At 33.0% G+C, this 72,089-nt stretch overlaps 4 protein-coding genes across 4 annotated transcripts; 1 reads left to right on the forward strand and 3 right to left on the reverse strand.

Moving 5' to 3' along the window:
• Nucleotides 1–16,022: 16,022 nt before the first annotated feature.
• Nucleotides 16,023–17,159, reverse strand: BDCG_07749 (uncharacterized protein). Its single transcript, XM_045423536.1, has 3 exons — nucleotides 16,964–17,159; nucleotides 16,372–16,907; nucleotides 16,023–16,307 (listed from the first exon to the last, which is right to left on the reverse strand). Exons 1-3 carry the CDS (start codon nucleotides 17,052–17,054, stop codon nucleotides 16,206–16,208), a joined length of 729 nt encoding a protein of 242 aa, XP_045278915.1. The 5' UTR covers nucleotides 17,055–17,159; the 3' UTR covers nucleotides 16,023–16,205.
• Nucleotides 17,160–17,180: 21 nt separating this feature from the next.
• Nucleotides 17,181–19,784, reverse strand: BDCG_07750 (mitochondrial chaperone bcs1). The gene is made up of 3 exons (XM_045423537.1): nucleotides 19,354–19,784; nucleotides 19,103–19,293; nucleotides 17,181–19,047 (listed from the first exon to the last, which is right to left on the reverse strand). Exon 3 carries the CDS (start codon nucleotides 18,848–18,850, stop codon nucleotides 17,504–17,506), a length of 1,347 nt encoding a protein of 448 aa, XP_045278916.1. The 5' UTR covers nucleotides 18,851–19,047; nucleotides 19,103–19,293; nucleotides 19,354–19,784; the 3' UTR covers nucleotides 17,181–17,503.
• An 88-nt stretch (nucleotides 19,785–19,872) lies between these two features.
• Nucleotides 19,873–24,451, forward strand: BDCG_07751 (uncharacterized protein). The gene is made up of 6 exons (XM_045423538.1): nucleotides 19,873–19,933; nucleotides 19,981–20,756; nucleotides 20,806–21,437; nucleotides 21,519–21,683; nucleotides 21,732–23,622; nucleotides 23,768–24,451. Exons 1-5 carry the CDS (start codon nucleotides 19,904–19,906, stop codon nucleotides 22,007–22,009), a joined length of 1,881 nt encoding a protein of 626 aa, XP_045278917.1. The 5' UTR covers nucleotides 19,873–19,903; the 3' UTR covers nucleotides 22,010–23,622; nucleotides 23,768–24,451.
• BDCG_07752 (uncharacterized protein) lies at nucleotides 20,788–24,454 on the reverse strand. Its single transcript, XM_045423539.1, has 5 exons — nucleotides 23,057–24,454; nucleotides 22,826–22,981; nucleotides 22,572–22,767; nucleotides 22,329–22,517; nucleotides 20,788–22,274 (listed from the first exon to the last, which is right to left on the reverse strand). The coding sequence occupies exons 4-5, from the start codon at nucleotides 22,506–22,508 to the stop codon at nucleotides 22,014–22,016; spliced, it is 441 nt and encodes a 146-aa protein (XP_045278918.1). The 5' UTR covers nucleotides 22,509–22,517; nucleotides 22,572–22,767; nucleotides 22,826–22,981; nucleotides 23,057–24,454; the 3' UTR covers nucleotides 20,788–22,013.
• Nucleotides 24,455–72,089: the final 47,635 nt, after the last annotated feature.

Genomic DNA, 72,089 nt, shown 5'->3' on the forward strand with positions numbered 1-72,089 from the left:
CCTTGACAACTGTACTTGATACATAATCAGCAGATATAACAACTATAAAATCAGTATACTTCAAGGTTTGACTGAGCCTTTGATCTCTACACAGTGAGATATATTAAATCTAGTTTTAATATCTTAATATTCAATAGATTCTGCAAGAAATTGAGAACAGCAATACTAGATTTCTATTAAATTTGAGAATTAACTCTATATTGATATAATCATTGATGAAGTCTTCTATTTTGAGATATAAATAACCAGTTCCTCTACATCTCACTGACAATATTTATATTATTATATAGAAATAGACTTATATTCTCTATAATATTAAGATTCTAAAGAGAAAAAGTCTTGATAGAGAATATACAGTAGTGTATATCTTAGCAGTTTCTCTCTGATTCTTCTGCAGTAGTTAATGCAAAAAAAAAAATCTTTTAAATAGTTTTTTACTTCTCTTGAAAAAGTAAAATGTTTTTCTCTGAATTTTATACAATATTCTTATAAAGAATTAAAAACAGAGTTGTTTTATGTCATAATATTATATATTCTTTTAAGTAAGAATTACTTTTTCAGTGATTGAAGAGCTTTTATTAATACTTAATTCTTTTTTATACTGTTTATTAACTGATTTGAGTTGCACACTTGTTGTGTGAGAAGAATTGAATGATTTAGAATAAAATTGAATAGTTTTAATCAATTTCTCTGCAAAAAATTGATTTATTTTTTGTCAGTTTTTCTCTTAAAAACTGTCATATTATCTGATTTATTATCAATTGATGTAAGAGGCCTACGCCGAATAGATCAGTATTATATTGATAGGTCTTATTTAACAAAGATAAAAACATTAGAGAAGGAAAGAAAAAGAAAGTGCGAGAATCAGTAATTGAGATGAATATTTATACATGTATATAGTGGCGTACGCGGTGGAGCTTCAGAGTGAAAGAATATACACATGTTTATAGCAGCTAAGAATCAGTGATTGAGAATGACTGAGAATTGAAGTGTACGCGTTCATGATGGCTGAGGATCAGTGATTGAGAATGACTGAGAATTAAAGTGTACATGTTTGAGAATGAAGTGATTGAAATCTGTGAAGTGTAATGAAATAGTCTATATAATTAATCAGATGCAGCTCATCACATTAGTTCTCTCTTTTCAGAAGCAGTTTCTATCAGTCAAGAACTGCTGTTTCAGATAATACAGAACTCAGAGTTCAGATCAGTTGATTATAGTTAACTCATTTTATAAGATATTATCAGTTACAGCTACAGAATCTCTTATTAAGAATATTCTCAATCTCTCAGTCAAGCTTATTATCTTCTTCTATGATGTCTGATAACTAGACTGATCGTGTGACCGTGTCTGGGACCAGGACTAGATTTTTTGATAGTTTCATTATCAATTCAACTGATCTCATTACACGGTTTTAACATTAGATAGTAGTCTTATACTGTCTCAGTGAGACTTACTGTCTACTCTTGTCACATTTTTCAAATGAGATCATGATTTTCACTTCTCAATTTAAATTATTTTTATTGCTTTAAATGACTTTAAATCTCATTTGAGTGTTATCAAAAAGTGTTACTTTTTAAAAAATTAAAAATAGTCTAAAAAAAACCTTAAAATGTCTAAAAATAGTAACTTTATGCTAAGAATGAAACTAAATGAGATCAAATGAGACCACTTTCTCATTTTTTTCAAGTCATGATCTCATTTTAAAATCTGATATATAGTCACTTTGCATGTTTTTTTGATAGCCAGTCCCAGTGGGATTCACGCCAAGAAATGTATGAGACCAGATCAAATGAGATCAAACGTGAAATTCATGGTCCCAGCGGCCAGTCTACTGATAACTGTTAGTCAGAAGTCAGCTGAGAAGAGAACAGATCAGTGATAATGCAGTAAAGTAAGCTTATGTGAAATATATTATGAATTTCTGATGATGTGTTAAGATAGTAGTTATGACTATCTAGAACTTCTATCACTTTATATCTGATACGATGATAATCTAGTATATGAGATAAATATGTGATTCATATATTCTTAAGATTTAACTATACAAGGTCTTCTATCTTATACTGCTCTATAGAATCTTATTAGATATTAATTTAATCTTCTTAGTCTTGTTTCACAGTTGTTATGAAGACCTCTGCTCAGTTGTAGATGTCTTGAAGCTTTATTACTATATTATCAGTGATTTAAATTGAACTGCAGAGATTCAGTGTGAACTGTATAATCTCTAGAAGATTCAACACTTTCATATAATATCTGTATGAAAGAAAGAACAGGCTTATATCTGTTAAAATGACATCTTAACTGTTAATAGCAATCTCTGTATGTAGCAGAAGATCATATCAATCATCTTATAAGTGATTACAGAACTTATGAAGATAATTATTTACAGTCTGAATTATTCATTCTAATGTATTGTCAGTCTTGATATGATAGATAGTTGACAGACAGTGTGTAATCTTGAGAACTTGACAGATTCTTGTTCAGAGAGTACTCATGAATTAACAGTCTTAATCTGATACTATGAATCTCAGTAATTCATACATCTGATAGAACAGACTCTGTAGAAAAGCTTTGATAACTTGTTCAGTATTTATCTTATTACAAGATTTCAATATTATATCTTTGCTTAATTAATTCATAATGATCAGAATGTTTCTATAACTCTTACTCTCAGATAGATTGATAGTGAAGTTAATTACTACATCTTATCAGATTCTATCAGAGATATTGAGTGATTTTAATAGAACTTTTCTACAGTTCTTTTATAAGATAACAGAAGAACAGTGATTACAGTTTCAGATAAAATGTCTGATACTATTTAATATCTCAGATCAGTAGAACTCTTGAGAGATCATTCTATATAGTTATTCATGATCTGAATAACTGATTATATACAAATCATACATCTCTTGTATTATCTGAGTGTGTAAAAGTTCAGAGTGAGAGACTTAGTATTGTTTATGAAATTGTAAAGTATTATTGTCATCAATTGAACATTCTGAGATATCAGTTCTTATACATAGTTCTGAGAGAAATCAGAGTGCTTCTTAATATACTGCTTTGATAAGTGCTTGAAGAAGTTCATCAGTTTGAACTGTTGCATGCTATAATTTATTCAGTGTAGGTTCAGAAGAAGTTGAGATATCAGTATCAGTGACAGTTTGAAGAGAGAATGTTCTAATTGAAGAAGCATATATAGTGTCATGAGTTGTTCTATCTTGATTAACTAGTATCTTCAGATTCAAGAGCCAGTGCTCTCAGTTCATTCAGTGAGTATCTGTTATATCAGATGACATATCTTACTCTTATTATAAGAGAGTATATGTCATTGAGTTTTGACTGCTAGAACAGTAGTGTATTGTAAAATGAAAGCAGCTTAAGAACTCAGATTATTATATCTGTTGTTCAGTGAGTTTACAGGTAGTTGTGAAGTATTTGAGATTCTTATAATCTGTGATTATCTCAAATTCAGAGACACTTGAGAGTTCAGAGTTTCATTCTTCTAAACAGTGTATAATTATGAGAAGTTTCTTATCATAGATCTTATAATTCTATTCAGCAGAACTCAGTTTCTTAAACATGAAGACACATAATTGTAGAATATCTTCATCATCATATTATAATATTACTTCTTCTGTCACATAGTCAGAGAAATTAGTCTCAATAACTGTCTTATAATCAGAATTGAATATTATCAGTAGAGAGATATTAATGAACATCTTTTTTATCTATATAAATGCAGCTTCAGTGTCTGCTAATCATTGAAATACTGAGGTCTTTCTTAGTAAGATCTGTAAGTGATCTCATAATATCTGAGAAGTTTCATATGAATCACTGATAAAAGTTAGCAAATCTGATGAAGCTTTATACATCTTTCACAGTATACAGAGCTTCTCATTCAAGAATGACAGAGACTTTCTCAGAATTCATTCAAATTTCCTTACCAGCTTCTATAATAAAACTCAGATACTTGGTACTCTTGACTTCAAAATCATACTTATTAATATCTATCAGTAGTTCTGCTTCTTATAACTATTATAATACCTTTCACACATGTTCTTGATATTCTTTCCTGAATTCATCAGTGAAGATGAGAATGTCATCAAGATATACAGATACGAATTCATCAAGGAAATCTCAGAGTGCTCAGTTGATATACTTCTGAAATATACTGAGAGTGTTAGTCAGTTCAAAGAGTGTGACTACTCATTCAAAGAGACTATATTGTGTTTGAAATGCTGTAAGTCACTTATCTTCTTCAGCAATGCAGATCTTATAAAATGTGATGGTAATATCTAACTTTGTAAATCATTGAGCTTGTTCAATACAAGTTAGAGTTTCATTGATAAGAGATAAAGAATAATGATTCTTCTTCATTAATCTGTTCAATTCTCAATAATTCATGCAGAACTGAAGATCTTCACCTGGTTTCTTTGCAAAGAGAATAGAGGCTGTGTTGAAAGAGTTGCTAATGTGTATGAATTCTTTATTCAACAGATTATTAAGTGTCTTTTAAAGGAGAAGAAGTTCATCTTGAGACATGTTACAAAGAGAGTCTCATAGTGATTCAGAGTTCTTGTCATTCTTCTTTTTTAACTTGATACCGTGATTCACTTCTGAACCTCATAAGAGAGGTAGATTTGTAGCATTAGTATCTTGTCAGAAGACATCTAGATATTCATGATATTATTAAGAGAGTTTCATACAAGAATCTGTTATTATAATGCAGAATAACTTTTCTAGAGTCTTTTTAATATCAGTCAGACTAGTGAAATAGATTGATACATGATTCTGCTGTCAGTAATTGTTTCAGTGACTTCTTTTTCTGAGTATTTTATAGGCATTGACAGAGATCTGTGTCAGATTCACAGTCTTATGAATATCATTCTTATAAATTCTATCTTTGTTAGAGAATATTAAACTCCTGTTTTAAGCATTCAATATTATTATTATTATTATTATTCTTCAATTATAGATGTATGCAGTCAGAGACTATGACATCTACCTGAGAAATTTTAGTTCTCAGAGTTTTTCCTATATCTGTAAAGTTAACTATTATACATTCATCAATTTCAGATATGCAAAATCAGAAAATTTCAGCTCAGAATATAAAAACTGTTTATAAATTGCAGTGTTTTAACATCTTCTGATACTTTGAAACCATTTGACAATATCATGACAAAGGAAAAGAGAAATAGAACACAGTCTTAAAGATAGACACATTAAATAGATAGATAGAAAGAAATTGAAAGAAAAAGATAAAGTAAAGAGAGACTGTAATAAAACAAATTATTAAAAGATAGTATATAGCTGTTTTAACAGACTATATCTGATTGATTTCCTTCTCTTCATATTCAGATAATTCTGAATTTAGTGATTTTCTTATAGCTGCTTGAGTTTCTGATAGAAAGTCTATTAAGTATTTAATTCCTGTCTCAGTTCAGAATAGGAATCTCATATTTAATTGATTTAGATCATACTTCTCTTTCAATCTGGCTCTGAGACTATTGTATAACACACAGTGTATTACAATATACTCAGAATTCTCATTTGCATTGCAGAATGAGCATTCTATTAAGTCAAATCTATCATTAAATCTTTGTATATAAGATTTGAAATAGCCATGTTCTAGTTTCAGCTGTATTATAGATGAGAATATTTTCTTTTTACATTTAATTAAACAAGATTTCTACTTGAGTTTTATTTCAAATCTTGAATAATGTATACTCTTCTTTTGTTTCTGCCAGCTTTCATTTCACTTGTCTAAACAAGATTCTTTTATTTTTCTCTTTATAGAAGACCAGGACATAACTTTTTGAATAGATCTGCTTAATTCTGAACTCTTTTTTGCAGCTGAATCAGCCAATTCATTGCCATGAATATTCATATGAGCAGGAACCCAATGCAGATGAATTATCAGTTTTGATATTCTTCTCTTTTGAATTTTCAAAACAGAGTTTAAAATCAGTTCAAGATTCATTTGACCATTATGAATCTGACTATTTCTAAGTCTTTTTAAAGCAGCTTGACTATCAGAGAATATTCATGTCTCTTTCAAACTATTTCCTCTTTTATGAGATTTTATTTCTATGAGTTTGAAAGCTTTCACTATTGCAAATAGTTCAGCATCAAAGACTTCAGATTCACAGTCTAGGTTTCAGAAATCTGAGATAAAATTGATATTATCTTCAGTATAAGCAATGCCTGTATCTAATCTATTCAGGTTCTCATTTTTTGAGCCATCTGAATAAATCAGAATAGAGTCTTTTATATTGATTGTAGAAATTCTCTTCAAATACTGTTCATATTCTTTCTCTTTTGATAGTTCACTTATTTATAAGTCTATAAGAGATTCAAGCTTTTCTCTCCAGAGAGATAACTTCTCATGATTCACTTTTTCAACATTTAAAGAAGAAAATTGATTTTTAATCAGAGAGCATAGTCTGTACAGTTGAGAAGACATTTTCTTTGAAGAATCATTTTCATTTCAATCAAGAAATCTATTTCAATCCAGTTCATTTCCAGAGTTAATTAATGAAAATGAAGAAGAGACTCTTTCTCTGATTATATGATTTGAGCTCATCTTTATAACTCTCAGAGCATAGTTCATACAGATCTTTTCAAATCTAATAGCAGAAAGAGGAATTGAAGCTTCAATTTCCATTGCTTTAATAGAAGATGATTTGAATGCTCTCAGAATTCTTCTCAAGACTCTGTTTTACAGACTTTGAAAGAGTTCAGTGAAATTCTCTTGATTATTTCATCAAACTTGAACTTCATAATCAGCTACTGATGTAATACAGACTATATATAACTGTCTCATAGTCTGGAAGGATAGATCTCTCTCTGTATTTGATAGTCTGATTATGTTGTTCAATAGTCTTTCTGCCTTGACAGTTCTTTGTTGAATGTGGTATTTAAAATTCAACTTGGAGTTTAATCATACTTCTAATCATTTGACATTTACACTGAGTTTAATCTCTCTATTTAAAAGAGTTAGAGATAGTTCTTTCTCATTGAATCTAGAAAAGAAATGAATTATCTCAGTTTTATTCCTATTAAATTGAATTTAATTGATATCTGCTCTAACAAAGATTTTCTTTGCAGCTTCTTCAATCACTTTCAAATTCTCTTTGATAGTTTTTGAGCTGTAGACTAGATCAATATCATTCACATAACTCAGAGATCTCACTATTCTCATATTTCTATTCTTGAATAGATATGCAGTGTATATTGCAAATAAAATGAGTGAGATTGAAGATTCTTGTGATACTTCTATTTTTATCTCAGTCTTGTCTTGTTTCATTCCATCAAAGAAAAGTTGTATAATTCTTTTAGATATAAAACAGTTAACTCATTTTATTAGAGAAAGTGACAGTTTTAACATCTTCAATGTCTGAATTAACTTGGACTTTGAAACATGATCAAATGCTTCTTTTATATTAATAAAAACTGCAGTTGAGACCAGACCTGCATACTTTGCTATTTGAATATCATGAACAACTGAGAGAACAGTGTCAATTGCAGAACACTGTTTTCTATCTCTCATTTATTCACTGAATAAAAGAGAATTACTGACAGAGCTTATAAAAGATAGTCAAGTAGCTATTATCTTTTCTAAAACCTTTCCTAGGCAGTTCAATAGAGATATTACTCTATATGACTTAAGAATTGAAGTTTTTCTATTAGGTTTTGCAAGAATCACTCCAGTGGCTTCTCTCCAGCATTCAGAATGATATTTATATTTCAAGAGATTGAAAAAGAGCTTAAAATATTCATTCTTTAAGTAGAAGTATGTATTTTGAATAATCAAGTGATTAATTGAATCAGGCCCTGCAGCAGTCTTTACTGAACTTGAGAAAATAGCTAACTCTAATTCATCTTGAGTAAGATCAGGTCATTCCCAGTCATTTTCATCAATATAGTTAAGAAGTGATATATTCTCTTTCTCTAAATCTGAATCTGATGAGTTTTGAAAGAGAGTTCTCATAAAAGCTTGACATTTTTCCTCAAAAGAGTTTGCTGTATATGATTCATTCTGAAACTCATATTCTAAGATTGAAAGTTTTGCTACACTTCTTGTTTTAGTATAGTTAAAAGCTTTAAAAACTTCTTTTCCTTGTGCTTCTTCAAGAAATTTATTTCAGTAGTCTGTTTTAGCTTTTTTAATATCTGAAAACTATTCATTTCTGACAGCTTTGAACTCTTTATTAGAAATTATATCATTCTTTCAATCTCTTCTAGCAGTAGTCAATTGTTTTCTTTTAGATGTAATATTCTCATTTCATCAAGGTTTTGAATACTCAGAAGACTTTCTCTTTGAAATATTATCTTTAACACTTACTAGAATAATAGATGTAATGAGCTTCACTCTATTCTCAAGTATTTCATTTGAGATATCTTGATCAGGATTTCAATGCAGCTCACTCTGTCTTTCAGATTTTAACAGTTTTATGCTTTCTTCAACTGCCTTTCAGTCAGCTTTTTCAAAGTTAAACTGATTAGAGAGAAGAGGATTTTCACTCATTTATTCCTCACTCAGTTCAATATTAAATTGAATAATCTCATGATCTGATTCTGATGTCTCATTTGAATCAATAAACCAGTTTACAAGTCTTTTTTCTATTAGATTTTGTGACATGAAGATTACATCTATAATAGATTTCTATTTCATGTCTTTTCTAAAGAATGTTTGTTGATCAGACTTGTTAACTAAATCTATTGAATGCTTAAAGATTCATTCAATCAGATTATCAGCTCTTACTGCTCTTTTACATTCTGAATTTCATCAGAGATGATGTGCATTGAAATCTCCTACAATTATAGAGTTTCTTGATGAAGTTATGTTCAGAAATTCTCTATTAATTGTTCAGATGTTATTATTTTTCTTCAATGACTTTTCATTATAGATATTTATAAGCTGTATAGTATCAAACTTATTCTCTTTATCTATAATATCACTCATCAGAATATCAGAGTCAGACATGATATTAAATCTTAGATGAAATTGATATCTTGATCTCTTTCTTTCATAGATCACTACTCTTGACTTTATCTCAGACTTTTGAGGTAAAAAGCAGTAGTAGCTTGAATGAGAAATGACATATTTTTGCTCAGCATCAAAATTCAGCTTCTGCAGCAGTATAAAATCAACTTTTTATTCAAATGCAATTTGAAGACAAGAATAAATGCAATTTGAGTTTCTATTCACATTATTTTGAATAAATGTTATTTTTGAAGAGTTTTTAAACTTTTTTTGTTGTTTTTGATGTATATTCATACTAAAAGAGAGTAGAGTAGAATCTAATCACTATTATCAGATAGTAGATTATAACTATTCTGAAAAGTAGAAATCTCAACTGCTTGTATTATATCTAGTTTATCATCAGAGTCATTTCTCAATTCTCTAATCTTAACAGGAGTTTGAGGATTCAAATTCTGTTTACATTTAGCTGAAGAATTGAAGTTACAGATTTAGATAGTTGAGAGTTTCTTCTTTTTAAGCTTGCAGTTGTGAGTTTACTGGCTTGACTATTCTCTTCAGTTTTAGATTTGCTTTGAGCTTCATCTTTTCTCCAGTTCTTTTGAGTTCTTGAAGCAAACATACATTCTTTTGAGCTAGATACATGTTTTTCTTTGCAGTTAGAGCATTTAAGCAGAGTGTATTGAGATATTTCACCTCTTTTTGAGCATGTTTCACATTTATGCTCACTAGTTTTGTAATCTCTGACACAGAATGCACATTTTGAGTCTCTGAAATAGAAGATTACAAAGTGTTCATATCTTTGACAGTTTGAACACTGTGTTTGAGCTTTGAGATTCATTCTTGAGTCTTTGTATTCATGAACTCTCATTTTCAAACCTGTCACTCTTACTTCAGAGATCTTTGACTGTTCAAGTGTCTTTGTATATACTAGAACAGAGACATTTCTTCTACTTTGTCTGAACTCAATTGAATTTAGTCATACAGGCTCTTTTCTCAGTTGAATAGAGTTGTACTCTTCTAATTCATTTTTGAGAAGTAGCATTCCTTCTTCACAGTCAAAAATTTCAACTGAAATATTATAAAGAATGAATTTGTCTCACTTTTCATCTCTCTCAGATAGAATTTTTATGTTTAACAAAGATTCTACTGCTGATTTTCAGAGATTCTCATTCTGAATAAGGAATTCTGTACTGAATTCAGACATTGTAGTCAGAATGATAGAGTTTTCAAAGAAGAATGACTCAATTGAAGCTATAACTGATTTTTGAACTTCAATATCAGTCATTAACTGAGAAAAGAACTGCTGATTAATTTCATTTCTGATTCTGAAAATGAGATTTGAGTTTAGCTTGTTCCTTTGCAAGATATCCTGGTTTGAGACTTTGAGAATAAGTCTTCTATTTCTGGAGATTTGAAAGTTTTTCTTCTTTTGCATTTTTTTCTTCACTTTTCTATCAATAGAAGTATGAGCATTATTCTTCTCAGTTTTCTCAGGATTTTGAGCATGTTTTGAGATAGCAGGTTTAGAGATAGCAGATTCAGCTGCTTGAGCATATGTTTTCTTCTGATTCAAAGAAGAAGAAGTAGAAAAGAAGGAAGAAGAGCAAGATAAGAAGTCAGTGATTGTACTTGGAATTTTCAATGTTTTTTAAACTGTGTTTGAAATTCTGAGTCTGAACTTGATCACCTTCTGTAGTTATCTATTCTGAGTATGAAGAATTAACAGAACTTCTTCATTTATCTCATTCAGACACTGCTTTCTAAGAATCTTGCTTGCTTTTTCAAGTTTCTGTATTTCAAGAACTTGTTATTTCTCTATTTCTTCTTTCTTTCTTCTCTTTAGAATTTCAATCTCAGAAATAGCATTTGAGAAAGCATCTTTTTCCACATCAACTAAGTGTATTTTTGAACTTATTGTTCTCACTCAATGAAAAGTTGATCAGACTGTTTCAATTGAGATATGTATTGAACTCTTTTGAAAAGTTGATCAGACTTTTTCAATTAAGAGGTTTCTAAGTCTGTTTTCAATTGAAAAGTTAGTTAGGCTGTTTCAAAAGAAGAATAAAAGACTTTTGTGTATAAAACACCTGATTTTTTTCACACTAGTTCAGTAACTAGGTTAGATTTTTGAAGAGAATCTAATAAACTAAAATTGATTTTTAAGATAAATCAATAAAATCTTTACAATCTCTTTCTTGAGATACAGTGAGAAAAAGTATGATATCAATTGATAATAAATCAGATGATATGACAGTTTTTGAGAGAAAAACTGATAAAAAATAAATCAATTTTTTACAGAGAAATTGATTAAAACTATTCAATTTTATTTTAAATTATTTAATTCTTCTCACACAACAAGTGTGCAACTCAAATCAGTTAATAAAAAGTGTAAAAAAGAATTAAGTATTAATGAAAGCTCTTCTGTCACTGAAAAAGTAATTCTTACTTAAAAGAATATGAAATTATGATAGAAAACAGCTCTGTTTTTAATTCTTTATAAGAATATTGTATAAACCTCAGAGAAAAACGTCTTACTTTTTCAAGAGAAGTAAAAAACTATTTCTAAGATCTTTTTTTTTGCATTAACTACTGCAGAAGAATGAGATAGAAACTGTTAAAATATGCACTACTATATACTCTCTATCAAGACTTTCTCTCTTCAGAGTCTTGATATTATAGAGAATATAAGTCTGTTTCTATATAATAATATAAATATTGTCAGTAGAATGTAGAGGAACTGATTATTTATATCTTAAAATAGAAGACTTCATCAATGATTATATCAATATAGAGTTAATTCTCAAATTCAATAGAAATCTAGTATTGCTGTTCTCAATCTCTTGCAGAATCTATTGAATATTGAGATATTAAAACTATATTTAATATATCTCACTGTGTAGAGATCAAAGGCTCAGTCAGATCTTAAAGTATACTGATTTTATAGTTGTTATGTCTGCTAATTATGTATCAAGTACAGTTGCTGAGGTATCTTTTTATACTTTTCTGTCGGGGATGGGCCAGATTGAGAGAGGTGATATGAGGGTGAGACTTGGTGTTGATGTCTAGATACACTGAAGACAGACCGCGGAGGTTGCACTTCAGAAGTGGCTGTTGGTTATGTGCTTGATATTATCGCCGAGGTATCTTTTTGTATTTTTCTGCCGGAGATGGGCCAGATTAGGAAGGGCGGTACGAGGGTGGGACTTGGCGTTGGTGTTTTGGAACATCAAAGATGGACAGGGTTTTCGCGGAGGTCGCTCCTCAGATATCTCCACAACTACAGATTGGGGATCTTCCAAAATTGAGAAGATTGGTGCATATGGCTAGGTCTCTTCATCTTACAATTTGTATGGCAATTTGGCCCGGGGTTGTGGTGTGGTAGGGGAGAATGGGGGATAATCCCACACAGGAGTTTCGAACGATATCTGGTTCACGTTTGGCTGGATAACTCCACCACCACACGGGGTATGCGGTCGGCGATGGGGTCAAAATGCTTGTATGATCGAGGGCTTTTTGATGGATCTATCGGCGGGTTCTTATTCGAAAAATCGAGCGAGTTCGTGGTGGAGCGGTTTTGTCGTATCTATCTCTGTGTTAAGCATTCAATAAGATGCCTTGTTCAGATAGTCAGACAAGTTTTAACATAAGATTATAATCAAGATTATTAACTTTATATGCATAGACATCTTCACACTGATGTTCTTTGACATCTATGTTTAGTTTCATTATATAACAGATATAAACATCTTTTGAATCATTAAATTCTGTAAGAAGTCAGAGTTTTAATAAGAGAATACACTGAAGATTATAATGTCTCACAACTGAAGATTTAATCATTGCATAGTGATATAGACTGCTGTCTATCATAGTCTTCATATTATACATGTTATTAATCACAGTAGATACAAGAATCATATTCATTATTATTTTCTCTTTAAAGTATTATCATTCAATCTCTTCAAGCTTCTGTTTGTGAATTTGAACAGAAGCTAATCTTTTCCCTGTTTCATCAGAGCATTCTCATAGTTATCTTTCAAATCTTTCTTCACTGTAATATGATTGACACAGACAGACACTGATTCTTCTCTTGATTGAGAAGATGCTGATCTTTCTCTTAAGTATGAAGACACATAGATAGACTGGCCGCTGAGATCATGAATTTCACATTTGATCTCATTTGGTCTGATCTCATACATTTCTTGGCGTGAATCCCACTGGGACTGGCTATCAAAAAAAGATGCAAAGTGACTATATATCAGATTTTAAAATGAGACCATGACTTGAAAAAAATGAGAAAGTGATCTCATTTGATCTCATTTAGTCTCATTCTTGACATAAAGTTACTATTTTTAGACATTTTAAGATTTTTTTTAGACTATTTTTAATTTTTTAAAAAGTAACACTTTTTGATAATGCTCAAATGAGATTTAAAGTCATTTAAAGCAATAAAAATAATTTAAATTGAGAAGTGGAAATCATGATCTCATTTGAAAAATGTGACAAGAGTAGACAGTAAGTCTCACTGAGACAGTATGTAAGAATAAGTACTCGCAGGCGATTATTCGGGTGTTTGCAGCTTGGTGTGATATGTACTGTTAACTACTAGAAGTATTCGCGGTAGGAAGATAAAAATGTAGAGATCAAATGTATAATAGCATTCAAGCTGAGTTGTGAATAGTATTCGCGAACTCCAGTCTATATAGTTGTGTGTAGCCAAGAGCCGCTAGCCCTATTGATTACGTGAGAGATAGGAATAGAGGTAAAGGATCCGCGAGGAGCGGGATTTCTTACACAGTATGAGACTACTATCTAATGTTAAAACCGTGTAATGGGATCAGTCGAATTGGTAATAGAACTATCAAAAAATCTGGTCCTGGTCTCAGACACGGTCACACGGTCAGTCTACACATAGATTAATCAGCAGTTGAAAGCAATGTGTTTTAATTACTTACAATTGATGTATACTTCATATTGATATTGATCAGTGACTTCTTCAGAAGTGATCTCAGAAACTCAGATGCCTGTTTGAATGATGAAAACTCTTGCTTATGTATAGATATTTGAATCTATTCAGTTCATGACATCTGTATCATTGTTATTCTTTAGTGCAGATATATAAGTGACTGAGATGTAACATCTTCTATCACTGTTCTGTATACTCTTGAGCTTGATAAGACAGTTATTCAATGTTCAGAGCTGTGTGTAGAAGTCTTTATAAGTTAAGTCTTTGTTTACACTTAAAGAGTTTGTGTAAGAGTTTGAAAGTTAATGTCTTCTTAAGCATGTTAATCTTTATTCAATTCTTTCAAGATTGATTATCTGCTTCTAAGATCTTGATATCAAAGTCAGAAATGAATGTTGTAAGAGAAATATTTCTCTGTCAGATACTCTGTAATCAATCTAATACTTTCTGTTACATAATAGTATCTCAGAACAGAATATCAAGATGTTTAATAATATTATCAGATATTCACAACACTGGTTTATATACTTTTATTCATGAATGAAACTTCTGTTTCATTCAATTTTTTAATTGTTCATTGATATATTAATCTTGATTAGTTAATAAACTGATGAAATCTTCATCTACACTCAGTTTCACAAGCATTTTCATTCTTTATAATGAGTAGAGAGTGAGATTGAAAGTATTAAAATATGTAGAAGCATCTAAGTGTTTCTTCAGTGCTTTTATATTCAATTCTGTAGATGTTGAAATTGCATGAGTTAATTATTGAATCTCTTCATATTAAAGTTATTGAGTTGCATGCATATCAGCTATTTGTTATTATTATAATTTCAACATTACTCAGAGTCACTGTGGTATCACATCTATACTTACATTTGAGAGTTTCATATTATCATTAAACATGATTATATCAATTATTAAATATGTAATTGTATGAATATCTTATACATCTGAATGTTAGAACTCTCAGATCTTTTACTGATATTCTCTTGTAAAATCTTATTGCAGAGTCAGAGTAACTGACAAGTAAGCTTCTATCTGAGAACTCAGTGTCTACTTAACTGTGTTTCTCTTTCTTACATATTATTACATATTCAGATATTTCTCAATAAATAATCATTTCTGATGAGAAGATGATAAATGTTTTTATAATATAAGAGGTCTACACTGAATAGATCAGTATTATATTGATAGATCTTATTTAACAAAGATAAAAATATTAGAGAAGAAAAGAAAGAGAAAGTGTGAGAATCAGTGATCAAGATAAATATTTATACATGTATGTAATGATATACACAGTGAAGCTTCAGAGTAGAAGAATATATACATGTTTATAGCAGCTGAGAATCAGTGATCAGAAATGACTGAGAATCAGAGTGTATATTACATGTGTTTATAGCAGCTGAGAATCAGTAATCAGAAATGAAAGAATCTATAAAGTGTAATAAAATAGTCTATATAATTGATCAGACACAGCTTATCATAAATATAAATAAAAATTCTGAGTATATTATAATATATTGTATATTATACAATAGTCTCAGAGTCAGATTAAAGAAGAAGTATAATTTAAATTAATTAAATATAAAATTCTTATTCTTAACTGAAATAGAAATTAAATACTTAATAGACTTTCTATCAGAAACTTAAGCAGTTATAAGAAAATAACTGAATTCAGAAGTATCTGAATATAAAGAGATGAAAATTAATTAGATATAGTCTGTTAAAACAGCTATATACTATTTTTTAATAATTTTATTTTATTATAATCTCTTTTTACTATACTCTTTCTTTTCTGTTTCTTTCTATCTATCTATTTAATATATCTATTTTTAAGACTATGTTCTCTTTTTCTTTGTCATGATATTTTTAAATAATTTCACAGTATTAGAAGATGTTGAAATACTGTAATTTATAAACAGTTTTTGTATTCTGAGCTGGAATTTTCTGATTTTATATATCTGAAATTGATAAATGTATAATAGTTGACTTTATAGATATAGGAAAAACCCTGAGAACTAAAAGTTCTCAGGTAAATGTCATAGTCTCTGACTGCATACATCTATAATTGAAGAATAATAATAATAATAAGTTCGTTGGGTGGTGAGTCACGTTAACGGCCAACACATACTAAACAAGGTTTGGACGACGGGTGGCTCGTTTGCAGAGTTGCATTGCACGGTGGAGCGCTGTTCTGAGGTGTTGCTTTCCTAGCGCGCTCAGTTGCTCTGGTGATTTTCGCAGCTTTCATCAGTCTAATTGTAAAGCCGAGTCCACCACTTTCGTATTTTTGTGACTTTCAGCAGCTATTTCCGCAAAAGCAGCTGCAAAACCAGGATGCTGAAAAGCCAGCTGCTTGATATTTACCTTATCTTTAATTAGTCCATTATTCATCTTTCACTCAGCTTATACATACCTTCGCCTCGCGTAGCATCTTTTCAAATTCCTCGAATGTCTCGAAACTCCAGTCCTGCCGACATTCGTTCTCTCTCCCAACATCTCTAAGCCATTCAACACCATCATCTGGAAAGGAAGACATAAATGAGCGGAAATCATCCTGCCCAGCTTTATCAAAGCCAAATTGCCATCTCAGAACAGAAAGCCCTGTTATTTCAGCAGTTGAGAACCCATCACACCAACCGCCTATATCCTCCTCGGGTATCAAGCTTCCGTCCGGAACCCAACAACATAAAATAGATTTCACTGCTGCGATGGCTGCAGCTCTGGCCCACGGAGACTTAAATATACTCCCTCCGCTCGATCCCATTTGGGCCTTATTTTCGACGCTGATGACATCCTCAGGGGCTGATTTATCCCGACTCGGTGTTGCTTGGACAGGATTGAGCAGGGACGTGCCTATTGGCGGAGCTTTTTTCACCTGGCTATGAAGATTATCCGTACTTTTCCGCTTTTTTGGGTTCTCCGGCGGCTCCGGTTTCAGTGAGCATTGGTCTGATAAGAAAAGTTAGCATACTCCATCAATGAACGAAAGCCATAGATGAACTAACCCGACATCTTCTTAGAAAGGTGCACGAGGAACTGTAGAGAGTTGGTAGAGAGAATAGAGAAGACTGGGACAATTGACTGTTTTATTATCATTGCCTGACCTACCAGATAGATCTGATCCTTAAAGATACTGGAAACCCCTAGACCATCTGGGGATCGCGTTGAAAGATCGACAAGCGAGGGCCGGGTTCCTTCTATATGTATACCACACTTTGAGGACCTGGGACTATAGACATCGTGTTTGTTTATGGATAGCGACAGCAACAGCGAGGCTAGGCTTCTTTAGCGCCTCTATTAACTCAAATTTGGCCACATATCTCGCTGGTAATGCTAATAATCCAACCAGTTAGAAAAGAATGGGTGCGAAGTATATGCAATCTATTGTAATGGCTGCCTCTACCAAGTGAATAGGGCGCCGTGCTATATTTTTGCGAGGAACAGTAGTGGATCCACAAGATTGACAAACAAGAGAGAGGGGAGAAAGACAATTACAAACAAACAACAGACAGAAAGTACAAAATAGTGTAATCCAATCATGAGGCTCACTCTCTGGTTGGGAATTGCTCTTGAGCTCCTGTAACTGCACTCTTCGGGTTCTTATTCAAAAGATAGTTCTGGATGTCCGCCGGGCTATACTGGCAATCGGGAACTAGCTTGGCGAACTTAGTAGCCATATCTACAAGGTTGATGTGGTTTTCGTTGTACAAATGTAGGAAAATCGATTCTATTTGCTTCTCTGATGCCAGTGTAAATTCCACTTCCTTGTCCACACGCGCTGGACGGATAAGTGCTGCATCAAGTTGATCCCTGCAGTTTGTGGTCATGATCAAGACTCTCCCATCAGATGATAAGACACCATCGATCGCGTTCAAGAGCCCGGAGAGTGATATCTGGTTGTTTTGCCTAGTGCCGTCCTCTCGTTGTATGGCTTGTGTTTTCTCGCGGTTGATTCCAGCACTGTCAATATCCTCGATGAGAAGAACACAAGGGTAGTCTGGTAGCTGGCTACAAAGCCACTGGAGTTCATCATCGGTCATGTTTTGACCTGTCAAGCTCAACAAGTAAATATCCAGACCAAATTTACCCGCCAAAGCTTGCGCAAGACTGGTTTTGCCAGTTCCAGGGGGGCCATTGAATAGATAACCACGACAGTATGGTCTTTCGATTTTCTGATATGCTGACTTAGTTTCGAGAAATCTGCGCATGTCATCGCAAACATCTTCCTTCTGTTCCTTTTCCAGGGCGATACTTTTGAGCGACCGACGACTTATTTTTCTCACAGACTGCCATGGAATCCTAGACTGACGAACAAGCCTGCCTCCTGGACTGAAAATTGTAATTTTGGATTTGGTCTTGAATATGTGACGTGACCTGGCTTCCACAAGCAGTTCTTCAATTGGCTTGCAGGACCAGCCTAACACTCTCAGACTATAGCGCTCCTTGAAGTAGAGCTCAAAGCTTCTTTCCATCCGCCGAAACTGAAACACTGAGCCCTCGAATAGGAATAGACAAATTCTGTTGGGTCGAAATCGATATTCCCGAAATGTTCCAATGATTTTCCAGTCCCACACACCTGTCTTCACAGGCGCGTGCTCTCCACTCCATTGCTCACTTCTAACCCTCCGAGACAGACATCCGGTAACCGAAGATTCCAGAAAGGTGGTTAGATGTTCATGCTCCTCGCTGCGCGGTTCAATCTCAACCTCCACAGCACAGAATGTCCAGATTCCATCATAAACCCAGATACAGACATAAACAAAGGCACATCCGACAATCAGGATATGGGACAGAAGGCCCAGGTTGGGAGCTTTGCGGAACATATCAACAAATATGGAACCAGGGAATATGATATTCAAAAGAGAACCAACGAGGCTTGATGCCTGGTCCATGATATCTTTGAAAAGTATGGAAGCAATGACAGGTTGGCCAGGGTCGTAGAGAAACAAAAAAGTCAAATAAAAGCACACTGAGAGATGGAAGACTGTAAAAGAGAAGGGAGAAATTATATACAACACTGACACGAATCACAGTGTATCCTCCACATGTCGATTCAAAATCCTATCACAAGGCATCAAAAGCGGGTACTCTACGATTGCATTAGACAAGAATGTGGAGGAAGGGCTAATACTGTGTTTACTTACTAAAAAACATCAGTGCAATCTGGCTTGTACAATCGAAGAGCAGTAATCCCATCCCTATGAGCAATCAATTCATTGTATGGCAGTTCCTGCCGAGAAGGCCTTCCCTCGCGTCCCTCACATATTACAGTAAATGTCCCCTCTTTCAAGGTCGGCAAGTTTGGATAGTAAATTGAGATCACCGCCTTAATTTTCTGGAAATTACTGTTAGATCATCACAGCAGAAACTGATTCAGGGTGAGTTATCGTCGAACCTCGTCGGCCTGTGTATAGCTTTCTCCGGTCATGGATGTGGCCCTGGTGCCAAAACACACTCCGTTCTTTATCATCGCTATGGCCCCATCAAGGCTTAGAACGAAAGGGAAACAACCCATGACTAGAGCAGGACGATTTTCTTGGTGGATGTAGGCGACAGGGTAAGGATAGGTGAGCTAGCCTAAATGGCAATCTGAAGTATTCCAACCCTGAATGATAATAGTAAGAACTTCGCATGCAATGATGGGAGCAAGTTTTCTCCTTGCATGCAAGGCAATAATCCGAGTGCGAACCAACGTGGATGAGCAGCCTGTATTCGAACAAGGCAACGAGCGAGCGGTGAAGCATCTCTTATAGCCAAAGCCAGTGAGGCGCAAAGTTTGACCTCAATTAGTATCAAGATAGTGATCCTCTTGCATGGGAATGGCACAGACTCAAGCTGGGCATGTATATCACACTCGCCTTCGTGCCCTCGACACGGTCTGGCATCCCTGGCAGCACTTTGCATACTCCTAGTCATTGCCTTCGCTTGATCATGCTGTGTGTCTTATGAATCCTTCAGATATTCTGCAATCAGAGGTAATAATAAGTAAACTATTCCTTAGGAATAAGCTAATAGAGAATAGCCATTATTGCAGCTCTTCGAAGCCTTCTTTGTTCAGGGGCCGTTAAACGATTCTTTGAAACTGCTCCAGCACCTGACTGAAGTGTGTCAGTCTCTTCCTACCTCACAGCCTTCTCGACTAGCTTGTCTGCTTCCTTCTCTGCAGCCTCCGCTTTCTCCAGGAATTCCTTCGCTTCTTCCGCCGCGGTCTTCTCTACAGGGCCCTTCGCGTTCTTCACCCCAATCTTCCTTGCCTAAACCACAGCCTCCTTTCAGCTCAGAGACCTTTCGACGACTTTCCCGAAATGAGCTGGAACATATTGCCCGTGAATATTTCACAAAGGAGAAGGGAATTAAGAATAAAAATCACCTTAACCTTCTCGTTGATGCCTCAACACAATTTGTTAAACTCGAGCCTGTACACGATACAAGCTTTACTGACTGTTTCTGGGGAAGCAATGATGAAATCTTCCCGGATAAACCTAACACCGAACCAAATTGTCGGCTTGAAGAGGGTGCGGAAAGAATTGAGCAACGCGAGGCTACAAATACTGCTGCGAGGCGTCTCATCCTTCTTTATAGGCATCATCTTATTGAGGAGAGACAGTTTCAAGTTGAAGATTTTGAATTAGAACAAGGTATAGGGAAAGCAACTATCGCCCTACGTCAATATGCGCACGGAGTGAAAAGGAGCATCGACACCGTCAAATTTGACCTAGGTCGAAGTCGTCATTATCTTAAACTACTCGAAATTGCCGGCCCGGGCAATGTGCTATTTCTGAATGGCACGGCAACAACGTGAGTTCATGCTGGTAACCATGTATACATTCGCTAATTAGTTAGGTAGGTGGGAGAGATCTCTGAAAGCGGGCGACCCTAAATGCATAGTTGATTTTCGAGATAAAATGTTTCCCTTTCTGAAGAGGAGCTTCCAAAACCGTGACCTTGAAGGCGCGAAACTTATAATCGACGGCCTTCTGAAAATTGGATGGTCCTATGAGGAGCTTTCGCGGGGCCGGGGAAGACTCATGAGCGCGTTGTTTCGCTACTTGAACAAAGAAGACCTTACGGCAGGAAAGATTGTTTTACGAGATGATGAAATGAGTGGACTAAAACGACGCCGTCTCGATCGCACATCCAGTGCAAAACGGCCATGCCCCGGCTTGCAAGCAAAGATTTCCAAGGAACATCAATCCCACGCGACTAATGAGTGCCAAAATGTACCCAGTGATGGGAGTTCTCGAGCTGATGCCTTCGTGTACCACATGTCAATGCAAGTTCTTGTGGCAGCAGCAACTTCGGTAGCTTCGACTCACGACAGCGCAAAACAACAGAATATTGATACAATGCACCGATCCCCTCCTCCACCTCCTGCTGGTGCTGGCTTTACGTCCTCGCCTGTTCCATCACCCAATCGTATGGCGGATTCGAGAACTATCACAGAGGCTTTACCGATCGCAGCTGAAAACGCACATAATGGTACGCTGCAATCATTGCTTCGACATTGAGGCTTGCACGTGTCTGTCTCCACCATTTGCTCGCGGCTAATTGGATTGATAGGTTCCAACGTAGTGGCTGATGGCCACCAAGATATTGCGCAGAATCGCGCTGACGGCGATATTTCATATCCACTACCGTTCAACATCGAGGAGGTAAGGACGTCACAACTCGATTTTAGCCTGCTGTCTAGTGTAACAAGTTTTGGGGAAATTGAACAAAACAAAGGTACGGATGATAAATAAGTGTTAAGATTGTTGACTAATTTGACTCTAGTTACAGCCAGACAAGAAATGAATGGAACAGAGACTTTCCAGCCAGATGGGGTGGACCAGTGCCTACCACAAATTGAAGCCCTTCCAGCGGCGGACGTCGATGATACACATTCACTGCCGTCCTTAGATATCAATAATGGGGATCCGCTGCCAACCTATTATGATGTTGATAGTGATGAATGGGTGCTGCCGCCGTTTGATGTTGATAGTGATGAATGGGTGCTGCCGCCCTTTGATGTTGATGGGCAAAATTTGCCGGAATATCTTTCCCAGAGATAACAGGCTATTCCTGATCCCCGGAATCGTGGCCACTTTCCTGCTTTGGCTTGCCCTTTGATATAACCAAGAAATCCGTCGCAAGTTCAACACGTACTTCCTTTCTTATTGTGATATACTCTCCGACTTGAACGGGGATTGAGTCAACTGTTGCAGCTTCCCCATGTACACGGATAGGGTGTATATGAGCCACTCCGCCAGACGCGAGTATACGGGCATATTTGGATCCAGGTACTCGAAAAACACGCTGCCGAGTTTCGGGTTCTTCCTTTTAACGCAATCCTGTGAGCTACGAATCGCCATATCAAGCAGTCAAACGCACCAATTTTTCAACATATCGACTCAGTTTGTCATCCAACATCGCATCGATACACTCGTATAACGCTCCTCCTAGGTGTTCCCATCGAATATCATTTCCGCCTATCCATTCCGCCACTAATTCCAGTTCTTTTTTCGCGGACTCGGAAGGTCGTTTTTTCTTAAGGTGGTCTGTTTGAGCCATTTTCAGCGACTGATTATCATGTTAGCTTTGTCCAAGATATAGCAAAAGCCCTTGGGCACTTACATAATATTATAAATATGTCTTCTGTCCCCCAAAATATAGAACCGATCTGAGTATTGAAGATTGTCAATCACAACTCTCAGCCCCGCGAATTCAAGGCGGTGAGCCGAGCCGGCAATAAAATATGCCATGTGATCTCGATATGACCAATGATCTCACAAATTGTGCTCATTCTTAGCCAGACAAGTGGCATGATTCTCTTCCCAAATGGATTAGCCACATCGTTGCTTTATACTTTAGTTTTGTATTTTGCCTACCATTGAAGAATATATTTACTTTTCTAACTGATGCGGCCTGACTACGCGGAAACCCAGGTGGAAAGGAAAGACAACATTGAGAGGAGCAACCAAATCTTGGCAGTGATTTCGCTTTGGACAAAGATTGGCTTTAACTACAGCCACATATGGCCAATCCTGGTTAGTAGCAACGTCAGCGCGTCTGCTGGCTTCCGAGCGCGAAAAGTCATAGCCGAAAGGGGCAATGGTCACCTGAGTTTCTATTCCCTGTTTTGACCATAATGATGTTCTAACGGATAGATCAACTTGACTAGGCTTGACCCTTAAAAAGAACATCTACAGTTTCTAAAATCGTACTCCATGAAGTCTATCACATTGCTCTAAAATAATGTCTCGTCAGCTGCAGTAGTATACTTATGCCTCACACACAGAAGCATCTGGAAGGTTCTCTAACAATTACATTTCAGGTGACGTTAAGTGATCAAGATCTACGGTAAGCCTGTTCTAGCAACTTGGATGAACACGGATTTAGCAGGACATTGGAACTTTTTCACGGAGCAGATGACTGTAGGGACATCGAGATCTCCATCCATAACCCAGCAAAGGGACGCTCGGTACTCTTCTGGGTGACAGGACTTCGGATTTCTGCATGGCAGCAGAGCTCCTTTCCGCATCTTTAGGCGCCGGATATGAAATTGGCAATGTTCAATAACTCGGACTGATAAGAGCAGTACCTCCTTGTTAAACACTGTTTTAAGTTCATCGTCATATCAACGCCCGCCACGGCCTGCCCAGATACAAGAGTGAATTTTCATGTGGTGGGTACTGTCCTGCTTCTGATTGTCCCTTCAATTCTTCCTAGATCATGGCCTCAATGTACTTTTGTTAGAAGGGATGGCCCGGACAACAGACATCTTTGAGCAAGTTGATGCTAATTCAAACTAACTGCTAGTGCTTATAAAGATTGCAAGGCATTCTAAACCCTAGATGTCAGGAGGTTCCTCAGCCGTTTCATCGGTCAGCTCTCCTTTATCTGACTTCTTGAAGACCATGCAGAAGGACAAAACAAACAGGATGCGTCTTCTTTTCGCGCTCCATTATACAAAACCTGCCCGACCTCATCCGTTGGATGTAAATAACTTTCTGGGAATCATAAACGAAAATCACCTGCCGAATTAGGAAACCCTGCTAGCCTCTTATTGCCTATATTTAATCCTAAATGGGAATAGCCGTTTCAGCTGGGCGACACGTATGGGTCCGCTCCGTCGCGATTGAATTCTTCATGTGCAATGTACCCTTCTATATCCGTCCACGCACTGCATCAAAATATCATACATCATAACTTCCTAACAATTCTGCATTTTCATTCCTGTGTTTGCTTCCCATTCATCACATACAATTAGCATATCAAACTGAACTTTTCTTCCCTTACAACTCCTGATTAACCTCACACCAACTCAACAGTCTTTTATACTGTCAAAATGGCGGGACTTTCACAAGAAGATCGCAATATCAAGAATCATCCTCTAACCAACTTAGTCGATCGTTTACAAGGCACACTTCAGGAAGCTGAAAGAATATATGAGTCGCATCTAATCTATGATGGCGCTGATGAGAGTCTGGATCAACTCTATTAAAATATGATTTTAAAACTTCTCTCTGCTTTACTGAGAGAGAATGCAGCTTACAGTCTTCACTTATAAATGAGTAACAGGTAGACTGGCCGGCGTAGACTGGCCGCCGGGACCATGAATTTCATGTTTGGTCTCATTTGGTCTGGTCTCATACATTTCTTGGCGTGAATCCCGCTGGGACTGGCTATCAAAAAAACAGGTAAAGTGACTATATATCAGATCTTAAAATGAAACCATGACTTGAAAAAAATGAGAAAATGATCTCATTTAGTCTCATTTAGTTTCATTCTTGGCATAAAGTTACTATTTTTAGACATTTTAAGGTTTTTTTTAGACTATTTTTAATTTTTTTAAAAGTAACACTTTTTAATAACACTTAAATAAGATTTAAAGTCATTTAAAGCAATAAAAATAATTTAAATTAAGAAGTGAAAATCATAATCTCATTTAAAAAATATGATAAGAGTAGATAGTAAGTCTTATTAAGACAGTATAAGACTACTATCTAATGTTAAAACTGTGTAATAAGATCAGTTAAATTAATAATAAGACTATTAAAAAATCTAGTTCTGATCTCAGACACAGTTACACAGTCAGTCTAGATCAGTAAAATCATGAATTTCATATTTAATCTCATTTAATCTGATCTCATACATTTCTTGATGTGAGTCTCATCAGAATCAAGTCTTAAAAAAATCTGAAAATGAATCATTTCTGAGAGAAATGATATGAAAAATAACTAGATTTAATTCAAGAACAGTGTAAGAAATCCCGCTCCTCGCGGATTCTTTACCTCTATTCCTATCTCTCGCGTAATCAATAGGGCTAGCGGCCCTTGACTACACACAACTATATAGACTGGAGTTTGTGAATACTATTCACAACTCAGCTTGAATACTATTATACATTTAATTTCTACATTTATCTTTCTACTGTGAACACTTCTAGTAGTTAACAGTATATATCATGTCAAGCTGCAAACACCTGAATAATCATCTGTGAGTACTTATTCTTATATTTCAAGCTCAGTCAGTCAGCAATCACTTATTATGACTGAAAGAACTAGAAACTCATGTGCTTCAATCTCTGTGAACTCTACTACAGATACTCAGAAGCAGTCATCTGAATCATGAATAATCTCTATAAAAGAAGTCTCAGAGAACTTACTAATTACTTACAGAATATTATTCTCTGCATCTGTGACAGAGAAACTCTCTGAACTTATGAATGAATCAATCTTAGTGAAGAACATTCTTGAGCATCTTCTGTGAGATCAAGTTATTTTTCTATAAGAAATGCTTACTGTCTGTAAACATTCTTAAACTGAGTCTCTAGACATGATCTTCAGAAACACTTATGAACTGAAAAGAAACTTTCTCAAGCTGTGATCACTTAAGATTATCTATCAAATCACAATCTATAAAAGCTTTTACAAGTTTGTATTTGAAATTGACTTACAAGCTCAACTGTGTGATATGAAAGATGAAGAAGCTGTTATCTATATAATGACAGATCTCTATTACACTGAAGTCAAGAACTGACTGAATTATCTAGAGAATGATTATGAGAGATTCTGATAATCTGTTCTCAAGATCTATCTAGAGAATAAGTTGAGAAACTTCACAAGTCAGACAGAGAACACCTGAGCTGCAATCATTAATATTAGAAAAAGAGGTGAGAAATCTGATAAAGACTACTCACAGTACTTCATGAAATTATGATATGAATTAAGACCTGTGAAAACAGGACTCTGAAATAAGATCTGAATGATGATATTCATGAAGAAGCTGAATAAAGATATGTAGAATAAGCTCATTGAGTAAGACTCTAAGTTCTTAGCTCTGAAGAAACTGATGACTCTCATTCATCACTTATGAATCACTGTGAGAGTTACAGACTCATGAAGAGTGAATCATCAACTGGCTCTGTAAGAGCCAGAACAACAGAGAACAGATTTGTCAGAAAAAGATGATAAGATATAGAGAGGTTTGCATCTGACTACTGAGCAGAGAGAAAGAGCTTCACAAGCTCTTATAAACAGAGTGTACAATAGAGAGATTAAGAAAAAGAGACTCTACTTTATCTGTTCTAAATTAGAACATCTTCACATAAACTGTTCAGATAAATTAAAATAGAAATTTGAGAAGTCACAGACAGAGTTAGCTACAGTCTTCTTAAAAGTCTTGAAGCTGACATCTGAATCTGTTACTCTCTCAATGAAAATACTTGCTTACAGAGAGAGACTGTATCATGATACTACTGCTCTGCAAGTATGAAAAGTATTGATAAACTCAGAATCTCAGGTCACTGTGATGTCTCTAAAGCTCACAGAGTGAATGAACTGAAAGATGAAGACTGAGAACCTGCTCTTGTAATAAACAGGGTGTGAGAACTCAGATCTGAGAGCTGAGAGACTTGTGAGAATCATCTTTGAATTGCAAGATCTCTCTGAAATCTGAAGAAGATTTGCAGAAACTGTGATTATCACAGACATCATAGATAACATGTATTTGAGACTTGTATGACTTCAAAGACACAATCTGCACATAGCTGTTTATAAGTCAGGTTTATACTTCTGATCAGTGTTGACAGACTCACTCACAGAGATAGAAGCAGTTGATGCTGCAGAGTTGATTAGAGAAGATAAGCTTATCTATGTGATGACTTTGTAAGTGTCTGAGAATCTCATGATCATGAAAACTGAGCTTCAGATATCAGAGAAATACTGAGATCTCACAGAGATGTTCAGCTCAGTTAAGACAGCTGAGCTTTCTTCTCATCATAAGAAGAATCTGATAATAGATTTAATAGAAGAGTAGAAACTCTTCTAAGAATCAATCTATAAGCTCTCTCATTATGAGACAGAGGTCTTGTAAATCTATGTGAAGAAGAATCTGAAGAATGACTTTATTCAATCTTCACAGGTCTCTGTGAGAGCCTCTGTGATGTTCATAAAGAAGAAGAATAAAGGTCTCAGATTGTGTGTAAACTACTATAATCTGAACTTTAAGATAATAAAGAGTCACTACTCTCTATCTCTGATTGAGAATGTGATTAACTGTCTCATGAGAGCTGTCATATTCACACAACTGAATGTGATTAATGTATATGTATGACTGTAAATACAGTCTGAGAATGAATGAAAGACTGTCTTTAGAACTGCACTGAAATTATTTGAATATCTAGTAATGTCTTTTAATCTGACTAATGTCTCTGCAGCATTTCAGTCTTTCATTAATAAAATACTTTATACATATCTGAATGTCTTCATAATAATATATCTGAATGATGTGATGATGTACTTCATGAAGAAGAAAGAACACACTGAGCATGTGCAAAGCATGTTGAAGGCCTTAGATGAGATAGAACTGTATATTAAGCTTATAAAGTGCAACTTCAGTGTCTGCTGAATTAATTTTCTAGAATATGTAATCATCACAGATGATATTCAGATGAAATCTTCATAAGTTAAGACTATTCTATCATGACTGAAGTCAACTAGTATTCATGAGATTCAGATCTTTCTGAGCTTTGTGAATTTCTATAGATGATTTATCTTTGTATTTGTAAGAATCTTCTTGACTCTTACAGACATGCTGAAGAATGAAAATAAGAAGAAGTTATTCTATGAACAGAGAATGAAAAGATTGTTGAGAAGAAAGAACTGTAAGAACTTTCTTATTTTAGAAGCTTATGAGGTCTTTACAAGATTGAAACAGATATTCACAGATACAGTAATACTGTTTTACTTTGATCTCTTACTCTTAATCAGATTGAAGATAGATGTCTTCTTCTTTATAATTTCAGAAATAGTCTTGTAACTACAGTTAAATGAGAACTGAGTTTCAGTGATCTTTTTCTCACAGAAGATGCAACCTGTGAAGATCAACTATAACATTTATAATCAGAAGCTTCTTATGATAGTGAAATTCTTTCATCACTGATGTCACTACTTTGAGAATCTCATAACAGTGATTACTGTTAGAACTGATCATGATAACTTATAATAGTTTACTTCAATCAAGAAACTCTTGCAGCAGCAGGTTCACTGAACTCAGAGACTGAGTGAGTTCTGATTCAAGATAGAACATATCAAGAGAACTAAGAACTCAGTGAATGAACTCTCTTACAGGCCAGACTATGTTAAGAAGGTCAGAGTGACAGACACAGAGAGACTAGAGAAGATAGAAAAGCTTTGTAAGATGCTCAGACTAAGTGTTATGAAGAGATTGACTGAAGAGTCTCTCAATTCTCTGTGAGAGAAGAAGGAGAAGAGAGAGAAGAAGTCTGTACAACTACTCTCTATAACACTGAGAGTTAACACTCTGAGAATCTCTGCAAGAATTCTTGAAGAGAGTATCTATAATCTGAAGAGTTTGCAGATTTTGAGAAGCACTGTGAAAGACCTGATGTAAGAAGAAACAGAGTATAAGTCTTTGTAAGATCTTCTATTCAGATTGTCTGAACTGCAACTGAAGAATGAATATACTCAGTATATTCAGAAACTGCTCACAGCAGAGATCAACTCTGCAGAAATAAAGAATTAAAGAAACTTAAATGATCTCTTACAAAGAGAGAACTGGATTTATATGCCTGTGAATGAGTTTCTATATGTAGAACTTATTAAAAGATATCATGACTCTTCTCTAGTGAGTCATTTTACAGACACTAGAACTTATGAGTTGCTTATAAGAAAATACTTCTGACTAAAGATATGAGAACTTATAAAGAAGATAGTGAATTCTTGTACTGTTTATCAGAGTTCGCAGATAGTGCAGTTCAGGTTATATAAAGAACTTACTTCTCTACTCATCTCATGAGAACCTTAGAAACAGCTAGAAATGAATACTCTTGTGAGTCTCTCTGAAAGCAAGAACATATATAATGCCTGCTTTGACAGTGTGCTGATGATAGTAAATCACTTTATCAAGATAACATACTTTATACTTACCTGCAAGAACTTGAAGTCAAAGAATTTGACTTATATTTTTATCTGCAATGTGATCTGATTGCATGAATTGTCTGTGAACATTGTCTCAAACAGAGAATCAATCTTTACAGAAGAGTTCTAATCTGATCTGATAACTATACTGAAGATCTTGTAAGATCTAAGTATGACTTTTTATCAATAGACAGATGATCAGACAGAATGTCTGATAAGTATATTGAAACAGTATCTGCAGTGCTTTGTCAATTATAATCAGAATGACTGAGTGTATTGATTACTACTTGCAGAGTTCATATATAACAACTTAAAGTATGTCAGCACAGATAAAACCCTCTTTGAGATACTCACTGAGACTTATCTGTGAATAATCTTGATGAACCTGTGAGAGTATACTATAGAGTGTAATGATGTCTGTGAATGAGCTAAGAGAATTCAGAAGATTCAGAAGAAAGCCTGTGAATTCTTGAAAAAGACTCAAGAGTATCAGAAGAGATACTATGACTTCAAGCACATTGCAAAGAGTTTTAAGAAAGATGATAGAGTCTGACTAAGTCTAGAAAACATTATCATATAAAGATCTAGTAAGAAGCTGAATCTCTTATGAACAGAGTCTTATAAGATTATGAAGAAAATTAGCTCACAGTTCTACAGATTAGAACTATCATCTGAGTTGTAGATATACAATATTTTTCATATCTCTTTACTTCATAAATATAAGGAATTCTCAGAAGAGAATTCTGTGACTCATCACTCTATCTATAAAGCACTAGAGAGTGAAAGAGAATATCAGATTAAAGAAATTATTAACTCAGAGAAGTGAGATTATAAGCTCTGATTCAAGATTCAGTGATAAGAGTATTCTGACAAGATGAATAAGTTCACTTGAGAATTATTCAGATAGATAAGACATCTGCAGAAGCTGAGATATGACTTTCATACTATAAATTCTGATAAGTCAGAATAATGTAATCTTTACTAAGAATCTGATTATGATAAAGATATTAACACTGTTATTTATAAACTTTAGTCTATAAGATGATGAGTTTCTACTGAGATGAACAGTCTGCAGTGTATGCAAGAAAAGAAGAAAATATATTCTTATTAAAGCTAAAAAACAAGAAAATAAACAGGGCTGTGAATACAATTTAGAGATTAATAAAGAAAAAATAAAGAAAACTTATATTCACATTATCAACATCTGTGACACTTAATTCTCTTATAACTATCAATTTCTCTCTTTAAAGAAGCAGAGAGTATTATATCTGTGATACAGATAATTATTACATTTAATGTGAAGACTGTCAGAAATGCACAGACTTCAGAAGAGCTGAACATCAGAGTGTGCACAGTTGCAGCAGAGTCTTAAAGACTGATCATCTGCATGTGTGATCAGATATCTCTTACAAAGCTGTGTCTGCTCTCTCAGTTGTGTTAAAGTATTCAGTCTGAAAACAATGAGAATATAAAGAGAGGACTCATCTGTCCAGGTCAACTTCTGTTACAAATTCATGACATTTGCATTGTCTTGATTACCTGGATTTTGCAGGTATCTGAGGACTCATCTTTCATTGACAATGAGATTGCAGAAATGCGCCGCGGTGTGAGAATCATTGATAGAAAACCTAGGCATATTCACATATGCCTGGTCAGAGATTGTGTGGGTAGAGAGAGGATGATTGTAGGCCTGTGAGACTGCAGAAGACACTGACAACACTGAGAGCTTTATAAGAACTATTAGCTAGAATCTGTAAGAAATTACTTATAAGAAGACTTACAGCAAAGAGAGAGACTGTGCTGCTTAGAGCCAGAGGCTGGCCTGAGAAAGAGATGAGGTGAGCCGCTGGCCTGAAGATCAGGTGCAGTGACAGAGCTGAGAGAGATGAAGATGCAGTTGTGAGTGATGATGTCCCTGCTTCACCAGCCAGCAAAAAGCAATTAGAGGAGTTGTGAGAACACTCACAAGAAGCTCAGCAGCAGCCAGACATTGTTTACAAAGATATTGAAATTGAAAAAATTTTTTATTCTTGAGAAGTTCTTGAATCAATATACAGACATTGTCAGAAATACTCTCTCTCTGTTATCTGAGTAAAAACACTTTGCAGATGAATGAGAATACTCACAGTTTATAAGAATAAAAGCTGTTACAGAAAAAGAAAAAAGAAGATGAGATTCTGCAGACAGATCTGGGATATTTATACTACTCTAGAGAGATTTACTTACACTGTGAGTAATTCTGTAAAACAGTCAGATCACTCTAGTAAATAAGAGTGATTATGAATCACAGATCTGAATCTTTCTATATAACTACAAAGAGTGATTGCAGACTGTGAATATCTTGATTCTACAATTCTACAGAGTTGATGAAAGAATGGAAAATTCCTCACAATTCTACAGTGTCAAAGAGTAATAATTTACAAGAATGAATAAAAGATCAACTTGTAAATGTTTCTCTTTGATAAGAATGATCTCACAGAGAGTGATTCATCTGTAAGATGAATCTGTGTGATAATTACACAAGAATCTCATGAAAATGATTAAGAGTTAACTGAAATTCTTCTATATGAAAGATGTGAGATGAATCTGTGTGATAGTCAGAGAAGAATCTGTAGATTATAAAGAATCTCACAGAATAAGAAACTGAGTGACAGACTCTTTTTTCTTTATAATAACAAGGGATTTTTTCTCACTGAGGTTTTTTATAGATATAAAGGGTTTTTAATGAGTATCACTGCAGTACTGAGCTGACTATGAAGTCACTCAGTGAAAGGCTTTGTGAATGAAGCCTTAGAGAGAGAGGAGTATGTAAGAAATCCCGCTTCTCACGGATTCTTTACTTCTATTTCTATCTCTTGTGTAATCAATAGAGCTAGCAGCTCTTGGCTACACACAACTATATAGACTGGAGTTCATGAATACTATTCATAACTCAGCTTGAATGCTATTATACATTTGATCTCTACATTTATCTTTCTACTGCAAACACTTCTAGTAGTTAACAGTACATATCATGCCAAGCTGCAAACACCCGAATAATCACCTGCGAGCACTTATTCTTACAAACAGTGAAATAAGAGTAATTTCTTAGAATAAACTGTAAAAGATAATTATTCTTTTAAAACTAGAATAAGACTGAGACTGAAGATTAAAATCAATCTTATTCAGTTTATTCAGTGATTACTTATATAATCAGAATTTAGTAATAATTATTAATAACACTCATGAAATAATTAAATATATTCTTGTATAAGTTTATTCTTTACTTTCTTATAAAAACTACACTTCTCTGATATACTATAATCAGAGATATTAAACTATCTGATAATTTCATATTTTATAATTATAAGTTTCTTAATTATTTCTTCTTATAATTATTCTCAGTAATAGTAATAAATATCTTAACTTAAGTTAAACTTTTACTTCATTTTCATCTCTATCAATGAAATTATCAGAATATTATATATTATCAGTATAATAGTTAAATATATACTCTTAATAATTTTTTATAACTCTAGAATTGATTTAATATATAAATTTATCAGATTATCTTAAAGATAGTAATTAAATTTAGTTTTATAAGTATATAGTTTTATCTGATTTTCAGTTATAATTAATGTATATAAGTTCTGTTTTAAAGTTAATATTATAGTTCTATATAATATAAAGTATTATCAAAGATTATTACTTACTAGAGAATTGTATTTCACTGTCTTTATATTTTAAATATCTGCTTACTCAAATCTCTGATAGTTAATATTATAGTAGTCTCAGATTAATTTAATATATAAGTCTCATTTCTTCTCTATTTAATCTTGAGAAGTGTAAATATTAACTTAATAGAAGAAATCTAGTAGAGCTACTATAGTATAGTACTCTGTAAAAAATTATTCAGTTTTATTATAGTAATATATTAGTTTATTTCTTATAGTAATAATAGTCTGCACTATAGTATTATTTCAGACTGAATTTCTTTTTAAGTAATTTAACTACTTCTTAAGATAAGTAAATAAACTGTTATATACTTATCAGACTGACTACAGTATTAATATATAAGTAATTAAGACTGTCTTTATTATCTTATAAAACTGAAATAGTAAATTAATTATATATTTCAACTGAGTTTATTTTATATCAGAAAGTTTCAATATCTGAATCTTTTCTTAATCAGAGTATTATACTTAATAATTAATTATCTGATATAATTGAAAAGTCTGAATAGTTATCTTATATATTGAACTTTACTATATTCTAATATTCTGTATCATATTCAGTGATGTGACTGATTTATTTATTTATTAAATATTATAAAATTATTATTATTATTTAGAGCAGATATAAATTATATTAGTAATATTTCAAATCTATGATATTTAAATTATTAATCAATCTATTCAAAATTAATAGTAGTATTATTAAAAAATATTATTAAAAAGTAATATTAAAAAGTATTATTAAAAAATATTATCTTTTATAAAGTAAATATAAAAGTTACTTAAGTAATTACTTTTATCTCATTCTTATCTCAAGAATCAGTTATCTTATTATTCTTTATCTCAATATTAAGATTCTTTATCAGTGTTTATATTACAAGTTAAATTATATAAGTAATACAGAGAATATAATCTTATTTATTATTTCAGAAATACAAAGTCAATTTTTACTTTAAGCTCTTCATTATAGTATAGTTATTCACAGTATTATCAGTTATAATTATAAGAAGACTGAAACTAATATCTTAATAGTTATTTTTAATCACAGTTATTAATATCTCTGTTATATAATTCTTAGTATAACTACTGATTAATGATTCAAATTCAATTAATATCTCTTAATAAGTTCAGTTCTTATTAATATAATGTGGCGGGCTGCGCCCGATCAATCATATAGACTATTCCGTTACACTCCACAGATTCCACGTACGCTCAGATCCTCGGCCATTCTCGATTGCAGATCCTCGGCCATTCTCGATTGCCGATCCTCGGCCATTCTCGATTGCAGATCCTCGGCCATTCTCGATTGCCGATCCTCGGCCGCCACCCCGATCAATCATATAGACTATTCCGTTACACTCCACAGATTCTACGTACGCTCCGATCCTCGGCCATTCTCGATCGCCGATCCTCGGCCGCTACGAACGTGTGTATATTCTTCCGCCCCGAAGCTCCACCGCGTACGCCACCACATACACATATAAATATCCACCTCGATCGCCGATTCTTGCACTTTCTCTTTCTTTCCTTCTCCAGCGTTTTTATCTTTGTTATATAAGACCTATCAATATTATACTGATCTAATCGGCGTAGGCCCCTTACATATAATAATATATAACTCTTATAAATGTAAGATTATTTATACTAGTTTATATATTCACTGTAAGAAACACTTTTCAATGATTCTTCAACTCTGATTCTAGATATTATATATTAACTTTATACTATTTCTTAAGATTGAACTGAAGACAGAATTAATGTGAAATATGAAGATTTAAATTAAACATTTAAAGAAGTGTTTAAAATTCAGAGTTTTCAATTGATTAAAGAGAAAGATTCAGAGATATATATATATAAAATAATTATTCACAGAAGTTATCAGATGAGAGTTATAAAATCAGAGTACTGATATATAATTATTTTTACATAATTTTCTTCAAATTAGAAAGTTAGTATTATTAAGAATTATTATCTGATAAAGTAACTTATCAGCTCAGTAGTAATTTTCTGATTATTTTTCTTTTATTATCTGTATTCTGATGACTTCAGATGTTAGAAAATTTCTTCAGAGCTATAATCAGTCTATGATAAATGTTTCTGAATGAAGTTATAGTAATTATAGTAAAGAGATAACTCTTCAGTAATCTGTAATATAATCTATTAATAATTATTTCATAGTTCATCTCAGTATTTATATTGAGTTTTTTATAAATTTCATGATCTGAAATCAGATGTGAAGAATAAAGTAATTATTTATTATAATTAAAAGAGAGCATTCTGTATTAAATTATAAATAATATAGACTTTATAATTCACAGTGATTTCTTAAAGAGTTTATAAATCTTTAATAGAAGTAAAAGAAGTGAAAGAAGTGAATTCAGAAGATATAATAATAATTTAAGAAAGATAATAATTTATTTTCAATAACTGATCACTGATGTATATAAGAAGAATTAATATAAGAGAAAATAATCTTATTTCTTAGCTTAGTTATAATTTTAATACTAACTCAGATTGAATATCATTAATGTATAAAAGTAAATAAATAATCTTGATTAATCTCTATCATATTTCTTGAAATATATTAATATTGTGAAAGAGAGTATTATTAAATTACATTATCAGATAATATTATTAAAAATATATTAATATTATAAATATCAATGTTGAAAAAATGTTGATACTTATATATTATAGTGATTTGTGAATCATGATAGTTAAATATATATATATATATATATTATTTCTGACTTGATTACAACTTGTACAATAATTTTTAAAAACTTAAAATTAATTTCAATTATTAATAATTATGAACTTATAACTAATTAATATAAAAAGAAAAAAACTTTTTCTACTTATTATCTTTCTACTCTTTCTCATTCTTCTTATTATTTTTTATAATTCACTTCTTATTCTTCTTCTTCTTCTTCTTCTTCTTATCTGAGATAATAATTATTTTAAAATCTCTCTCTGCTGTTTTCTCAGAGAAGAGTTCTCACTGCTTCTTCTCAGTCAGATCAATCTATGTTTTAAAATCCTGCATTTTCTGATCTACTGTCTCAGGTTTCATCTCAGCAGTAAGCAGATTGACATGCTCAGAGAGTAGAGCTATCTTCTTGTAATATGACGGAACCGAAGAGGTGGCTAGTCAGCGGCGTCATGTAGAAGTAGTTGTTTGAGAAGCTGTATAAGTGAGCTTGACTATCTTGCTTGAATAGTGAGCTTGTAGGCTACAAGGTTATTGCAAGAATATCACAGATATGATACTTAGTATACTAAGAAGATTGTATGAGACACACAGTAACTCTTATATATATTTCAGTAGAAGAAAAATGAATCACTGACTTCTTTAATGAGAAGCCAGTATCTAGCTATTCTATATAGATAATGAGTGAATACTCTTCTTTCATTTCATAAGCAAGAATAGTCAGAGTGATACCTCAGTAACATCTTATTACTAAGAAAGAGTAATCTGCTGATCTTGTATAAAAGTGAGATTCTCATATTTATCAATCAGATCTTTCTATGATATATTCAAATGATATTATAGAGTGATTGAAAACTGGTTCAGATGAGATAAAATTATCTGCATGAAAGTAATGAGCTGTGTGAAACTGTAACAGAGCCTTGATACAGCTGAGAGTGTGATAATACTCTTCTCTTTAAGAGTATAGTCTCTATACTCTCAAGATTACTGAATTAGAAATTATCTTTATTGTATAGCAACAGTTATCAACTGATTAACAGTGTGTGTACTGTATGTGATATAAAGAAATAGATAAGTTTTTCTGCTGACTGTGTAGGTCTTTCTTTTCTCATTATCATTCAAACCAAACACATGATAAGTGAGTTTCTTATATATCAATTTGAAATGTGAAAAACATAGTTAATAAGTGACTTACAGATCTCTCAACATATTCCATTCTATATATGAAATTCTCTGCAAAAGTGATGTGTTTTAGAGACAAAGCTAACAGTAGTGACAGAATTTTTTGAAAAGATCTTCTTCTCTCTCTTATGAAACATTTTTCTTTCCCCTCCCTCAATCACAACAGTGAGTGCATGAGAGTATCATTCTTGAAGGACAATCAAGGACTTATTCTGACATTTTCTAGTGAGTAATAAATGTCTTCATGGTGCGGTGGCGGCCTCTGTGACTGCCAAGAAAGCCAGGTTGAAGGTGGAGGCAGCGGTGTCAATGAGCCGCGGGAGCACTGCTCTCATTGCTATATCTCCTTCTTCTCCTGCTTCTTTTGCAGCTGCAGTGATAGTCACCATGCCTTGCAGTGAGATGTCATCTCTTCTGCTGATCAGTTTGTCTGTGTCCAGTCTGTCTCTTGCCCCCCTCACCACTGTTGTGACGCCGCCCCCCCCCCCGGTCAATACAGTGATGTATGACCTCATGTGATCATTCAGAGAGGAACTCAGAGAGAGCTTGGTTTCAGGAACAGTGACTCTGAGAAGCTCAATCTGTAGTTCCTCTCCTGCAGCATGTCTGAGCCCTGCTCAGAATGCTGCTGAGTTGAGTCTGCAGAGTCTCACAGTTTCTTTGTCTTCTCTCTGTGAGAAGGCTTCAGTGCAGTCTCTGACTGGCACTGCTACTTGTCTGCACTGTATCAAGCAGCTGAAGAAGAGAGGGATTTTATATATCTATCTCTTCTCTCACTCTTATTATTTCTATTGTATCTGCAATAACAACTTCTGTCTTTCTGTAAGTATCATCTCACAGGAAGATGTCATGTCAGTTCTGACAAGAAGTCTAGATACTCAAGCAGTACAGAGTGAGAGTCTCAAAGCTTCAAGTGTTAACAGATTCTATCAAGACTGAGAAGGTCTCTCTTACTCATCTGTAAAAGAAGATGAAAGCATGAGTCTCTGAGATGAAAAAACATCTCAGAATAACTGATCTTAAGAAGAGATTAGCTGATACTGCTGTTAAAAGCACTACAGAGATTAATCACTGATTGAAGAGAATCTTGCTTCAGTTAAAGCAGATAATTGAGATACTTTATAAGTTGATAAGTTGATACTTTCAGCATCTCTTATACTCTTCTGTAGCATGCTCTTCTACAGTACTGCAGTGCTAACTTCTCAGCAGACAAAGATATCAGTGCTGAAGACTTCAACAGTGAAGAATGAGTTTGATGAGAATGTAATTATTAATAAGTAGGCTCTGATCTCTCTTTTTACTTTTTCAGCAGGCTGTGACTCTATTAGAATAGCAGCAGTTCACAGATTGATAATATTAATCTTTTTATTGATTTTCAATATCTCTTTTCTCTAATCACTTCAGGAATTTTACACTTGTGTAGTCTCATTAAACTTCTAAAAACCCTTTAAGAGAAAATAGAAGAAGAGTGCTACAGAGTCTATAAGACACTGACTCATCACTGTGAGATCATCTCTAAAAAAACTCTTTGAGAAAAATAAGAAGTCTTAAGCAGTATTTCTTACTTAATATCTCTGATGTGTAATAAGACAGTCTCTACTAGTCATCTCATAGATTGTAATCTCTTTCTCAGCATTTTTCAAATACTCAAGCAGTTCTTATAAATTCTCTGATGATGAATAATCTTCTTATTTAACAAGATATTGAAGCTTACTGTAATATATTCACTTGTTTAATATTTTCTTCACAAGATATTCAGTATCACTCTTAATCTCAATATTATTCAGTCAAGACAGCTTCATCTCAGAGCATTGCTTATAGAGCTTCAAATAGAAAATGTGAAAAACAGAATGAATTGATTTTAATTCTGTGAGTAATTTTAACTTATATATCTGCTTACTTATTACTCTTGTTACTGGGAAAGATTCTAGTCACTACTCACTGAGCTTCTTACACAGTCTTATTATCTTGATATTCTTTGCTGAAAGTAGCACTTGATTCTCTATCAAGAACTTCATTAGAAGATGTTTTCAATTGTAGTATTTTATCTACTGCTTCTGAGCATAGTGAATACTTTTCACCATCTTCTTATAGATTTTGTTCAAAAGTTTCAATCTCACTTTTACTTCTAGTACTGAGAAATACTCTGTTCTCTGTATCTGTTCAATATTCTGACTGTCTATTCTTCTCTTTGAAACATTGTCTGTGATGTCACTGAATAACAAAGAATTATATTCATAACAAGCATAGAAAGAAGATATCTTTAAGATTGTATTCTTTGTATTATTATATATGAATTCAGTGATCAGAAGGTGTTTGAGCCAATCATTCTGATAATATGAATAGAATACTTAAAGATGCTGTTCTAGTGTCTGATTCTGATGTTCAGTCTGATCATCAGTCTGCGGATGAAAAGTGATACTGAGAAGATGTCTTATTATAAGATGATAGCAAAAAGCTGATCAGTACTTGCTGATGAAGAGAGATTCTCAATCTGTTATCAACAATTTCAGAGCACTGTGATCATAAATGATGATATTTAAAAACAGGTCAGTCAATTCAGAGGCTTTAATCTTTTTATAAGTAGAAATATATCTGATCATCTTCATGAAGCAGTCAACAATGATCAAAATTAAGTCATATTCTTTGACTCTTATCAACTTCAGCAGGTCAACTATGAAATTCATTGATAGATTCTGTCATGAGTTCTTTGAAACAGACAGTGATATTAACTCACTATATTACTTATGCTGCAGGATCTTTATTCTTTGACAGATATTACAAGTCTCAACATACTCTTTAACATCTGCTTGAAGCTTGTCTCAAGTGTATTTACATTTTAGAAGCTTCTCAGTCTTCTCTAATCTGAAGTGCCTTATATGAGAATCATTATGATGAATTCTCAATAACTTCTGACACATCATTCTACTATAAGAGACAAAGACTGAACCATTCAGCAGTAGAAGTTCACATTCTTCTAGTTATCAGTGACTTGATTTCTTAGCAGCATCACCTCACTCAGAGCCTGTCTCTTTCAAGTTTAAATCAGACTCTTTCTTCTTCAACTTCTGAATTCAAGCTGCAGTAGAGACATCCCTCTTCTGTAACTCATCAATGAATTTTAAAAGTAGTTGAATTGAAAGATTGTAGACTGTTTCATTCTTTATCAATTCAATGATTGTAAGACAGGACATGAGAAGCTCATGATCTTCAGTGTCAGTCTCTCACAGAGATTCAGGTTCTCTTTCACCTTCTATACTGAGTCATGCAGCTGCCTCTTCAGCGCTGTTCCTGAGCTTTAGAGAATCTCAACCCCCTGCAGTCAGCTTCTTCTGCAGTGATGACAGAGATTCTTTTGTAGAATCCTTCTCCACATCAATGATATAATAATCAGGCCGTCTAGACAGTGTATCAGCGGGGTTAAGCCGACCTGAATGATATCAGATATAGAAATCATACTCTGAAAGCAGCTCTGCTCACCTGGCTTGACATTCTATCAAGCTCTTTGTTGTCAAGAAGTAACACAGATTTGTATGATCAGTGAGAACTTACACTGAGTACTTACTACTCTGAAGATAATGTCACTAGATCTTAAAGAATTTAATAATTGCTAATATCTTCTGATCATGAGTATCATATCTTCTCTGCATGAGTGATAACTTCTTGAAGAAGAAGGTCACTGATCTTCATTCATAGTGTCTTATAGACTTCATGAAAAAGCCTTCTCTCACAGGCAATTCATTGTCTGTTTTCTCAGAGATGATTATTCTCTGATTCTTTCAATGTTGAAAGGTCTCTGATGTCAACTGTGAAAAGATTTCACAGATCTCATTTCTGGATGTGTCAGTCTCACACTGACTGAATAAGTCAGGGTTAAAGTGATTCAGCATCATGACATCTGCAAAAGCTTGTTTCAATTCTACAAACATCTGCATAGTGCCTTGAGTGAGGATAAATAATCTCATTTTCCTGCCTTTCACACTTCTCTTCAACAGATCTGTAAGGGGGGCAGTAATTCATGAATATGTATAGATGAATTGTCTGTAGAAATTTGCAAATTCTAGAAACACCTGCATCTCATGATACATTCACGGCACTGGCCAGTTCTCAATGACAGAGACCTGGCTCCTGTTCATTGAAATGCTATTCATCTCAATAATATAATCTAAGAAATCAATCTTCTGTATGTAGAACAAGCATTTTTCAGTGTTTGCATAGAGTTGATACTGTCTCAAGCAACTCAACACTTCTCAAACATGAGTATTGTGTTCTTTCTCTGTTTTTGAGAAGATTAGAATGTCATTCAAGTATACTATACAGAAGATGTTGACAAGGCCTCGCAGCATCTCATTTATATAGGTCTGAAAGATGGCTGGAGTGTTATAAAGATCAAAAGATAAAACAAGATATTCAAAATTGCTGTACTTGATATGAAAAGTCATTTTTCAAACATCATCTTTGTTAACTCTGATCCTATGATAGGCATTCTGTATATCAATCTTTGAGAATATCTTTGCTTCAGATAATTGATCAATCATCTCATCAATTAACAGTAATGAATAGTGATTCTTAACTGTCACCTTATTAAGGCCTCTGTAGTCTACACATAGGCGTAGTCTATCATCCTTCTTGAGTATAAAGAGTATAGGCGCCTCTGCTGAACTCTTTGATGAATATATTCAGTTCTTTGATTGTGCTTCTTCAAGATATTTGCACAGAACATTCAACTTCTTTACAGACAAGTTATAAAGAGATCTGTACAGCATCATTGCATCATCTTCAAGATGAATCTTATATCATATCTTGATATCAGGAAACTTCACTGCTTTCCTTTCTGAAAAGACATTCTTAAAATCTGTAAAGAGATGTCATGTATGTCTGTCTTCAATGACAGATACTGCTGCTAATCTTGTAGTGAGAGTGATAGCTTCTTCATCTGTCTTCAAGTTTCAATCACCTGCTACACAGTATATTGACTCAATCTTTTTCTCAAGATTCTTCTGATGAAACTCTTCAGATTCCTCTATCACTGTCTCTTCATCAGTGAGGTAGTATCATCATGCCTGAGTGACTCAGTCAATGAGAGAATTGTTTTCTCTCAATTACAGAAGACCTAGAATGATGTTCTCATCTATGATGTTGACTGTGTGAAGAAGCAGACTGCTCTTCTTGAAGATTTCTTCTGAGTCTGTGATCACACACTTTGCTTGAATTATGTCAAAACAGTGATATTTTATTTCATCTGTAAATTTCACATGGTCTGACAGGCCTATCTTCTTCCAATCCTTCATCAAAGAAAAGGAATAGAATATGAAGTTGATATTCACTCTGAAGTCAAGTAGACATCTCACTAGTATCTTCTCATTTGAGGTATGTATTGTGATCATAACATGAACTCAGAGATATGAGAATTGTCAATTCTTTTCTTTCTCTTCTTTATCTTTCACAGATACATTTGTCAGAAGAGAAGTCAACTTCAAGAAGATATCTTCTTAATTTCTTCTCTTCTTCAACTTCTTATAATCACTGACATAGTGATCACCAGCTCTGCAGTTGAAACAGAGATCTTTATCAAATCTTTTTTAATATTTCTTCACAGTGAGTGAAGAATCAGAATACTTAGAATTCTTCTTTGCTTTCTTCATACTGAAGCTGTCATGACATCATTTAGATCTCATTATTGATTACTTAGAAGAGGTCTTATTAACCTTTTTCTTAAAGAATTGATTATTCAAATAGATTCAGAAAGCCAGGTTAACAAGCTCAGTGTGATTGATTGATAAACTCTGATATTATAATATCATTGTTCACACCTTATAAGTCAGCTTTGTAAGATAAAGCTGTGTTTTTAATTGATTCAAATCATCAGTTAATTTCTCTCAATATTCTTCAAATCTTGCATTGAAATTGAAAGAATTCTCATCATCTTATTGATATAATGAGTTGAACTGCTGTGCTGCTGTGAAGCTGTGATTGCAGTGATCTTTGATTTGATCAAGTAGAAAGTTCTTGAATTCTTCTCAAGTCACAGCAGCATTGATACACTCAAGCTTTCTCTTCTTGATAACTCAAGTAGTCACAGAGATGTCTTCAAGAAGGTTGACAGTGTATATTACTCATACCTTATGAGTATTATACTGACTCAGGTTAAGGCGGAATTTCCATTCAAGGATACAGATAAAGCTGTGAAATTCAGACAAGATGTTTTCCTTGTATCTTGAAGAATCTCTGACCTTAATCTCTCTATCTCCATGATAGATGTAGGTGTGTAGAGGCCGCGGCGGTGGCAGAGCGGTTGAAGGACTCATGTCAAAATGTGCAGTGAGTTCAGAAATCTCAGATTCCTGCCAGAGTAGAGGTGTACACACTCTAGAGAATGATGTAGTGTTTCTCTCAGAGAGTGAGGTCAGGTCAGTCTCAGTGTGAGTGTATGAGGTCATATCAGTCTATTAAAGCTCAACTGATTCAAACATATAATCAGGTCAAGTGATTTGAATTGTAATATAACAGAACTGAAGAAGTGACTAGTCAGCAGTGTTATATAGAAGTAGTTGTTTAAGAAGCTGTATGAGTGAGCTTGACTATCTTGCTTGAATAGTGAGCTTGTAGACTACAAGGTTATTGCAAGAATATCACAGATATAATACTTAGTATACTAAGAAGATTGTATGAGACACACAGTAACTCTTGTATATATTTCAGTAGAAGAAAAACAAATCACTGACTTCTTTGATGAGAAGTCAGCATCTAGCTATTCTATATAGATAATGAGTGAATACCCTTCTCTCATTTCATAAGTAAGAATAGCCAGAGTAATACCTCAGCAGTGTCTCATTGTCAAGAAAGAGTAATCTGCTGACCTTGTATAAAAGCAGGGTTCTCATATTCATCAATCGGATCTTCCTATGATACATTCAAATGATGTCATAGAGTGGTTGGAAACCGGTTCAGACAGGATGAAATCATCCGCATGGAAGCGATGGGCCGTGTGGAACCGCAACAGGGCCTTGGCGCGGCCGGGAGCGTGACACTTCTTAATATTCTGAATCATGAAGTGTATTTAAGATCTGAATAAGATCTTAATTTTCTTCTTCTCTGTTAGCTTCTACTAATCAATTAGAGAATAGAAGTATTATTAAAAATTATTATCTCTTAATAAATAAAAAACTTATCAGTTTTAACTTCTTTATCTTCTACTTTAATACTCTCTCAATCTTCTTCTACTACTGTTTATTTATAGTAATACTCTTCTTCTCTCTTTCTCTCTTTATCTTGATCTTAAATTATTCTTAAGACTTCTTCTGATCTTATCACTACTATATAAGACTCTTTACTATCTTCTTCTTCAATCTCTTACAGATGACATTATCTGCATTATTTCTATACTTAGTTCAGTCTAAATCTATCAAGAGTGTTACTTAAAATTGTTATCATTCTACTCTCTTACAAAGCCTCTTCAAGATATTATAATATGTCTTATAATCTGTCTTCTCTTACTTAAATATCTTCTTCTTCTCTCTCTTCAATCTGTGACAGTGCTTATACACCTTGATAATCTGCAGAACTGCAGAATATTTAAAGAAAGATAATATAATTAGTTTCAGTGAGTATTGAAGAGAGATAAAGACAGAAGAGACAGTCAGAAATAATATAATAATAATAATAATAATGATAATAATAATAATAATAGTGATAATGATAGTGATAATAATGATAATAATAATAATAATAATAATAATAATAATAATAATGAAAGAGAAAGTGCATTGAAATATATTACTGACTTATTAAATATAAAGAGACTTAAAGAAAATATTAACAGCTTTCAGTAATATACAGAAATAGCTACAGTGTTACATAGCAATATCATCTTCATTTAATACATGCACTGTTAATATTCTTTGTATACAGTTATTATATAATCTGTATCAGAGATATATGCAGAAAACAGATCTTTATTACTAGAATAAATAGTTGCAGTAATTCTCTGTTTTTATATTATAAAAATAAGTTATTCTTATTTCTTTCTTCTCTCTTTTCTCTTCTTCAATCAATCACTAATTTCAAGCTGATATGAAAACTATTAAAACACTCTCAGAAACTTTCAAATTGAAGAGTATAAACTAATTAATTTTAAATACAGAAGAAATTAAATTATCTTCTAGAGATTCAATTACTTATCTTCTCTTAAATAAAACAGCAGTTACATTCTTCTTCTCTCTTAATTAAATGAAACATAGTCTATGAAAAGCAAGTATCACATCAGATCATAATAATCAACACAGTCTCAGCATGCAGAACTGTATATACACAGTGTATACTGAACTGAGAGACTGTGTGAATTGCAAACTAGCAGCAGCATCTCAGAGAGAGTTATGCAGTGTGAGAAAGCTGCAACTCTTGATTATATATACAGAGAATAAATTACTGTAGTAAGTGTATATGCATTGAAGTAATGCTTTTTAATAATACTCAGTCTCTAATATAATGAAAATAGAGTTTCTCTGTGAGATCTGTTTTTGTCAGAAGTTAAAGAATTTTATATTTCTCAAGATTATCTTCACACATCTTATCTATGAAATCAATGAGAAGAATTATTGATTTCAGTATTCTGCTCTTAATATTATTCAAGTGATAGCAAAGTTTATTCTAATCACACTTTTTAAGTCTATATTTTCTAATTATTCACATTTATATAGATATATACTGATTATTTATTAAATAATATTAAGATAATAACTTATCACAGCTGTGTTACTCTCACTATAAGAAATATACAGTTAATAATGAATATTGCAAAGACTCTGAAGAGTGAGTATTTTAAAAATACTACAACTCTGTGACTTTGATTTTTTTTATTTTGATTTTTTTTATTTTTATTTTATTTTTATTTTTTTTCTTTTTCTTTTATTTTTTTTCTTTCTCTTTCTTTTTCTTTTTTTCTTTCTCTTCTTTTTTTCTTTCTCTTTTTTTTTATTGTGATTTTTTCTTATTATTTTGTTTTTTATTTTTTTATTATTTTTTATATTTTATATATTTTTTTTAATTAAAATGATATTAATTATAATCTATATTCAGAAAAGTAATGATATTTAGTAATACTCTATATTAAATTTTTAATAAATGAGTACTATATTATAATATTATGTAAGTGAGAAATGATTTTATAATCTTATTTAATATCATTTTTAATAATAAGATCAGAATAAAAATGTGACTAAGAATTCAAATATATTCTTTATCTAAGATTAGATTTTTATTTGAAAAGTGAATCTGAGATCTTTAATATTTAAAATAACATGATTTGAAATTAATGTAATGAATACAAATTATGATCAGAAGTAATGCTTTTAGGCAACATGATAACTGTAAAGTTTGATTCTGGTCTTAGACACAGTCACACAGTCAGTCTAGGCGTACATGCCATATGTAATTAACTGATAAGAAGAAAACGGTTCATATTACCAACTGATATGGAAGGACATTTCACGCCCCTGATATAGAAGGGTTAAATCTGCTTACGCATTAACAAGCAAAGAGAGAGAGACACGGGGGAATACAGGAAGCAGAACGCAGCGTGCGAACGGCCCATTCTCACGACGACATCTCAGACAAGGCGTACGAGCCTCATGCCCGCAGGTGTAAAAGAGTACAACATTCATATTCCTGTTTCTAAAAACACAGATATTCTTCACCTGCATCACAAAATTGAATGACAAATGTCAGAGAATAGACTGATACAGATCTATCATCTCAAAGGAATTCACCAGAGCGGATGTACCTGCAATGTTGAATTCCTTTGAGATGATAGATCTGTATCAGCCTATTCTCTGACATTTGTTGTTCAATTTTGTGATGCAGATGAAGAATATCTGTGTTTTCAGAAACAGAAACACAGATGTTGTACTCTTTTACACTCACAGGCGTGAGGCTCGTACGCCTTGTCTGAGATGTCGTCGTGGGAATGAGCTGTTCGCTGTAGTGGTCTGAGCGGGCGCAGAGAGACAGTATAATGCGCGAGGCAGAACCACAAGATGGAAGCTGCCGAACCTAGTCACTGAACACTGTACCATATAGAGGTCGTGTAAGAGTAGTGGCTAGCAGACAAAGAAAAAGTGTAAGAAAAGAAAAGAGAATGACTCAAGAGATAATGAATTGATCATCAACTGTGAGAGTCAGCTGCAAAAGACAAATGTTATCATACACACTTCATTCATTTTCATATGCTACATATTTAATCTATTTCCAACGCCACGCCACCTGAAAAACATCAAAAACAAAGGAAATCTCAAAACTCAAGATCTGCAAGGAATTCAAGAGCTGCAAGCTGCTCTTGTAACAATATTATACATATCTCTGATTTCTCTACTGCTCTATGTATGATATTAATATCATTTATTACAAGATTGACTGAAATGCCAATATAGAAATGTATACACATATGTGTAGAAAAATTAAAGAAGAGCACAGAACTTACAAAATCAGAAGTCAGAGTAGAAAGAATGAAGATAGAAGAAATGAAAGAAGAAGAAGACACAGAACTGAATAAATAATAGTAGAAGTCACTCAGAGCTGAATGTTTATAACTCAGTATATACACAATCTTCTCTGCAGAGAAGAGAGAGAAAGTGATAAGAGAAGCTTTAGAGTAGAAGAGAGTAGTCTTAATAGTATAATTATCTTTAATTAGAATGATCTCTGACACTGAAGTAACTAAGAATTATTGTTAGTATATGAAAACTGTAAAATCAGAAATGAGAATAGTTACTGAATAAACATCTACTGATCTTAGAGTTATACATGCAATTACAACACACATGAGACTTCTCAGAAAGAGAGAGATAGACACAGAGAAATGCAGAAAGCAGAATACAGTATATAAATAGCTCATTTTTATAATAATATCTCAGACAAGGTATACAAGTCTTATATCTACAGATGTAAAAGAGTATAATATTTATATTTCTGTTTCTGAAAATACAGATATTCTTCACCTGCACTATGAAATCAGATGATAAATGTCAGAGAATAGACTGATATAAATCTATCATTTCAAAGAAATTTATCAGAGTGAATATATCTATAATATTTAACTTTATAATTATAAAAAGTTTCTTAATATCTGTGAATGTTATAACTTTGTATATAATAAAACTCATAATGATTTCTTCTAAAAACAGAAAAATCAGTGTTAGAAAGAAAAAATGAAAAAGAAAAAGACTTATAATCTTGATACTGTTAAGAGAGAGAGTAATTCTCTAATATAAATAAATAATTATCTTATTATAAATATTTAAAATAAACATAATAATTGATGTCTGTGATCAAGCTTTAGATAGTCATGTTATACACAGTCTTTATACAATAAATTATTCTAGAAGTTGATAAGAAGAGTAAAAGTGTATACACTAAGAAATGTAATTTATTAAGTCTATACAATATCTTCTTGAAATGAGAAGAGCTGATAATGAAAGCAGAGACAGCAGAATCAGAGAAAGCAGAAGTAGCAGAAGTAGAGGTCACAGAAATAGAAATAGCAGAAGCGGAAGAACCAGATATAGAAATAAGTGTAGAAGATTGAGAGAGAGCAGTAGAGAAAGAAATAGAGAAGAGAGTAGTAGAGAAAGAGGCAGCAGAGAAAGAAGTAGCAGAAGAGATAGAAGAGAACACAGAAGACTCATTTATACATAATATAAGTAATTTCTTCATTATCATATTCTTCAAGTTCTCAATTAACAATTCAATATTGAGATTATAATTATCAGCAGATGCAGATCTGTCAATATATGAAAATTCTACACAAATTAAAAACAAATATATCAGCATCTGTGATTAGGTAAAATGATCAGGAAAACATGATCAGATGTCTACTGAAGAAGAGAGAATTGAGAGTGTATAAGAATGTAACGTGGCGGAACCGCAGTAGTGACTGATCAGCAGCGTTACATAAGAGTAGTTATTTGAGAAGCTGTATGAGTGAGCTTGACTATCTTACTTGAATAGTGAGCTTATAGGCTACAGAGTTATTGCGAGAATATCACAGATATGATACTTAGTATACTAAGAAGATTGTATAAGACATGCAGTAACTCTTGTATATATTCTAGTAGAAGGAAAACAAATCACTGACTTCTTTTATAAGAAGTCAGCATCTAGCTATTCTATATAGACAATGAGTAGATACCTTCTCTCATTTTATAAGTGAGAATAGTCAGAGTGATATCTCAGCAGTATCTTATTATCAAGAAAGAGTAATCTGCTGACCTTATATAGAAGTGAGATTCTTATATTCATCAATCAGATCTTTCTATGATATATCTGAATGATGTTATAGAGTGATTGAAAACTAGTTCAGATAGAATGAAATCATTTATATAAAAGTGATAAGCTGTGTGAAACTGCAGCAGAGTCTTGATATAATCAGAGATGTGATAATACTCTTCTCTTCAAGAGTATAGTCTCTATACTCTCAAGATTACTGAATTAGAAATTATCTTTATTATATAGTAATAGTTATCAATCAATTGACAGCATATATGCTGCATATGATATAAAGAAATAGATGAGTTTTTCTGCTGACTGCATAGATCTTTCTTTCTCATCTTTATTTAAATCAAACACATGATAAGTGAGTTTCTTATATATTGATTTGAAATGTGAAAAACATAGTTAACAAGTGACTTACAGATCTTTCAACATACTTCATTCTATATATAGAATTCCCTGCAAAAGTGATGTGTTTTTAGAGACAAAGTTAACAGTAGTGACAGGATTTTTTGAAAAGATTCTCTCTTCTGTGAAACATTTTTCTTCTCTCTCTTCTCAATTACAACAGTGAGTGTATGAAAGTATCATTCTTGAAGAACAATCAAGAACTTATTCTGACATTTTCTAGTGAGTAATAAACATCTTCATGGTGCAGCAGTGGCCTCTGTAACTGTCAAGAAAGCCAGATTGAAGACAGAGACAGCAGTGTCAATGAGCTGTGGAAGCATTACTCTCATTGTCACATCTTCTTCTTCTCCTGCTTCTTTTACAGCTGCAGTAGTAGTTACTGTGTCTTGCAGTGAGATGTCATCTCTTCTGCTGATCAGTTTGTTCATGTCTGGTTCATTCTCTGCCTCTCTCATCACTGTTACAATACTGCCCCTCTCTCTCAGTCAATACAGTGACATATGACCCTGTGTGATTATTCAGAGAGAAACCTGGAGAGAGCTTGATTTCAGAAACAGTGACTCTGAGAAGCTCAATCTGTAGTTCCTCTCTCACAGCATGTCTGAGCCCTGCTCAGAATGCTGCTGAGTTAAGTCTGTAAAATCTCACAGTTTCTTCATTCTCTCTCTATGAGAAGGCTTCAGTGCAGTCTCTGATCAGCATCACTACTTATCTATACTGTGCTAAGCAGCTGAAGAAAAGAGAGATTCTATATATTTATCTCTTCTCTCACTTCTGTTATTTCTGTTGTATCTGTAACAATGACTTCTGTCTCTCTGTAAGTATTATCTACTCTATAAGAAGATGTCATATCAGCTCTGACAAGAAGCTCAGATGCTCAAGCAGTACAGAGTGAGAGTCTCAGAGCTTTAAGTATTGATAAATTTCATCAAGACTGAGAAGATTTGTAAGAAATCCTGCTTCTTGCGGATTCTTTACTTCTATTCCTATCTCTCGCGTAACTAATAGAGCTAGCGGCCCTTGGCTACACACAACTATATAGACTGGAGTTCGCGAATACTATTTATAACTCAGCTTGAATGCTATTATACATTTGATCTCTACATTTTATCTTTCTACTGTGAATACTTTTAGTAGTTAACAGTATATATCATGTCAAGCTGCAAACACTCAAATAATCACCTGTGAGCACTTATTCTTATATTTCAAGCTCAGTCAGTCAGCAATCACCTATTATAACTGAAAGAACTAGAAACTCACATGCTTCAATTCCTGCAAACTCTACTACAGACACTCAGAAGCAGTCACTTAAATCATGAATAATCTTCATAGAAGAAGTCTCAGAGAACTTATCAATTACTTACAGAACATTATTCTCTACATCTCAGACAGAGAAACTCTTCAAACTCATAAATGAATCAATCTCAGTGAAGAATATTCTTGAGCATCTTCTGTGAGATCAAGCTATTTTTCTACAAGAAATGCTTACTGTCTGTAAACACTCTTGAACTGAGTCTTTAGACATGATCTTCAGAGACATCTGTGAACTGAAAAGAAACTTTCTCAAGCTATAATCACTTAAGATCACTTATCAAATCACAATCTATAAAAGCTTTTATGAGTTTATATTTGAAATTGACTCACAAGTCTGACTGTGTGATATAAAAGATGAAGAAGCTGTCATCTACATAATAACAGATCTCTATTACACTGAAGTCAAGAACTGACTGAATTATCTAGAGAATGATTATAAGAGATTCTGCTGATCTGTTCTCAAGATCTATTTAGAGAATAAGTTAAAGAATTTCATAAGCTGAACAGAGAACATCTGAACTGTGATCATCAATATTAGAAAAAGAGATAAGAAATCTGATGAAGACTACTCACAGTACTTTATGAAATTATGATATAAATTGAAATCTGTGAAAACAGAGCTCTGAAACAAGACCTGAATAATGATGTTTATAAAGAGACTGAATAAAAACATGTAGAACAAGCTTATTGAGCAAGACTCTAAGTTCTTGACTCTGAAGAAACTGATGACTCTCATTCACTGCTTATAAATCACTGTAAGAGTTATAGATCTGCAGAGAGTGAATCACTGATCAGCTCTGTGAGAGTCAGAACAACAGAGAACAGGTTTATCAGAAAAAGATGACAAGATACAGAGAGATTCATATCTGACTACTGAGTAGAGAGAGAGAGCTTTATAAGCTTCTATAAACAGAGTGTATAACAGAGAGATTAAGAAAAAGAGACTCTGCTTTATCTGTTCTAAATCAGAATATCTTTATACAAACTGTCTGAACAAATTAAAATAGAAATTTGAGAAGTTGTAGACAGAGTCAGTAACAGTCTTCTTAAAAGTCTTGAAGCTGATATCTGAATCTGTTGCTCTCTCAATGAAAATACTTGCTCATAAGAAGAGACTGTGCTGTAGTACTGCTGTCTCACAAGTATGAAAAGCATTGATGAACTCAGAATCTCAGGTCACTGTGATGTTTCTAAAGCTCACAGAGCAGATGAGCTGAAAGGTGAAGACTGAGAACCTGCTCTTACAATAAGCAGAGTGCAAGAACTCAGATCTGAGAGCTGAGAGACTTATAAGAGTCATCTTTGAATTGCAAGATCTCTCTGAAATCTGGAGAAGATTTGCAGAAACTGTGATTATTATAAACATCACAGATAACATGTACTTGAGACTTGTATAACTTTAAAGACACAATCTGCACATAGCTGTCTGTAAGTCAGGTTTATACTTCTGATCAGTGTTGACAGACTCACTTATGAAGATAGAATCAGTTAATACTGCAGAGTTGATCAGAGAAGACAAGCTCATCTATATAATGACTTTGTAAGTGTCTGAGAATCTCATGATCATGGAAACTGAGCTTCAGATATCAGAGAAATACTGAGACCTCACAGAGGTGTTCAGCTCAGTAAAGACAGCTGAGCTTCTTTCTCACTATGAGAAGAATCTGACAATAGATTTGATAGAAGAGCAGAAACTCTTCTGAGAATCAATCTATAAGCTCTCTCATTATGAGACAGAGGCCTTGCAGATCTATATGAAGAAGAATCTGAAGAATGGCTTCATTTGACCTTTACAGGCCTTCATGGGAGCCCCTGTGATGTTTATGAAGAAGAAGGATGAAGGTCTCAGGTTATGTGTAGACTACCGCGACCTGAACTTCAAGATAATAAAGAGCCGCTACTCTCTGCCTCTGATCGAGGATGTGATCAATGCATATGCACGGCTGCGAATACGGTCTGAGAATGAATGGAAGACTGCCTTTAGAACTGCACTGAGATTGTTTGAATATCTAGTGATGCCTTTTGATCTGGCTAATACCCCTGCAGCATTCCAGTCTTTTATCAATAAAACACTTCATGTATATCTGAATGTCTTTGTGGTAATATATCTAGATGATGTGGTGATGTACTTCATGAAGAAGGAAGAACATACTAAGCATGTGTGAAGTGTGTTGAAGGCCTTAGATGAGGCAGAACTATATATTAAACTTGTGAAGTGCAACTTCAGTGCCTGTCAGATTAATTTTCTAGAATATGTAATCATCACAGATGATATTCAGATGAAATCTTCATGAGTTGAGACTATTCTATCATGACTGAAGTTAACTAGTATTCATGAGATTCAGATCTTTCTGAGCTTTGTGAATTTCTATAGACAGTTTATCTTTGTATTCATGAGAATCTTCTTGATTCTTACAGACATGCTGAAGAATGAAAATAAGAAGAAGTCATTCTGCAAACAGAGAATGAAAAGATTGTTGAGAAGAGAGAACTGTGAGGACTTTCTTATCTCAGAAGCTCACAGAGCCTTTACAAGGTTGAAACAGATATTTATGAATGCAGTGATACTGTTTCACTTTGATCTCTTACTCTTAATCAGATTGAAGACAGATATCTTCTTCTTTGCAATTTCAGAAATAGTCTTACAACTACAGTCAAATGAGAACTGAGTTTCAGTGACCTTTTTCTCACAGAAGATGCAATCTGCAGAGATCAACTATAGCATTTATAATCAGAAGCTTCTTATAATAGTGAAATCCTTCTGTCACTGATGTCACTACTTTAAGAATCTTGCAACAGTGATTACTATTAGAACTAATTATAACAGCTTATGATAGTTTGCTTCAATCAAGAAACTCTCACAGTGACAGATTCACTGAGCTCAGAGACTGAGTGAGTTCTGATTCAAGATAGAACATATCAAGAGAACTAAGAACTCAGTGAATGAACTCTCTCACAGATCAGACTATATTAAGAAGATCAGAGTAACAGACATAGAGAGACTAGAGAAGACAGAAAAGCTTTGCAGAATGCTCAGACTGAGTGTTATGAAGAGATTGACTGAAGAATCTCTCAATCCCCTGTGAGAGAAGAAGAGAGAGAGAGGAAAGAAGCCTGTGCAACTACTTCTTACAACACTGAGAGTCAATACTCTGAGAATCTCTGTGAGAATTCTTGAAGAGAGTATCTATAACCTGAAGAATTTGTAGACTTTGAGAAGTGCTGTGAAAGATCTGATATAAGAAGAAACAGAGTATAAGTCTTTATAAGATCTTCTATTCAGATTGTCTGAACTGCAACTGAAGAATGAATATACTCAGCATATTTGAAAACTGCTCACAACAGGGATCAATCCTGCAGAAATAAAGAATTGAAGAGACTTAAATAACCTCTTGTGAAGAGAGAGCTGAATTTATGTGCCTGTAAATGAGTTTCTATACATAGAACTCATCAAAAGGTATCATGACTCTTCTCTAGCAGGTTATTTTGCAGACACTAGAACTCATGAGTTACTTGTAAGAAAATACTTCTGACTGAAGATGTGAGAACTTGTGAAGAAGATAGTGAATTCTTGTACTGTTTATCAGAGTTCACAGATAGTGCAGTTCAGATCATATGAAGAACTTACTTCTCTACTCATTTCATGAGAATCTTGAGAACAGCTAGAAATGAATGCTCTTGTGAGCCTCTCTGAAAGCAAGAACATATATGATACCTGCTTTGACAGTGTACTGATGATAGTGAATTACTTTATTAACATAGCACACTTTATACTCATCTGTAAGAACTTGAAGTCAAAGAATTTGACTCATATCTTCATCTACAATGTGATTCAGTTGCATGAGTTGTCTGTGAACATTGTCTCAGACAGAAGATTAATCTTTGCAGAAGAGTTCTGATCTAATCTGATAACTATATTGAAGATCTTATAAGATCTAAGCACAGCTTTTCATCAACAGACAGATGATCAGACAGAATATCTGATAAGTATATTAAAACAGTATCTGTGATGCTTTATCAATTACAATCAGAATGACTGAGTACATTGATTATCACTCACAGAGTTTGTGTACAACAACTCAAAGCATGTCAGCACAGATAAAACTCTTTTTAAAATGCTCACTGAGACTCATCTGTGAATAATCTTGATGAACTTATAAGAGTACACTATAGAGTGTGATGATGCCTGTGAATGAGCTGAGAGAATTCAGAATATCTGAGAGAAAGCCTGTGAATTCTTGAGAAAGACTCAAGAGTATCAGAAGAGATACTATGACTTCAAGTATATTATAAAGAGTTTTAAGAAAGATGATAGAGTCTGACTAAGTCTAGAAAATATTATCATGCAGAGATCTAGTAAGAAGCTGAATCTCTTATAAACAGAGTCTTACAAGATTGTGAAGAAAGTTAGCTCACAGTTCTACAGATTAAAACTGTCATCTGAGTTACAGATATACAATGTTTTTCATATCTCTTTGCTCTATGAATATAAGGAATTCTTAGAAGAGAATTCTGTGACTCATCACTCTGTTCATAAAGTATTAGAGAGTGAAAGAGAATATCAGATCAAAGAGATTATTGACTCAGAGAAGTGAGATTGTGAGCTCTGATTCAAGGTTCAGTGACAAGAGTATTCTGACAAGATGAATGAGTTCACTTAAGAATTATTCAAGCAGATAAGACATCTACAGAAGCTGAGACATGACTTTTATACTGTAAATTCTGATAAGTCAGAATAATGTAATCTTCACTAAGAATCTGATTGTGATAAAGATATTAACACTGTTATTTACAAACTCTAGTCTATAAGATGATGAGTTTCTACTGAGATGAACAGTCTGTGATGTACATAAGAGAAGAAGAAATCATATTCTTATTAAGCTAAAAAACAAGAAAACAAACAGAGCTATGAACATAATTTAAAGATTAATAAAGAAAAAATAAAGAAAACTCAAACTCACATTCTCAACATTCATAACACTCAATTCTCTCACAACTATCAATTTCCTTCTTCAAAGAAGTAGAGAGTATTATATCTGTGATACAGACAATTATTACATTTGATGTGAAGACTGTCAGAAATGCACAGACTTCAGAGAAGCTGAATATCAGAGTATGTACAGTTATAACAGAGTCTTGAAGACTGACTATCTGCATATGTGATCAGATACTTCTCACAAAGCTGTGTCTGCTCTCTCAGTTGTGCTGAAGTATTCAGTCTGAAAACAATTGAGATATGAAGAGAGAGCTCATCTGTTCAGGTCAACTTCTGTTGTGAATTATAACATTCACATTGTCTTGATTATTCAGATTTTGTGAGTACTCAGAGACTTATCTCTCATTGATAATGAGATTGCAGAAATGCGCTGTGATGTGAGAATCATTGATAGAGAACCTAGGCATATTTACATATGCCTGATCAGAAATTGTGTGAGTAGAAAGAGAGTGATTGTAGGCTTACAGAGCTGCAGAAGACACTGACAACACTGAGAGCTTTGCAAGAACTGTCAGCTAGAGTCTGTAAGGAATTACTTATGAGAAGACTTATAGCATAGAGAGAGACTGCACTACTTGAAGTCAGAGACTGATCTGAGAGAGACAGAAAGTTGGCTGCTGGTCTGAAGATCAGATGTGATAATAAAGCTGAGAAGAATGAAGACACAGTTGTGAGCAGCAGTGTCTCTGCTTCATCAGCTGATAAAAAGCAATCAGAGAAGTTGCAGAAATGCTCATAAGAAGCTCAGCAGCAATCAGACATTGTTTATGAAGAGATTAGAATTGAAAAAATTTTTATTCTTAAGAAGTTCTTGAATCAATATATGAACATTGTTAGAAACACTCTCTCTCTATCATCTGAGTGAAAACACTTCACAGATGAATGAGAATACTCACAGTTTATAAGAATGAGAGCTGTTACAGAAAAAGAGAAAAGAAGATAGAGTTCTATGAACAGATCTGAAATATTTATACTACTCTAGAGAGATTTACTTACACTGTGAATGATTCTGCAGAACAGTCAGATCACTCTAGTAAACAAGAGTGATTATAAATTACAGATCTGAATCTTTCTATATAACTACAAAGAGTGATTACAGACTGCAGATATCTTGATTCTATAATTCTACAGAGTTAATGAAAGAATGAAAAATTCCTCACAATTCTACAGTGTTAAAGAACAATGATTTATAAGAATGAGTGAAAGATTAACTCATAAATATTTCTCTTTAATGAGAGTAATCTCACAGAGAGTGATTCATCTGTGAGATGAATCTGTGTGATAATCACACAAGAATCTCATGAAAATAGTTAAGAGTCGACTGAAACTCTTCTGTATGAAAGATACAAGATGAATCTGTGTGATAGTCAGAGAAGAATCTGTAGATTATAAAGAATCTTGTGAAATAAGAAACTGAGTGACAGACTCTTTTCTCTTCATAGTAACAAAGGATTTTTCCTCACTGAGGTTTTTTTATAGATGTGAAGGATTTTTAGTGAGTATTACTACAGTGCTGAGCTGACTATGAAGTCACTCAGTGAAAGGCTTCGCGGACAAAGCCTTAGAGAGAGAGGAATATGTAAGAAATCTCACTTCTTACAGATTCTTTACCTCTATTTCTATCTCTCATGTAATCAATAGAGCTAGCAGCCCTTGACTACACACAACTATATAGACTGGAGTTCGCGAATACTATTTATAACTCAGCTTGAATACTATTATACATTTGACCTCTACATTTTATCTTTCTATCACAAATACTTCTAGTAGTTAACAGTACATATCATGTCAAGCTGCAAACACCCGAATAATCGCCTGTGAGCACTTATTCTTACAAGATTTCTCTTACTCATGTATAAAAGAAGATGAAAGTGTGAATCTCTGAGATAAAAAAACACCTCAGAATGACTGATCTCAAGAAGAGATTAGTCAGTACTGCTATTAAAAGTATCACAGAGATTAATTACTGATTGAAGAGAATCTCACTTCAACTGAAGCAGATGACTGAGATACTTTATAAGTTAATAAGTTAATATTTTATGCATTTCTTATGCTCTTCTGTAACATCACAGTGCTAACTTCTCAGCAGACAAAGATGTCAATGTCAGAGACTTCAATGATGAAGAATGAGTTTGATAAGAATGTGATTATTAATAAGTAGACTCTGAGGTTTTCTCTTTTTACTTTTTCAACAGGCTGTGATCTTACTAGAATAGCAGCAGCTTATGAGTCAATTAATATTAATCTTTTTTATTAATTTCAAATATCTCTTCTCTCTAATCACTTCAGGAATTTTACACTTGTGTAGTCTTATTAAACTTCTAAAAATCCTTTGAGAGAAAATAGAAGAAGAGTGCTACAGAGTCTATAAGATGTCAGCTCATCACTGTGAGATTATCTCTAAAAAACTCTTTGAGAAAAACAAGAAGTCTCAAGCAGCATTTCTTACTTAACATCTCTGATATGTAATGAGACAGTCTCTACTAGTCATCTCATAGCTTACAATCTCTTCCTCAGTATTTTCTAAATGCTTAAGCAGTTTTCATGAATTTTCTGATAATGAATAATCTTCTTATTTAATGAGATATTGAAGCTTGCTGTAATATATTTACTTATTCAATATTTTCTTCATAAGATATTCAGTATCACTCTTGATCTTAATATCATTCAGCTGAGATGACTCTGCTTCAAGATATTACTTATAGAGCTTCAAATAGAAAATGTGAAAAATAGAATGAATTGATTTCAATTCTGTGAATAATTTCAACTTATATATCTGCTTACTCATTACTCTTATTACTGAGAAAGATTCTAGTCACTACTCACTGAGCTTTATTATTATTATTATTATTCTTCAATTATAGATGTATGCAGTCAGAGACTATGACATCTACCTGAGAACTTTAGTTCTCAGGGTTTTTTCTATGTCTGTAAAGTTAACTATTGTACATTCATCAATTTCAGATATGCAAAATCAGAAAATTCCAGCCCAGAATACAAAAACTGTTTACAAATTGCAGTGTTTTAACATCTTTTGATACTTTGTAACCATTTGACAATATCATGACAAAAGAAAAGAGAGAAAGAACACAGTCTCAAAGATAGACACATTAAATAGATAGATAGAAAGAAATTGAAAGGAAAAGATACAGAAAAAGAAAAAGTAAAGAGAGACTATAACAAAACAAATTCTTAAAAGAGAGTGTATAGCTGTTTTAACAGACTATATCTGATTGATTTCCTCCTCTTCATATTCAGATAATTCTGAATTTAGCCATTTTCTTGTAGCTGCTTGAGTTTCTGATAGAAAGTCTATTAAGTATTTAATTCCTGTCTCAGTTGAGAATAAGAATCTCATATTTAATTGATTTAGATCATACTTCTCTTTCAATCTGACTCTGAGACTATTGTATAATGCACAGTGCATTATAATATGCTCAGGATTCTCATTTGTATTGCAGAATGAGCATTCTATTGAGTCAAATCTATCATCAAATCTTTGTATATAAGATTTGAAATAGCCATGTCCTAGTTTCAGCTGTATTATAGATGAGAATATTTTCTTTTTACATTTAATTGAACAAGATTTCCACTTGGGTTTTGTTTCAAATCTTGAATAATGTATACTCTTCTTTTGTTTCTGCCAGCTTTCATTCCACTTGTCTAAACAAGATTCTTTTATTTTTCTCTTTATAAAAGACCAGGACACAATTTTTTGAATAGATCTGCTTAATTCTGCACCCTTTTTTGCAGCTGAATCAGCCAATTCATTGCCATGAATATTCATATGAGCAGGAACCCAGTGCAGATGAATTCTCAGCTTTGATGTTCTTCTCTCTTGAATTTTTAAAACAGAGTTTAAGATCAGTTCAAGATTCATTTGACCATTATGAATCTGACTATTTCTAAGTCTTTTTAAAGCAGCTTGACTATCAGAGAATATCCATGCCTCTTTCAAACAATTTCCTCTTTTATGAGATTTTATTTCAATGAGTTTGAAAGCTTTCACTATTGCAAATAGTTCAGCATCAAAGACTTCACATTCAGAGCCTAGATTCCAGAAATCTGAGATAAAATTAATATTATCTTCAGTATAAGCAATGCCTGCGCTCAATCTGTTCAAGCTCTCATTTTTTGAGCCATCTGAATAAATCAGAATAGAGTCTTTTATATTGATTGTAGAAATTCTCTTCAAATGCTGTTCATATTCTTTCTCTTTTGATAGTTCACTTATTTGTAAGTCTATAAGAGATTCAAGCTTTTTTCTCCAGGGAGATAACTTCTCATGATCAACTTTTTCAACATTTAAAGAAGAAAATTGATTTTTAATCAGAGAGCATAGTCTGTACAGTTGAGAAGGCATTTTCTTTGAAGAATTATTTTCATTCCAATCAAGAAATCTATTCCAATCCAGTTCATTTCCAGAGTTAATTGGTGGAAATGAAGAAGAGACTCTTTCTCTGATTATATGATTTGAGCTCATCTTTACAACTCTCAGAGCATAGTTCATACAGGCCTTTTCAAATCTAATAGTAGGAGGAGGAATTGAAGCTTCAATTTCCATTGCTTTAATAGGAGATGATTTAAATGCTCCCAGAATTCTTCTCAAGGCTCTGTTTTGCAGACTTTGAAAGAGTTCAGTGAAATTCCCTTGATTATTCCACCAAACTTGAACTCCATAATCAGCTACTGATGACTCACTGAGCTTCTTATACAGTCTCATTATCTTGATATTCTTTACTGAAAGTAGTACTTGATCCTCTATCAAGAACTTCATCAGAAGATGTTTTCAATTATAGTATTTTATTTACTGCTTCTGAGCATAGTAGATGCTTTTCACTGCCTTCTTATAAATTTTATTCAAAAGTTTCAATCTCACTTTTACTTCTAACACTGAGAAATACTTCATTCTCTGTATCTGTTCAACATTCTGACTGTCTATTTCTCTCTTTAAAACATTGTCCATGATGTCACTGAGTAATGAAGAATTATATTCATAAGAAGCATAGAAAGAAAATATCTTTAAGATTGCATTCTTTGCATTGTTATATATGAATTCAGCAGTCAGAAGATGTTTGAGTCAATCATTCTGATAATATAAATAGAATACTTAAAGATGCTGTTCTAGTGTCTGATTCTAGCATTCAGTCTGATCATCAGTCTGCAGATGAAATACAGTACTGAGAAGACATCTTATTATAAGATGATAGTAAAAAGCTGATCAGTATTTACTGATGAAGAGAGATTCTCAATCTGTTATTAACAATTTCAGAGCATCATGATCATGAATAATGATATCTAAAAACAGGTCAGTCAATTCAGAGACTTTAACCTTTTTATAAGTAGAGATATATCTGATCATCTTTGTGAAGTAGTTAATAATGATCAAAATTGAGTCATATTCTTTGACTCTTGTCAACTTCAGCAGATCAACTATGAAATTCATCAATAGATTCTATCATGAGTTCTTTGAAACAGGCAGTGATATCAACTCACTGTATTACTTATACTGCAGAATCTTTATTCTTTAACAGATATTACAAGTTTCAACATACTCTTTGACATCTGCTCAGAGCTTGTTTCAAGTGTATTTACATTTTAGAAGCTTCTCAGTCTTCTCTAACTCAAAGTGCTTCATATGAGGATTATTATGATGAATTCTCAATAACTTCTGACACACTGCTCTACTATAAGAGATGAAGACTGAATTATTCAGCAGTAGAAGTTCATATTTTTCTAGTTATCAGTGACTTAGTTTCTTAGCAGTATCATCTCACTCAGAGCCTGTCTCTTTCAAGTTCAAACTGAACTCTTTCTTCTTCAACTTCTGAATTCAAGCTGCAGTAAAGACATTCTTCTTCTATAACTTATCAATGAATTTTAAAAGTAGTTGAGTTGAAAGATTGTAGACTGTTTCATTCTTTGTCAATTCAATGATTGTAAGATGTGATATGAGAAGCTTATAATCTTCAGTGTCAGTCTTCTACAGAGACCTGAGTTCTCTTTTATCTTCTATACTGAGTTACACAGCTGTCTCTTCAGTGCTGTTTCTGAGCTTTAGAGAATCTCAACCCTCTGCAGTCAGCTTCTTCTGCAGTGATAACAGAGGTTCTTTTATAGAATTCTTCCCTGTATCAATAATATTATAATCAGACTGTTTAGATAATGTATCAGTGAGATTAAGCTGATCTGAACAGTATTGAATATAGAAATTATACTCTGAAAGCAGCTCTGCTCACCTGGCTTGATATTCTGTCAAGCTCTTTGTTGTTAAGAAGTAACACAGATTTGTATAATCAGTGAGAACTTACACTGAGTACTTACTACTCTGAAGATAATATCATCAGATCTTAAAGAATTTAATAATTACTAACATCTTCTGATCATGAGTATCATACCTTCTCTGCATGAGTGATAACTTCTTGAAGAAGAAGATTACTGATCTTCATTCACAGTGTCTTGTAGACTCTGTGAAAAAGTCTTCTCTCACAGATAATTCATTGCCTGTTTTCTCAGAGATGATTATTCTCTGATTCTTTCAACATTGAAAGATCTTCAATGTCAACTATGAAAAGATTTCACAGACTTCATTTCTGAATACATCAGTCTCACACTGACTGAGTAAGTTAGAGTTAAAATGATTCAGCATCATAGTATCTGTGAAAGCTTATTTCAATTCCACAAATGCCTGTACAGTGTCTTGAGTGAGAATAAACAGTTCTGTTTTCCTGTCTTTCACACTTCTCTTCAACAGATCTGTAAGAAGAGCAGTAATTCATGAATATGTATAGATGAATCATCTGTAGAAATTTGCAAATTCTAGAAACAGCTGCATCTCACAGTACATTCACAGCATCAGCCAGTTCTCAATGATGAAGACTTAGCTTCTATTCATTGAAATGCTATTCATCTCAATAATATAACCTAAGAAATCAATCTCCTGCATGTAGAACAAGCATTTTTCAGTGTTTATATAGAGTTAATGCTGTCTCAAGCAACTCAACACTTCTCAAACATGAGTATCATGTTCTTCCTCTGTTTTTGAGAAGATTAGAATATTGTTCAAGTATACTATGCAGAAGACATTGACAAGGCCTCACAGTGTCTCATTTATATAGATCTGAAAGATGACTGAAGCATTACAAAGATCAAAAGATAAAACAAGATATTCAAAATTATCATACTTGATACAAAAAGCTGTTTTTCAAATATCATCTTCATTAACTCTGATTCTATAATAGACATTCTGTATATCAATCTTTGAGAACATCTTTGCTTCAGATAATTGATTGATCATCTCATTAATTAACAGTAGTAAATAGCAATTCTTAACTGTCATCTTATTAAGGTCTCTGTAGTCTACACATAGATGTAGTCTATCATTCTTCTTAAGTATAAAGTGTATAGACACTTCTGTCAGACTCTTTGATAAATGTATTCAGTTCTTTGATTACACTTCTTCAAGATATTTGCACAGAACATTCAACTTCTTTATAGACAAGTTGTAAAGAGGCTTATACAGTGCTGTTGCACTGTCTTCAAGATGAATCTTATATTATATCTTGATATCAGAAAACTTCACTGCTTCTCTTTTTAAAAAGATATTCTTAAAATCTGTAAAGAGATGTTGTGTATATTCATCTTCAATGACAGATACTGCTGCTAATCTTGCAGTGAGAGTGATCACTTCTTCATCTGTTCTCAAGTCTCAATCACCTGCTACACAGTATATTGACTTAATCTTTTTCTCAAGATTCTTCTGATGAAACTCTTCAGGTTTCTCTATTACTATCTCTTCATTAGTAAGATGATATCATTACATCTGAGTGACTCAGTCAATGAGAGAATTGTTTTCTCTTAATCACAGAAGATCTAGAATGACATTCTCATCTATGATATTGACTGTATGAAGAAGCAGACTGCTCTTCTTGAAGATTTCTTCTGAGTCTGTGATCACACACTTCACTTAAATTATGTTAAAACAGTGATATTTCATTTCATTAGTAAATTTCATATAATCTGACAGATCTATCTTCTTTTAATTCTTCATTAAAGAAAAGAAATAGAATATGAAGTTAATATTCATCTCAGAGTTAAGTAGACATCTCACTGATATCTCTCTGTTCAGAGTATACATTGTGATTATAACATGAACTCAGAGATATAAGAATTATCAATTCTTTTCTTTCTCTTCTTTATCTTCTGCAGATACATTTGTCAGAAGAGAAGTTAACTTTGAGAAGATATCTTCTTAGTTTCTTCTCTTCTTCAGCTTCTTATAATCACTGATATAGTGATCATCAGCTTCACAGTTAAAACAGAGATCTTTATTAAATCTTTTTTAACATTTCTTTATAATGAGTGAAGAATCAGAACACTTGAAATTCTTCTTTACTTTCTTCACACTGAAGTTATTATAACATTATTTAGATCTTATTATTGATTGCTTAGAAGAGGTCTTATTAATCTTTTTCTCAGAGAATTGATTATTCAAATAGATTCAGAAAGCCAGGTTAATAAACTCAGTGTAATTAATTAATACACTCTGATATTATAATATCATTGTCTGCATCTTGTAAGTCAGCTTCATGAGATAAAGCTGTGTTTTTAATTGATTTAAATTATTAATCAATTTCTCTCAATATTCTTTGAATCTTGTATTGAAATTGAAAGGATTTTTATCATCTTATTAATATAATGAGTTGAATTACTGCACTGCTGTGAAGCTGCAGTTGTGATAATCTTTAATTTAATTCAGTAGAAAGTTCTTGAATTCTTCTCAAGTTATAATAGTATTGATATACTCAAGCTCTCTCTTCTTAATAGCTTAAGTAGTTGCAGAGATACCTTTAAGAAGATTGACAGTGTATATTACTCATATCTCATGAGTATTATACTGGCTTGAATTAAGGTGAAATTTCTGTTCAAGAATACAGATAAAGCTGTGGAATTCAGATAAGATATTTCTCTTATATCTCAGTAAATCTCTGATCTTAATCTCTCTATCTTTATGATAGATGTAGATGTGTAGAGGCTGCAGCGGTGACAGAGTGATTGAAGAGCTTATGTTAAAATGTGCAGCAGATTCAGAAATCTCAGATTCCTTCTGAGATAGAGATGTACACACTTTAGAGAATGATGTAGTGTTTCCTTCAGAGAGTGAGATCAGATCAGTCTCAGTGCAGATGTATGAGGTTATATCAGTCTGTTAGAGCTCAACTGATTCAAACATATAATCAGATTAAGTGATTTGAATTGTAACATGCAGAACTGCAGCAGTGGCTGATCAGTGATGTCATATAAGAGTAGTTGTTTGAGAAGCTGTATGAGTGAGCTTGACTATCTTGCTTGAATAGCAAGCTTGTAGGCTACAGAGTTATTGCAAGAATATCACAGATATGGTACTTAGTATACTAAGAAGATTGTATGAGGCACACAGTAACTCTTATATATATTTCAGTAGAAGAAAAATGAATCACTGACTTCTTTCATGAAGAGTCAGCATCTAGCTATTCTATATAGACAATGAGCGGATACCTCCTCTCATTTCACAAGCAAGGATAGCCGGAGTGATACCTCAGCGGCGCCTCATTGCCAAGGAAGAGTAATCTGCTAACCTCATATAGAAGCGGGGTTCTCATATCCATCAATCGGATCTTCCTATGATATATCTGAATGATGTCATAGAGTGGTTGGAAACCGGTTCGGACGGGATGGAATCATCCGCATGGAAGTGATGGGCCGTGTGGAACCGCAGCAGGGCCTTGGCGCGGCCAGGGGCGTGACAAAGAAGAAGAAGAAAATGTGTTATTTATAATAGTACATTCTGATAATTATTAGAGAATAAACAAGTCCTGATCACATTTCACAACATGTTACACTCACTACTAATAAACTGCCTGATATGAGCACTATGATGATACTTGTTGTAAGAACAGAGAGTCATTGCCAGAAACATGTATAATATAATAGATGAACAGATAGAAAGTGTTGAATAGAAGAAGAAGTAGAAATCTTAAATAAGATAATAGAATTCAATGATGATAATGATGAAGAAAGATGATTGAAGAATGAAAAAAGTTAGTGAATAAGTGATGTAATATAGTGAAAGTTTCTTTATAAGAGTGTATACAGAATACTAGCTGAATTAGAAATAGACTATACTATTGTGAATACTAGAGACATTCTAATTCATATGAAGCTAGAGTGCATGTCATGATCACATGAGCATGACTGAATCTGATGAGAGAGAATGTAATTTGAAAGAATGTATAATTATCAGATAATAATACAGCTGCTTCTGAACACACTTCTGAACATACTTATAAATGTAAAGAGGCTCTAGCGGCCACTAATTAATTTAGATAATGTATATAAGAAGCCGGCGTACATCTGTAATTATACGCTAGCTTAAGTAATCTTTGAATCACAGTAATCTACAGATTCTTCTCTGACTATTATACAGATTCATCTCACATCTTTCATACAGAAGAGTTTCAGTTAACTCTCATTTCTTTTTATAAGATTCTTATGTGATTATTACATAGATTCATTGCACAGATGAATCACTCTCTATGAAATTACTCTTATCAAAGAAAAGTATTCATAAGTTAATCTTTCACTCATTCTTATGAATTATTGTTCTTTGACACTGTAAAATTATAAGAAATTTTTCATTCTTTCACTAACTCTGTAGAATTGTAGAATAAAGATATCTATGATCTGTAATCACTCTTTATAGTCACATAGAAAGATTCAGGCCTGTAATTTATAATTACTCTTTGTTTACTAGAGTGATCTGACTGTTTCACAGAATTACTTACAGTGTAAGTAAATCTCTCTAGAGTAGTATAAATATCTCAGATCTGTCTGTGAAATCTTATCTTCTTTTTTCTTTTTCTGTAACAGCTAGACTGGCCGCTGAGATCATAAATTTCATGTTTGATTTCATTTGGTCTGATTTCATACATTTCTTGATGTGAATCCCGCTGAGACTAATCATTAAAAAAACATGCAAAGTGACTATATATCAGATTTTAAAATGAGATCATGACTTAAAAAAATGAGAAAGTGATCTCATTTAATCTCATTTAGTCTCATTCTTAGCATAAAGTTACTATTTTTAGACATTTTAAGGTTTTTTTGAACTATTTTTAATTTTTTAAAAAGTAACACTTTTTGATAACACTCAAATAAGATTTAAAGTCATTTAAAGCAATAAAAATAATTTAAATTGAGAAGTGAAAATCATGATCTTATTTAAAAAATGTAATAAGAGCAGACAGTAAGTCTCACTGAGACAGTATAAGACTACTATCTAATGTTAAAACAGTGTAATAAAATCAGTTAAATTGATAATGAAACTATCAAATATTCTGATTCTGATCTCAGACACAGTTACATAGTCAGTCTAGTAACAGCTCTTATTCTTATAAACTGTTAGTATTCTTATTTATCTGTGAAGTATTTTTAGACTGGTCACTGAAATCATGAATTTCATGTTTGATCTCATTTAATCTGATCTCATACATTTCTTGGCGTGAATCCTGCTGGGACTAATCATTAAAAAAACATGCAAAGTGACTATATATCAGATTTTAAAATGAGATTGTGACTTGAAAAAAATGAGAAAGTGATCTCATTTGATCTCATTTAGTTTCATTCTTTAACATAAAGTTACTATTTTTAGACATTTTAAGATTTTTTTAGACTATTTTTAATTTTTTAAAAAGTAATGCTTTTTGATAACACTCAAATGAGATTTAAAGTCATTTAAAGCAATAAAAATAATTTAAATTGAGAAGTGGAAATCATGGTCTCATTTGAAAAATGTGACAAGAGTAGACAGTAAGTTTCACTGAGACAGTATGAGACTACTATCTAATGTTAAAACAGTGTAATGAGAGCAGTTAAATTGATAATGAAATCATTAAATATTCTGATTCTGGTTTCAGACACGGTCACACGGTCAGTCTAAGTATTTTCACTCAGATGATAGAGAGAGTGTGTTTCTGACAATATTTATATATTGATTCAAGAACTTCTCAAGAATAAATTTTTTTTTAATTTTAATATCTTTATAAATAATATCTGATTACTACTGAGCTTCTTATGAGTGTCTCTGTGACTTCTCTAATCACTTTTTATCAGCTGGTGAAGCAGAGATGTTACTGTTTATAATAGTATCTTCATTCTCTTCTGCTCTATCACTGTACTCAATCTTCAAATCAGCAGTTAACTTCATGCCTCTTTCAGACTAGTCTCTGACTCTAAGCAGTGTAGTCTTACTCTTTGCTATAAGTCTCTCTGTAAGTAATTTCTTACAGATTCTAGCTGATAGTTCTTGTAAAGCTTCTAATGTTATCAGTGTCTTCTGCAGCTCTTTGAATCTATGATCATCTCTCTTCTACTCACACAATCTCTGATCAGATATATGTAAATATACCTAGATTTTCTATCAACAGTTCTCACATCACAGTGCATTTCTGCAATTTCATAGTTAATAAAAGATAGATCTTCAGATATCTGCAAAATTCAGATAATTAAGACAATGTAAATGTTATGAGTTTGTGATAAGAGTTAATCTGAATACATGAGCTCTCTCTTCATATCTTAATTATTTTCAGACTGAATACTCTAGCATAACTGAGAGAGTGAACACAGATTTGTAAGAAATATCTAATTACATGCATAGATAATCAGTCTTTAAAATTCTGCTACAACTGTATATATTCTGATATTCGGCTTCTATGAAGTCTGTGCATTTCTGATAATCTTTATATTAAATGTAATAATTATCTGTACTATGAATATAATACTCTCTGCTTCTTTAAAGAGAGAAATTAATAGTTATGAAGAGATTGAGTGTTATGAATATTAAGAATATAAGTGTGAGTTTTCTGTATTTTTTCTTTATTAATCTCTAAATTGTATTCACAGCTCTGTTTTTATTTTCTTTATTTTTTAACTTTAATAAGAGTATGATTTCTTCTTCTCTTTGTATACACTGCAGACTGTTTATCTTAGTAGAAACTCATTATCTTATAGACTAGAGTATATAAATGACAGTGTTAATATCTTTATTATAATCAGGTTCTTAGTGAAGACTGTGTTATTCTGACTTATCAGAATTTATAATACGAAAGTCATGTCTCAGCTTCTACAGATATCTTATCTACTCAGATGATTCTCAAGTAAACTTATTTATCTTATCAGAATACTCTTATCACTGAACCTTGAATCAGAGTTTATAATCTTACTTCTCTGAGTTAATAATTTCTTTAATCTGATATTCTCTTTCACTCTCTAATACTTTATAAACAGAGTGATGAGTCACAGAGTTCTCTTCTAAGAATTCCTTATATTCATGAAGTAAAGAGATATGAAAAACATTATATATCTACAACTCAGATAACAGTTTCAATCTATTAAACTATAAGCTAACTTTCTTCATAATTTTATAAGACTCTATATATAAGAGATTCAGCTTCTTACTAGATCTCTGTATAATGACATTTTCTAGACTTAGTCAGACTCTATTATCTTTCTTGAAACTCTTTATAATATACTTGAAGTCATAGTATCTCTTCTGATACTCTTAAGTCTTTCTTAAGAATTTATAAGCTTTCTTCTAAATATTCTGAATTCTCTCAGCCTGTTCACAGACATCATTACACTCTATAGTATACTCTTACAGATTTATCAAGATTATCTGCAGATAAGTCTCAGTGAGTATCTCAAAGAGAATTTTATCTGTACTGACATGCTTTGAGTTGTTATATATAAACTCTGTAAGTAGTAATCAATGTATTTAGTCATTCTGATTATAATTGTGGCGGGCTGCGTCAGATCAATTATATAGACTATTTCGTTACACTTCATAGATTCTTTCACTTCATTCTCAAACGCGTATACTCTGATTCTCAGTCATTCTCAATCACCGATTCTCAGCCGCTATAAACACATATAGATTCTTTCACTCTGAAGCTTCACTGTGTACACTATCACATACATGTATAAATATTCATCTCAATCACTGATTCTCACACTTTCTCTTTCTTTTCTTCTCTAATGTTTTTCTCTTTGTTATATAAGATCTATTAATATTATACTGATCTATTCAGCATAGGCCTCTTACACTAGAAAAACATTCATTGTCTTCTTATTAGAAATGATTATTCATGTATCATCTTCTTATTAGAAATGATTACTCACTGAGATATTCAAACATATAAACAACATGTAAGAAATAGAGAAACAGTTAAACAGTTAAGTAGACACTGAGTTCTCAGATAGAAGCTTGCTCATCAGTCACTCTGACTCTGTAATAAAATCTTATAAAGAGAATATTAGTGAAAGATCTGAGAGTTCTGACACTCAGATATATGAGATATTTATATGATTACACACATTTAATAAAACAATATAATCATGTCTAATAATAATATGAAATCCTTGAACACGAGCATAGACATGATGTCACAATGGCTTTAAGCAATGTTGAAATTACAACAGTAATAGATAGCAGACATGCACACAACTCAATAACTTCAATACAAAGAGATTCAACAATTAACTCATACAATTTCAATATTTACAGAATTAAATACAAAAGCACTGAAAGAATGCTTAAATGCTTCTGCATATTTCAATACTTTTGATCTCACTCTCTACTCATCATAAAGAATGAAAATGCTCATGAAACTGAGTGTAGATAAAGATGTCATCAGTTTATTAATCAATCAAGATTGATATATCAATGAATGATTGAAGAATTATGTGAAACAGAAGTTTTATTCATGAATAAAAGCATATGAACCAGTATTGTAAATATCTGATAATATTATAAAACATCTTGATATTCTGTTCTGAGACACTGTCATGTAACAGAAGTTATTAGATTAATTATAGAGTATCTGACAGAGAAATACTTCTCTTATAATATTCATTCCTGACTTCAATATCAAGATCTTAGAAGCAGATGATCAATCTTGAGAGAATTAAATGAAGATTAACATGCTTAAAAAGACATTAACTTTCAAACTCTTACAGACTCTTATAAGTGTAAATAAAGACCTAACTTATAAAGGCTTCTATACACAGCTCTGAACATTGAACAACTGTCTTATCAAGCTCAAGAGTATACAGAACAGTGGCAGAAGATGTTACACTTCAGTCACTCATATATCTGCACTGAAGAACAGTAATGATGCAGATGTCATGAACTGAATAGATTTAAATGTCTATATATAAGCAAGAGTTTCTACTGTTTAAACAGGCTTCTGAGTCTCTGAAATCACTCTCAAGAAAGTCACTGATCAATATCAATATGAAGTATGTATTAACTATAACTGATTAGAACACATCACTTTTAACTGTTAATTAATCTACATATCTTCTCAATTGAGAGAAAGATCAGTATCTTCTCATTCAAAGAATGCATCAGCATCTGTTCACATCAATCACATTGCAGTGAAGAAAGATTCAGAAGATAACTATGAGAATTACTCTGATGAAACAGGGAAAAGACTAGCTTCTATTCAAATTCACAAACAGAAGCTTGAAGAGGTCAGATAACAATGATTTGAAGATAAAATGACAATGAATACAATTCTTATATCTACTGTGATTGATAACATGTATAATATGAAAGTCATAGTAGACAGTGATCTATATCACTATACAATAATAAAATCTTCAGTTGTAAGATATTATAATCTTCAGCATATCTCTTTATTAAAACCTCAACTTCTTGCAGAATTTGATGATTCAAAAGATATTTGTACTCATTACATGATGAAGTTGATCATAGATATGAGAGAATATCAACATGAAGATATCTATACATATGAAGTTGATAATCTTGATTATAATCTTATGTTAGAACTTATCTGACTATCTGAATAAGACATCTTGTTGAACACTTGAAACAGAAGCTTGATATTCTCTAACAATAATAGAATTCATGAAGATGATATTCACAAGATCATGAATCTGACACAAATCTCTGTCAATATGTATGAAATGCTCTGAAAAAGAAGTCACTGATAGCAGAATTATATGACAATCTATTTCATCAGTCTGACTGATATTAAAAAGGCTCTAGAAAAGTTATTCTGT

The sequence above is a fragment of the Blastomyces dermatitidis genome (assembly GCF_000003525.1).
Source record: "Blastomyces dermatitidis ER-3 genomic scaffold supercont1.9, whole genome shotgun sequence".
Classification (NCBI taxonomy): domain Eukaryota; kingdom Fungi; phylum Ascomycota; class Eurotiomycetes; order Onygenales; family Ajellomycetaceae; genus Blastomyces; species Blastomyces dermatitidis.

Coding starts and splice junctions, on each gene's coding strand:
- BDCG_07751 (XM_045423538.1), top strand. CDS start 19,904: ATGAATCCTTCAGATATTCTGCAATCAGAG. Junction 21,438..21,518: donor AGCTGAAAACGCACATAATG/GTACGCTGCAAT, acceptor TTGGATTGATAG/GTTCCAACGTAGTGGCTGAT. Junction 21,684..21,731: donor GGAAATTGAACAAAACAAAG/GTACGGATGATA, acceptor ATTTGACTCTAG/TTACAGCCAGACAAGAAATG.
- BDCG_07750 (XM_045423537.1), bottom strand. CDS start 18,850: ATGGACCAGGCATCAAGCCTCGTTGGTTCTCTTTTGAATATCATATTC.
- BDCG_07752 (XM_045423539.1), bottom strand. CDS start 22,508: ATGGCTCAAACAGACCACCTTAAGAAAAAACGACCTTCCGAGTCCGCG. Junction 22,275..22,328: donor GTCGATATGTTGAAAAATTG/GTGCGTTTGACT, acceptor TTGCGTTAAAAG/GAAGAACCCGAAACTCGGCA.
- BDCG_07749 (XM_045423536.1), bottom strand. CDS start 17,054: ATGATAATAAAACAGTCAATTGTCCCAGTCTTCTCTATTCTCTCTACC. Junction 16,908..16,963: donor CCTTTCTAAGAAGATGTCGG/GTTAGTTCATCT, acceptor TTTTCTTATCAG/ACCAATGCTCACTGAAACCG. Junction 16,308..16,371: donor AGATGCTACGCGAGGCGAAG/GTATGTATAAGC, acceptor AATATCAAGCAG/CTGGCTTTTCAGCATCCTGG.